The sequence below is a fragment of the Crocodylus siamensis genome, chromosome 1 (assembly GCF_052110815.1).
Source record: "Crocodylus siamensis isolate JL-2025a chromosome 1, ASM5211081v1, whole genome shotgun sequence".
NCBI lineage: Eukaryota > Metazoa > Chordata > Crocodylia > Crocodylidae > Crocodylus > Crocodylus siamensis.
Window position 1 is genome coordinate 121,469,408 of NC_143395.1, and position 72,089 is coordinate 121,541,496.

Below are 72,089 nucleotides of genomic sequence, written 5' to 3' on the forward strand. Positions count from 1 at the left end.
AGGGAAATTTTCCATTTCTTATGTTTTCAATGTTTAATTTTTTATCCAAAGCATAAAGTTTTGTAGGTAAATTAAAAAACAACAACAAAACAGCAAGTATATTGTGTAGAATCATATTAGCAAGTCATCATTAGGATGATCCACAGCATGAAATTAATCTACATGAGTTGCTGACTGAGCAGTAGCCCATGACTACTACGCAGTAGTGTCATGTGGCTGGAAGCATGAAGTGACACTACTGCATGGTAGTAAAGAGCTACTGTATGGTCAGTGCCACAAAAAGGTAATTCGGTGACACTACAACGCAGTAACTCTTGTTACAGCACAATCATTTAGTACTTGTTTATACAAATAAATAACTCCCTATTTGCAGGTCCTATATGCCTGTGCAGTAACAACTGTGTAGTGATTGTCTCGTGTGCACCAGCTACTGGTGGGGGATAAGATGCACACCTTGGCAAACAACAGAAAAATTCACAGTCTGGATTCCTGGTTCACCCCAAAGTTCTGTAGGATAGTGTTTGTAGGCCCTTCTGCCACTATCCCCCAACCTTGTCTCTTTCCCTTCCTGTTCCTTTCTATACATAAACCTCCTCTACCACTGACTACAATCCCTTTTCTCTTAGCACATTATCGCTTTTGTCTCCATCCCCATTTACTCTTATCCATCCCTGCCATGGTCTAGTTCCAGTTCCTTTCTTCACCTGTTCCCAGGCCTGAGGGTGCTTCAGTGCAGGAGCTGCTTTCCAGAAAGTCCCACACTGCTTGTTGACTAACTCCCTCATGCCCCAGCCAGCCCCTCCACAACATGATGAGCTGGGGGAGCAGCCCCAGACTGGGAGGCTGACCCCATTGGGGCCCCATGCTAGCCATAGCTGCTCCGACCCAGCTCAACATGCTGAACATGAATAAACTCCTGAGTTTATTACTCCAGAGTTTATTGCTCCTAGGTGCATGTTCAAAAAGCAATAAGCTCCGAAGTTTATTCATGCACAGTAATAGCGTGTAGATGTGCCCAGTGTATAATTAAAGTATTGAATTCATTTTCCCCCGATGTTGTGGAAGCTGACAGTTTAGACAGATTCAAAAAGGGGTTGGAAAAATTCTTGAAGGAAAGGGGCATCAGTAGCTATTGATCATGGAAGTTAGGGATACAGCCTTTGAATTAGAATGTTCTAGACCATAAATACTGGAAGCTGCAAGTGAGAGGGGAACACTGGGAAAAATAACCTTGGTCATACCCAGCTCACTTTCCCTTTCAGCATCCACTCTCTTCCCTGTGTATCGCAGGAGACTGGAAAAACTAGACCTATAGGCTGATGCTGTAAATTGTAATTCTTACATTGATTACATTGGGAAGAGGTTAGGCTAGTTCTGAGTGCTTTGAAAAATCTCACCCTTAAATATAGAAAATAAGTGAAGACCTGTGGTTTTAGATTATGTGCATTTGTCATCAGCCCTATTGTTGAACCCTTGTGTACAATGTGAACTAAATAGTGCATCCAGGCCTCTGGATTATTTACAAGCCCTCTGCAACAGACTGGAAAACCTACCATACTTTGATTTAATGCTCATTGGAAAATGGAGGGTTTAATTAATTAAGTATGAGAGGAAAGATGCTGTCTTGGACAAGACACTAAACTTAAATGCAAGTGATCTAGTTTCAGTTCCTAAATTACTCACAGACTTGCTGTGTGACCTTAGGAAATGATTAGGGAATGTGTCTATGCTTCAGTTACATTGACAAGCCATAAGGGCTACCTCCTGCATGTTAAGCAGTGTAACAATGTGACAGTGTGGGCAAATCCAGGATCAAGACAATGGGGCGGCAGCCATTCCCCTTTCAGCAGTGTAATGCATACAGGGTGAAGAGAGCTCATTGCACATGAGAGCCAAAGCAGGTGCAGCCCCTTTCTGTGATCCTGAACGCCAGTCTCTGCCTGGCCCTTGATGGAGCTCTAAATGTGATAGGAGCTCTTTGACTTTACTAGTACAGTAACAACTGTTTCAGGAAGGTCCAGAGCCTGCTTCTGCTTGCACTTCTACTCCCTCCTCCCCTCCCCACTCTCCCTGAATTCAGCAGCAGGGGAAAGGAGGAGACAAGTTGCAGTACATAGCCTCTGGTCTCTGTGAAGACAGGGGTTCTGCATTGCTGTTGCCATTGTTTTCCCCCTCCTTTCCCCTGCTGCTGAAAAGGAGGGAGAGGAAGAGCATCAGGCTTTGGAGCTGCTTGAAATCAGGGGCTCCAAGCAGATGCCACACTATCCATATAGCTCACATCATATATGGAGCTCCCAGGGGGAACTTTGTTGACATGCATGTGAGCTTCAAGAGGTCACTGTGCATTGCAATACACATCCAAAGTGGGGTGTGAGTGTGCTGCACACCCACTCTGGATCCACCGCTGTGAGACAAACTATGGCTTTGTTGCCGGCACAAGGTGCCCGAGGGAGGCAACAATTGGGTTCGTTGCCCAGTGTGCGTCGCGCCAATAAACACACTGGGGGGAGAAGTAGACAGAGTTTATTTGAACTCAAGTAAAAGGCGCAGGGAGACTGTATGGTCTCAAATCCTACGCCCCTAGCCCTGCAACAGTGTATATTTATACCCTGGTCACTTCCAGCAGTATTTTTCCACTAGCTGGCTCCCACCCCCCCTTTCCCTCCTGCCTTCTCTCTCTGAGCGGTGTCCTTGCATTCCACAGATAACAGTTTTAGGGAGTTTCAGCTTGCCTGCTACCCATCCTGTTTTCCAGTGTTACAGGAGGTTACAAAAAGTTTGGGGGGGGGGGGCCTGGCTCGCCTGGTCCTAGAGCAGAGGGGCTTCATCGACACTCGTGGTCTTCCATCCCTCTGAGTTACCTAGGGTTATGCCCAGTGACACCAACAGCTTTATTGCAATATTTCTGGTTTAAATGGCTTCATACTATAAAAATTTACATGCTTCAGTTTCCCTGACAGCTTCTACACTGAGAAAGAAGGTGTTGATTATGTCTGAGCTGTGGAGATTGGCCTAAGTGCCCTATGGGCCATCAAGCAACAAGGTGGACTTCAGACAGGGATCTGAAGAGATTCCCTAATGTTTCGGTAGCCAAGGAGGCTCATGAAAAAACAGCAGTATAACTGAGAGGGACCTGAAAAGGGAAATGCTTAGAGACAAGAAAGAAAAAAATGGCAGCTTGAGAGGAGCCTAGGAGGCTTGAGAGAGAACAGCTGTGGCTCTTTTTCCTAACAGACTGTTTGGGGTTTGTAGTCCAAGTACTCTGCTTCTGTACTGCTGTTGTCCAATGCATGTCATTTTTGCTTTAAGAGTTAACTGCTTTACTTCATATGGGTCTACTTTGTTCACTTAAGTGGTAGGTCATAGACAAAAGAGCTAAGTCTCGAAGACCATGCAGCCAGAGGTTTACCCTTTCTAGAAGCTACACCTGGGCTGCTTCAGGGAGACTGTGTGAGACTGGAGGTTCCAAGCAGGTGCTCCTTTTGGGGATCGAAGGCAAATCACCTTAGTGAGAGGTAGCACATTCAGAGGTGGTGTGTCATGTCTCAGTAGTGCTGCCCAGCACCATAGTTAAGTGGTATAGATATACCCTCTTTACTTCAGTTCTTCATTCCATGGACTACGTTATCCAGAAGATCAAGCTACAGGTTCTTAAGTTTTCCTTATGGCCTTACCATATAATCCATTAAAGTAATTAATAGAGATTTACATACAAGTTCTCTTAAAATTCATTCTTCCTGTATTTTCTGTACATTTGAATTGAATACAATGCACTACTAGTACATAATAAGGACCTTTAGGACCTAATCTTACACTTCCTTGGACTTGATGTCCATTCTGATCTGGTAGTATTTGCAATCATTTTGTACAGATGTCAACTGCAATGCGCAAAGAAATGGAGAATCAGACACATAGAGTGAAATTGTGATCCCACTAAAAGTTTATCTGTACTGATGCCACTATTCTGAGTGCTGCTCATGTAGACACTCCCAAATATGCCTTAATAGAGCTAGATCAGAAACAGTGATAGCAGTGTAGTGGTGGCAGTTTGTTGTTGAGCACAGAATAGATGCCCAAATATTTACATGGCTTCTTAGGCAGGTTTGTAGCCCTTGCAGAGTTTTCTGATGCTATGGCTGCACTGTTATCAATTCCCAAACTAGATAATATCAAGCTAACATATCCACAGACACTGTGGTCCCAGGTGTGGCTTCTGTGTAGATATACCCTGAATCAATGGCTTTGATTTGGCTTTAGTTGGACCAACAGTTCACGAAAATCCCTATTCTAAGTGGAAGTCGCTGACTATAAATAAAGATGCTGCCTCAATTACCCCTCTGTGAGGTTGTGAATGACATCCTCCATGATGCTATAGGTAGGTGCAATCTCAAAGTCATGCCCCTACCCCTTAAGTATGCTATCTATCATTTCTCACCTGAAGAGGCTATGACTCAGCAGCTTTGCAAGTACATACTCAGCACAGTCTTGCTTATCTGTACCACAATTACCCTAAATGCCTTGTTATCCATTACAAGAGGCCTATGTGCATTAATTTTATGAAAACATCCTTTGGTTATCTGATATTTTGATGCTTATTAAGTATGCCCTTGAAGTCTGTACTGCATTTTAAAGATGCCATGTTTATCCAGATTTCTTTCACATAGTTTCAAAATGCTGCTTAATGAGCCCTGTCCTTAATAGGCCTAGGTTCTGAGCATTCTTGCCAGTGCTTATTGCAGCTAAGGTTTTCATTTGCACCTGTCTAGAGGTCAGTTTAATTTGACATGTTAATTTCCATGCCTCCTATAACAAAGATATACTACCAAAGCTATTTAGGCATCTATAGCTCATTTTTAAGATGCCAAGGTTCTTTTAACGAGATACGATGAATCATTCAGTTTCAGTATAATCCAAAAACAGGCTGTCACTGATAATTAAGAGATAAGAATGAAAATGCACTGAATCTCTTAGCATCATTAGCTTCTGCCCTGCACTGTCCGCCGTTCAGAAGGCAGCACTGAGCATAGGAACATCAGAGGGACTAATTACTAAATGGCACCACTGCTAAAGCAAGCCATCAGATGTCTTGGTGAGGTTAAGGGGGGCAAAAGAGAGATGCTGCATCACATATGTTCCAGGACCTATGGCAATAGGAGTGTCCTGATCTTAAAGCCTTTTCACCTCCCTTGAATGAAGTACCCTTCAAGGGGAGAGTGAAACAAGAACTCTTAGAGAACTATTGATGTATTATATTTTGTATCTACTACTGTAGATTGTGCCACCAAAGGGAGATAATGTGGCTTTTAATATAAAGAACTGTTTTGAAAATATGGTTTCAAATGGTTATGCCCTATCAACAAAGGCCATATGTTTTTGAAAACAGAATTCTCTGGGTATAGCAAATTGCATGCTGATAAGCACAGTTTTACACATAGAACAGGTTCTTTGATCTTCCGTCTCCATTCCCAGTACATCTCCAGTAATCTCTAATGACAATAAGGGAAACACATTCCCCAGTGTCCAGATAATTATTTTCACCCATAAAATCTTGTGGCATCTTTTCCCTTATTTTCCCCACCGTACTGCTAGTGAACCGAGATTCTTCAGCAGGATTTGCTATTTCACTTTCCTGTGGTTTATGGCTTTAACCACTGCTAACACTGACAGTGTTGCAACTGTGTAAGATTAATTACTCCTGGCATGGCAGCAGAATAACTCTCAAATCCCTGAATGGCTAGTATTGAGCTTTTTTTTAATCTCCTAGATGTAAACTAACTAGAACTTGGAGACTTATGCACATCTATGTACTTCTAACATACCTATTGGGCCTTTCTACACGCCACAAAAAATGGCCTTTAAAGCAGCTTAAATGCCCTTTTGCACCACTTTAATGGTTGCTGTTTACACTGTTGGTGGCATATTGCACTTCAAATGACTTTGGGATGTAACACCTCCAAGTGTTTCAATTTGCTACCTAACAACGTGCAACAGCTGCTGAGGGAAGCACCAGGCCCTGTGCAACTCAGGGGCTGTGCAAGCAACCCATGCAGGCAGGCTCCACTGAAGGGGAAAAAAAAGCAGAAAGCCTGATTTTTTTTTTCCTCCCTTGAGCCTGCCTCAGCAGTGTGGGGGCCCAGTGCTTCCCTCAGTGGCTGTGGTGGGGCTGGTGCTTCCTTCTGTGGCTGCAGTGCCCCTACAGGACTGCCAGGGCTGGATGCCTGTAGGTGGGTGGTGCCTGGGGGACGCCGCTGTGGAGGGAAGCACTACACCCCCCCCACAACAGCTCAGGGACCACTCAGCCCATGGGCAGCTCTCCTCCACTCAGCTCCCTCCTGCTGCTGCCTCTCTACCTGCCAGCAGAGAGGCAGGTAAGGATTGGGCCAGGGGGTTTACTTCAGTTTCATTCTCCCTAAATAGAAGCAGTGTTTTTAAAAACCCACCATTTCAATTTAGGGAGAATGAAACCAAAGTAAACCCCCGTGGTGTGTACAAGCAGCCAGTCTATCCTGTTCTTCAGGCAATAGCCAGCAGAAGATGCACTGGGACTGAAGTAGGCCTGGGCAATGCAGTGAAGCATCTGGAGTAGTTCATGCCACACTCTGTATTCTGTTACCTCATAAGCAGGATTTTTTCTCCCCCAACCCTCTGCTCTCCTCTCCCCCCACAGTGAAGGAGCCCTTTTGAGTTAAGCAGTGCAACAGCAGAAGAATTTGGTCCAAGAAGTTACCAGCCAGGATGCTGTTCTGGGAGATGCTCAGGAGTGTCCCTATGCACATTTAAAATGATTTGCCCTTTGAAAAGTGCCAGCCCTTCTTTATGAGAAAAATGCTAATAAAAGGCATGCCAACAGCATGAAATGGTTCTCCCTTTGCAGTGGTACCAAAGCCTGTAAGACAGCAGCCAAGTCTGGGTGGAAAGATTACACAAACCAAACAAGAGGTTTCTTATCTCCTCCAGATTCTTAGGCTCTGGGGAAGGCAAAGCCTTTTCAGAATACTAGCCCATGGCAATCCTTTCACAACCTAGGGACACACACTTCACCACAATGTATCACTAGCAGCAACAGTCACTGCAGCACAAGGAGCAGAGGGCAACATTTCCTCAAGATCCCCTGGCTCATTGCGGTAATCAGCTGTGTTTTAAGCCACCCCTCTAACCTCAGCCTGTTGAATCATTCCTTTCAACTGCTCCCTCCAGCCCTGCTGCAGCATGGTCCTGCTGGGAGACCTGGCACTGGTACAAACCAGCTTTCTGGAGCAGGAAGGATTTTAACTGACTTCCTTCTGAATGCCCTGGCTGCCAGTCGTTGGATCCCAGTCCCTAATTTCGGTGGTGGAGTCCGCAACCTCCCTCCCCTCCCCTGGGTGATACCCCTTTGCCCTCAGTGATAAGGCGGAGGGGGGAGGGGAGAGCAGGACAGAGCTGGAGGTAATGACCGGGGCCCGAAGCAGTTGCCAGAGGTCTTCCCCCCGTGGTTGCACCTGTGGGAAGGAAGGACAGGTATGGGGCTGAGCTCGCAGTACTCAGACTAACGAGCAAACGCTGGGAGAGTGAGCACAGCCTGCCGCCCTCCCCTTCCCCCCCGCCCCCCGAAGGCTCCTCCCCTGCCCGCTTTCCCAGCCGGCACACACATGTGCCGCCAGCCAGCTGCGGGAGCGCACGTGTGTGGGAGAGCCCGGCGGAGCGGGGCAGGCGCCTCGGCGTGTCCCTGCCTCTGCCCAGCCTGCGCCTGTGCGCTGGGGGCGGGGAGGAGGCTGGGCCGGGCTCTGCCCGCACCGCACCGCACCGCACCGCACCGCACCGGCCCGTCGGAGGCTGAAGGCGCGGGGTGCAGGTGTCCCCGCCTCTCCCCCGCCCGCCGCGCGCCTCGCCAGCACCCTGGACAGCGCCTCGCCCGCCGGCCCCAGCACCATGGACAGCGCCTTCCCCGCCAACTCCAGCGCCTGCGGCCCCTTCTCGCCGCCCTGCCCCGCGGGCGCCTGGGGCAACCTGTCCGCCCGCCTGGAGGAGCACGGCTGGAACCAGTCCGACCTGTGCCGGGGCGGCAACGGCAGCAGGGGAGCCGGCGGCGGCAGCCTGTGCCCGGCCCCGGGGGTCAGCCCCTCCATGGTCACAGCCATCACCATCATGGCCCTCTACTCCGTCGTGTGCGTGGTGGGGCTCTTCGGCAACTTCTTGGTTATGTATGTCATCATCAGGTAGGTGAAAGGGAGGCGGGGGGGGGGGGGTAGGGGCAGGGGATTGCCACGGCGCGGGGAGGAGAAGGAGTCATGCCGGGACGGGGCTGGGAGGCTAAACCCCAAGGATCAGGCACCGTCCTGGAGGCTGAGCGCGAAGGGAGCAACTCAGTCCGGCTAGAAAGCGAGATTTCCTTGGCCCTGGGAGGGAGATAGCTGCTTTCCTTGGCTCGGCCCCCGCAAGGAAGCTGAAGGGCTCTCATTGAAAGGCGGCTTCTTTTTGGATCATATGTGAAGCGGCTCCGGTTGAAGCCCCAGGTCCCGTGGGACCCTTCCCCCCCCCCCCCCCACACACACACACCCGGAGTCTCCACGGGGCAGGTCAGCAACCCACCTGGATCGGGCTTGGATTTGGGGTTTCAGGGCGGGCACAGCACAGTGTTGGCCAGGGGAAGGGAGGCTCCTTAAACCGATGCCTCTTGCTGCTTTGCGACCGAGCGCAGATGCCAGCGTGTTGCTGACCTGCCCCGTGGAGACAGAGGACTGGGAAAGAGATGGAGAGGCGGGAAGGGGGGAGGGCAAAATTGTCACCTTGGGCTGGTGTGGGAAGGAATGGCTTACCAAGATCAGAGCGGGGGAGGCGAGAACAGGAGGCAGCGCTCAGGGGCAGACAGCGTTAGATAAGAGACGCTTCCACCAGGGCAGAGACAAGGGGGCACCGCTGCTAATCCCTGGCTGGAGCGATTTCCCACCTGTTCAGAAGCTAAGCGGGCTCCCAAAGAAATGCTGCAGACTAGCTGGAGAGGGGCGCACCCAGACAGACCCTTGCCCGGCTGTGCTGTCCCTTGGGGAGACGTTGTGCCTAGTTTAGGAGACAGAAGGATTCCAACAGGGACTGAACACACACACACGCACGCGCGCACACACACACAGACACACACACCCTTCCCCCACGCCCCCAGAGCCCTGCCTCCTACCCACACACACTCCTTCCTCAATCCCAGGCACCTCCCTTCTCCCCACCCAGCGCACACATATCTTTCTCCCCTCCGTCCTGGATGCCACACAACCTCCCCTCCAGAAACACATCTAAAAGCACGTACCTTTCTTCCCTCCTCCGCAGGCACACATTCAAACCCGTCTTTCCCTCACTTCTTCCCGAGGATGCACAACTTCCTCCCATCCCGTCTACACACTTCTTCTCCTTCCCTCCCAGACACACGCCACCATTTTTCTCCCATCCTATCTACACACACACACTTACTTCTTCTCCTTCCCTCCCATACACCCCCCCACACCTTTCTCCAATCCTATCTACAATATACACACGCGCACCCAGTTCTCCTTCCCTCCCACGCACCCTCACTTTTCTACCATCCTCCCTATACACACACACACACACGCAAGTTGCTTCTCCTTCCCTTTCAGACACTGACCCATCCCTCCCTGTCATTCACGCACCTCCCCCGAGAAATTAGGCACACGCATACCCACAGAATACTAGGTGATCATGATAATAGCCAATTCGGCCCTTCCTTTCTTGGACCCATGAGATCCTATACTCTGCCAGAGACATCTATCGAAGAGGGGATCAGGCCCATTACAACTAGTTACTGCCTTGGAGATGTGTGGCAGTATTTCCAAGCTTCCTGGCAGATAAATCCAACTCCGGATAAAAGTATTTAATAGTGGGGGAGTAATTATACAAAACTGCCTTTTAATTTTCATAGGAGGGGATTTTTTAATGAATTGTAATTGTTTCTTGCCTGGGTGAGCCTTTAATATCTGTAAATCTGATTTCCCTAAAGAGAGGCAGGTAAGAACAGAATTAAATCGAATCCTTCCATTTGTATAACATCTGTGAGACAGAGATCAGAGTAGTGTAAATTTCTATTAGAAAACAGCACCACCTACTGAAAGTAGGGAACACAACAGGTGGAAATGCTGTGAGGTATGGGAAATTCGTTTCCAATGTACATTTTACTGAAAGAGAGCAATATTATTTCTTGCATTACTTTTTTTCATTTAATTTTTACAAATGTTTAGGATAGGAGGGAAGGATGAGAGAAAATGCTATTTGGAATTTAAAAGCAAGGTTATATTGGTATCCCAGTGGTCATACTTAACTTTATAAAATGTTACTGATTTAAGTTAATAAATGATAATATGATCTCTTGGCCAAGAAAAACAAATCAGCAATGTTTCTATAAATCAATCTGCATTTACATGAATTTAAATTACTTTTTTAAAGCATCTCCATACTTTTCAGAGAACAGAGGTAGCAAGTAACTTTTTAATGTATGATTCAACTTGGCCTATTTGTACAAATAGGGGATAATTAACAGGAATAGCATGACAATTGGCATCTGGTGATTACAGTCTTAAGGTAACTGAGAAGGAAGTGTTAAAGTTATTGCAGCAGTGAAGGGAACTGCACAGCAGATATACTTTTCCAATACTGAAAATGTCAGCTACACAAATTGAGCAGTTAAGAAACTTCTCAGAGAAGAAATTTGTGTCACTGGTAGCATCTGTGTAAGAGCAGTTAATATATTGCACCTTAGTAATAAAAAACTTGGCAGATAGAGTTAAGGGAAATGGAGGTTGTAGTTTAGGCTGAAGTAGTCCTAATCAGAAAACTATGGTTTCTAATTACACTTTAGGGGCTGAATTTCAAATGGAAATTGCTGGAAAGATTATATAGTGTTCTGTGGTTTGGTTCAGCCTGCCAGGCATGCCATTTCCTGGCAGCATCCTACTTGTGTAAGTGCTTCTGAATGGCAGGGTGGCCACAATTGTTTGGTCCATGTATCAAATGCATTCCTTTGGGAAAAATCAAATGTATAATATAATTCAGTAAGGATGCTTATAAGCAAATAAGTATACCACAAGCAGTCTTTGGCACTGTTTATATCAAGTAGAACCTGACCAATATATCCAGTATACCACAGTGTCATTCAAACAGTCTGTACATTTAATATTTGTATTCCAGTAGCACAGTAAGTCTAATTTTGCCAGAACCATGCAGATGAGGTTTAAGAGGCAGCTTTTGCCTTAGTGAGTTCACATCAACAGATGGAGTAGGAGAAAGGGAGTAGTATTATGTCTGAACACAGACCTGAAGCCAGATCTCCTGTGCCTTAACCACAGATGATCCTTCCCCCAAATATTGCACAACTTATTAAAATAATATGTTACAGCAATGGCAGTTTTGACAACTTGAGTCGAAAATAAATGTCTAGATTGTATATAAACTAAGGGGATAGAGCACAAAAACAAATATCCATTTGGTTTTAAAACTTTCAAATCAGAGTGAAATTCAAAACACTCATGCCCTACCTCCACCAAACAAGAAATAGATCATTCTGAACTGATGTATACCTCCTCGCCTCCCTTCTTATCCCTTGGTACAGAAATGTTTCTGTCCTTCTGCCTCTCCCCCTAAATTTTTAAAAACAAGATAAATCAAGGAATATTAATGTTATGGTTTTAGAGCCCTAGTCCTACAAGTCCTTTAGTCTTCCACAGTGCAAGCCCAGACAACTTATACAGATACCCCCTTACTCTTGGGAGCAAAGGCAAAAAAAGGACACATCAGAAAATAAGACTTAAACTTGCTTCTCAACATGCTAAATGGATGCTTAACTGCTTGCTCTTTTTCTTACCCAATTGCTTGCCATTTGGGAGTGGTAACTTGGTGGCCTCACCACCAGTCTCCACCTAATGTGGTATCTGGATTCCCACTGTTCCCTGTTCTGTCCATCACTTTTTAACTTGAGTTCATATATATGTACAATATTTTGAACCTGAAGTGTGTGAGACAAAGCCTGGGTAACCAAAACTACTATTTCCGTCAGTAATTATCAAGCAGGACCTCTTCTGTCTAAGGTAGGGGAGTCTAAGGTCACAGGTTGCTTCCGGCCCATGAAGCTGCCTTAGTCAACTAACCAGATTCAAGGAGGGGCTGGGAATTCAGGGGTGGGATAAGTGGGGGCAGGGCCCATGCCAAATTCCAGGGAACAGAGCTCCACTAGGGATGAATTTCAGCAGCAGTGAGGCAAGTGATAGCTACATTAACCTCTGTGACTTCCAGATGCCTCTTACCTCACCACTGACATAGCCCATCCCACAGCCAGAGGTGGGTCTGGAATGGGCATTAAACTTGGTGGGCCAATGGTCTACCATAAGGGATACTAACAAAAGTCAGGTTTTATCCCTTTTCATTGATTTCTTGCCTGTTTAAGTGTTGTATTAGCTATCGGGGGCAGCAGGGCAGGCCCTATGAGAAGAGGCTATGGGACCTGAACCTGTTCAGCCTCCACAAGAGAAGGCTGAGGTGGGATCTAGTGGCCATTTACAAACTAGTCAGAGGGGACCAGCAGGCATTGGGGAAGTCCCTGTTCCCCCAAGCACTATCAGGAGTGACCAGGAATAATGGTCAAAAGCTGGCAGAGGGTAGATTTAGGCTAGATATCAGGAGGTGCTACTTCATGGTCGGGGCGGCTAGGATCTGGAACCAACTTCCAGGAGAAGTGGTGCTGGCTCCTACCCTGGGGGTCTTTAAGAGGAGGCTAGATGTACACCTTGCTGGGGTCATTTGACCCCAGTACTCTTTCCTGCCATGGCAGGGGGTTGGACTCGATGATCTGCTCAGGTCCCTTCTGACCCTAGAAACTATGAAACTATTTCCTTCATGAACTCCATATAGGTATTAATTACAAATATGAATAAAGCACTGTAATTCTTTCAATAAACATGAAGGAGGTTTATATGCTTCTTCTTTATTGACCTTTTAGTAGACAAACATTATTAGGCCAACAGCAAATTTGACTTCTAGCCACCACTGCATATATAGATACAGTGTACAATTAGTCAGATACAATATGGATTAAGATACACAGTAGTCATGGCCATATTCTGCTCCTATAAGTCAATGACAGCTTTGGTGTACTCTCAAATGGGAGGAGAATTGTATTCTGATGATTCAAGGAATTTAGACTGTGCAGTGTTAGAAAGATATACTTTCAACCAACCGTCATTTATATTCCAGTGAAATCTGGAAAGATGGATCCTGGATATGGCATCCCTTAGTTTACATACACTAACAAATACAAATCATAGTATATACAAGAACAAAAACAAAATGGATAATAAACTGAGAGTGAAGTTAAATGGAAAGCAGCTGTGCAGGTTAGAGACATGGAAGGAAATAAGCAAGAAAACAACCAGCAGAAGACATCACACTATGCTGAAGACAAAAATGAGAAAGCTGGATGCCAACACAGAACCAAGCAGCAGCACTTAAGATTAATGGGGAAGTTGCATAGCATTACAATTAGGAAGCAGTTTCTTGGTAAGCCTCTCCCCTGCAACTTCTTTCCAGGGTTAACTCTGCCCCATCCACTGCCTGCCTGAAGCAACTCTACCATGTAGGCTAGCTGCTGTCTGAAAACTACAGAAATACAGAAGAGGAAGCAGCACTTTCCCTTCTCCTTTCTAACCAGTCCTGAACCTCTCAGTTATACAAGATGATCTAGCCTGGGAATGGTGGCAGTTATCTCAACCCACTTTTTAGGTTGTATTTGAGAATCACTTCTTGTCATGATCAAGTGACATGATGTCAGCAATGACCAACCTGTAGTCACTGATATGTAGAGATCCTGGTTTTCCATTTCCCATGGAAAAACAGAGAAAACACAGATTTTACCTTTTAGAAGAGAAACCCATGGATTTCTCCCCTTTGAAAAGAGTTCTGGAGGCTGGCTGAGTTCCAGCCTACAAAAGCTTGTTGCAAAAGGGGCAGGGCAGCCCTCAACCCTGCCCTGAGGGGAAGGGAGGGGGGAAGGGTAGAGCCCAACACTCACACTTACCTCCAGCAAGGAGAGTGAGCCTGAAGCAACCTCCAGTAAGTGGGGCTTGGGGGTTGTGGAGCAGGTGGGCAAGCTGGCTAGGAGCTGAGAGAACAGGGAGGTTTGCAGCCAGCCAGGCACTCTGTCCAGGAGGGGGTTTGCAGCCTCCCTACTCCTGGCTGGAGTGCTCAGCTGGCTGGAAACTGCTGCCGTTCCTCCCCACTCACTCAGCCCCCAGCCAGCTTGGGCACTCCCTAGCCGGGCACTCTGGCCGGGAGCGGGGGTTTGCAGCTGACCAGGACTGGCAGGGGTTTGCAGGCAGCTGAGCACTCTGGCTGGGAGCAGGCAGGTTGCAAACCCCCCACGGCTGGACTGCCCAGCCAGCTGCAAACTCTGGGTTGCAAACGCTGTGCTCCCCACCCTGCTGCCCTCCCCCAGACTCTCCAGAGCACAGTGTGTGCGACTGGCACAGCAGGGCCATACACAAAAGCTACTTGCCGCTGCAAGATCTGTGCTGCCGTGGCCACACTTCCTCTGCATGAATGGGGGCAGTGCACATCCACCCTGCCCCCACCCCTCACACAGATCTGGCAGCTGGGCCCCCCTATAGTAGGGCTGGGGGGGCAAAGGCTGTGGGGTGAGGGAACAAGGGGCACAAGCAGGGCTGGGGGGTTGTGGGGAGGGGGCAGTGAGGGACACTAGCAGGGCTGTGGGGGGCATTTAATTTTAACCATGGTCTTTGGGATTTTTATCAGAGAATTTGCAATTTTTTACCAGAGACTTTGTGATTTTTTTTATCACAGAAAACCAAGACCCCTGCTGATGTGTCAGGTGTCAGTTACAATCAAAATGGAGGAAAAATTGAAAAGTGTTCTTATGGACAAATGACCTCTTTTAAACAAAAAGTATCAATCCCATTTTTCTCCAAAATGTTGCTTTATATATGGTTTTCCTTTTAAAAAGCTCTGCTTAATTCAATCAGTTATCAGAGTTTTACATTTGAAAGCTGGGAATAATCATTTAATAGTGGGCTGACACTGAAGTCATGCAGTCAGTCCTGACCCCCTACTAGATCATCCTTTGTTAGCAGAAATGCAGTTCAAGAGGAACCCTCAGTATTTGAAAGGGGAAGAAAATCCAGAAAGAATCAGAAACAGAAGTGAGAAAAATATGAGGATTTGAATAAAGGGCATTAAAGGAAGCATAAGGAAAAGGGATTCAAGGATCATGTCAGGCAGTGGAGGAACAGAATGGTCTTTAGGGTTCATGGTAGTCGACTGTGAGAAGAAAAAACATTTTGGTCTAATGATAGGTAAGTCAGTCCAATATGTGAGGCATACCAAATTATTCTCTTTCACCTCTCCATGCAGTTCCACCCTGCTGATGTGGCCACCATTGTTACCTTCCTCCTGATAAGTTGACACAGCAATAGAGGGGTACCTACATTCTTACCTCGGGTGCTGAAGAGTATATGAGTGGGTGAGATGTCTGGGTGCTCCTGCTAAACAAAGACCTTAGTTTTTGGTGTTGGGAGGTCCCCCAGAACCGTGGGTCTTGAAGTTAATGCCCTTGAGAGATGTGTTATAAACTTACCTCCTCTTAGAGCATTGTTTCAGTTACTCTGAAATCCCAGGCAGAATTCTCTTCATCAGTTAACTTGGGGCAAATATGCACACTTGTCTTCACAATCTGGGGGGTGGGGGGAGGTTAGAAATTCAAAGACTAGCTTCCCATATAATCGCATGACATCAAGACATGGGGCATGAACCTATAATGCCTATGCCTACAAAGCAGCTCAGTTTGATGTTAGCCTTCTACCCAACAAGGGCACATTGTTGGTTCATTTTCAGTGTACTGTCCACTATAACCATCAAACCCTTTTTCTGAAGAGCTCTGCTTAGCCAGTTGGTCCCAAGCCTGTATTGGTGCATGGGATTGTTGTGTGGCCTTTATCCACATCTGCTTACATTTTAAGGCAGGTACAGAAGGAATGAAAAATACTGACACTCATATCAAAAGTATTTTGTCTGACAGTCTTTTAAAGAACTAGAATCAGAATCTGTTTTTCATTTCTTGTGCATGGATTTCTTGGGGGAGGGTCATTGCTTGTTTGCATACACTATGTGGTGTCTATTAATGCTGATTTCCACACAGGGCACATAGCATATTTTCTATGCTTTTGGCTTACAGTATGTAGGATTTGAGGGTTTTGTTTTTATTTTGGGGGAGGGGTTTGCTAAGTTGTACTTCTAGGGTTGCTGAATTTGTTTTATTTGTTTATTCTTGAAAGATTTAAAGCCCTAGTGAGGAGTGCTTTAAATTAGGCTTTCTGGGATATGCAGACCAAAGCCCTAAGATAAGTGGGGAAGCAGGTAACTTGGAGGAAGTAGAAGCAGGAGTGGGCAACAGGGGAAGTGTTCTCATTCTTCCTGAGAAAGTAGGGCAATCAGCTAATTCCCTCAGGTGTCTGTACATGAATGCACGGAGCCTGGGAAACAAGCAGGAGGAATTGGAAGTCCTTCCACAGTCACAGAACTATGACAGGATTGGAATACCAGAGACCTGGTGGGATAGCTCACATGATTCATAGTCATAGATTGCAAGGCTCAGAAGATCATCGGGTCCAGCCCCCTGCACCAAGCAGGAAAGACAACTGGGATTAGGTGACCCCAGCAAGGTGACCATCCAGTCTCCTCTTCAAGATCTCCAGCATAAGTGATTGCACCACCTCTGGAGGGAGCTTTTTCCAGCTTATGACTGGAGCACTGTCATGGATGGGTACAAACTGTTCAGGAAGGACAGGCAGGGAGGAGAAGAGAAGTTGCACTTTCTGTAAAAGAGCTGTATGATTGCCTAGAGCTCCAGTATAAAACTAGAGACTGCTGAAAGCCTCTGAGTTAGGGCCAGGGGAAGAGCAACAAGGATGATGCTATAGACTACCAAACTAGGAGGATTAGATGAATGAGGTTGTCTTCAAACAGCTAGCAGAAGTTTTTCAGTCTTGGCCCTGGTTGTCATGGGGAGTGTCAATCAGCCTAACATCTGCTGGGAAGGCAATACAACAGTACACAAGCAATCCAGGAAGTTTTTGGAGAGTGTTGGGGACAGCTTATTGGTGCAAGTGCTGGAGAAACCAAATAAAGGCCACCCTCTCCTTGATCTGCTGCTGACAAATGGGGAAGAATTTGTGGGGAATGTAGAAGTGGCTAGTAACTTGGACAGCAGCAACCAGGAGATAATTGAGTTCAGGATCCTGAGAAAAGGACAGATGAAGATCATCAGAGTAAGGACCTTGATTTCCAGAAAAATGAAAACTTCGGCTCAGGAAACTGATGGGCAGGATCCCCTGGGAGGCCAATCTGAGGGGAAGAGAGTCCAGGAGAGCTGGTTGTACTTTAAAGAAACTTTACTAAAGACACAGGAAAAAACCATCCCATGCACAATAAGACTAGCAAGTATGGCAGAAGACCAGTTTGGCTTAGCAGGGAAGTCTTGAGTGAACTAACACACAAAAAAGAATGGAAAAGGGAAAATATAGTGCCCATCTTTAAGAAATGGAAGAAGAAGGATCCAGGAAACTACAGACCCATCAGCCTCACCTCAGTCCCTGAAGAGATCATGAAGCAGGTCTTCAAGGAATCAATTTCTAAGCACTTTTAGGAGAAGAAGATAATTAGGATGAGTCAGCATACATTCACCAAAGGCAAGTCCTGCCTAACCAACCTGATTGTCTTCTATGACAAGATGACTGGCTCTGTGGATGTGGGGAGAGCAGTGGACATGATATACCTTGACCTTAGCAATGCTTTCGATATGGTCTCCCACAACATTCTCACCAGCAAGCTAAGGGAGTAGAGGCTCTAAGGTGGACAGAAAACTGGCTAGCTCAGAGGGTAGTAATCAATGGTTTGATGTCTAGCTGGCAGCAGGTATCAGGTGGAATGCCCCATGGGTCAGTCCTGAGGCCAGTTTTGTTCATTATCTTCATCAATGACCTTGAAGATGGGATGGAATGTACCTTCAGCAAGTTTATAGATAAAACTGGAGGGAGTAATAGATATGCTGGAAGATAGGGCTAGAATTCAGAGAGACCTAGACAGCTTAGAGGATTGAATCAAAAGCAATTTCTTGAGGTTCAATAAGGAGAGGTGCAAAGTCCTGCACTTAGGACACAATGATCCCATACACCAATACAGGCTTGGGACCAACTGGCTAAGCAGAGCTCTTCAGAAAAAAGGATTTGATGGTTATAGTGGACAGTACAGTGAAAATGAACCAACAATGTGCCCTTGTTGGGTAGAAGGCTAACATCAAACTGAGCTGCCTTGTAGGAGTGTTGCCAGTCTATTGAGGGAAATGGTTGTTCTCGTCTGTTCAGCACTGCTGAGGCCAAATCTGGAGTACTGTGTCCAGTTTTGAGCCTCCTCCTACAGAAAGGATATAGATAATTTGGAAAGAGTCCAGCAGAGGGAAACAAACATGGTTAGGGGACTGGAACCCATGACTCATATGGAGAGGCTGAGGGAGCTGGGCTTATTTAGTCTGCAGAAGAGAAAACTGAGGAGAGATTTAATAGCAGCCTTCAACTCCCTGAAGCGTGGTTCCAAAGAGGATAGAGTTAGACTATTCTCAGTGGTGACAGATGACAGAAAGTTACAGCAAAGGAAGTTAAGTTTAGATATTAGGAAAAACTCTCACTAGGAGAGTGATAAAACACTGAAACAGGTACCCTGAGAGGCTGTGGAGTCCTTAGAGGTTCTAAGACCTGGCGAAACAAAGCCTTGGCTAGGATGGTGCAGTTGGAGATGGTCCTGCTCTAAGCAGGGGTTGAACTAAATGACCTCCTGAGGTCCCTTCCAGCCCTAATTTTCTATGATTCTATTACTTCTTTTTTTAAGCGGTGAGTCTGTGTTTTTGTATCTTTGTAAGAGAGTCTTTTTAAATGTTCTAGGATTGTTTTGCCATTTTATGTGCCTAAATGAGAGTGGTTTACATTACAAGTTCACTTCTCATTAGGAACTGACATTAATATCTGAGACATCCATTTCTGAATTATTGAAACTAATAGAGATTTAAAGATGGGCTTATTAAGCTAGTTAAAAATATGTATACAAACAAGATACAATAAGATTAGTTGTTGCTCTTGTTGTTATTCAGTTTTTGTCTTATTTTGGTTTGATTTGAAGTCTACATATTTGTTGAAGAATAAGGGGTGGTCATAATATATATAACTATATATCCTTTCTTATCCCACTCATCCAGTTCCCTATCTTTTATTTGCCATTACTTCCTTTTGTATCTCTTCTTTATTTAGGTCCAGAGTGTGTCATGCTTGTTCACAGTAGGGGCATCTACATGTGCACTTTATTGCAGACTTGACTAATTAGCTCCATAGTAAACATCATTATCTATACATACGGAGCTATTAGGCTGGGGTAAGCTAACTAAGTCCACCATAGGATAGTACTGCCAGATACAAGTACTATCCTATAGTGAAGTTATTTACTCCTGCCAGCTAGCCCCTCACTGTAGCACCCTCATGTCCCAGGCAATCCCTTCACAGCACATTAAGCCGGGGCACAGCAGCTTCAGGCTGGCAGCCTGACCCTCTGGGCCCCCATCAGCTCAAGCTGGGACCCCCTGGCTCAACGTGCTGCAGTCCTAGACTGTACCAGAGTTTACTGTGTCACATTAGTTGCACATGTAGATGTGCCCAGTGTCCTCCAGATATTAAAAATAAAACAGAGTAGTAGAATCTTAAGTCATTAATCTATATGTTCTTCCAGGCAGAAATCATGGTATTTGTGTGTTCTTAGAGAAAGTGACCACATGTTTAGAAACATGATTAATGTGCAATAAAAGCAATTAGGAGTGCATTATATGTATTTAGTGCATGATAATTTTCTCACATTTTCACCTTGTACTTCTTTAAAAAGCAATGAGTTGGGAAGAAAATATTGCATTTTTTTCCAGCTCATACTGTCAGAAGTGTGGTTTACTGGTTAGCTCAGTGGCAATTTGATGTCTATGCCTCATACGTAGTATCAACATCTATGTGGTAAAGTTATTAAATAGTGGGTGCATCTACATATGCAGTGGACTACACAGTTTTTACTTTGCAGTCATTTAGTACTTGCAGCCCTGACACCACAAGGGTGATTTCCAATACTACTATGCAATAGGTAGGGCTGTGCAAAGCTTCCGGTGCTGATTTGATTCAGAGGAGATTCAACCCAATTTAGCTGCCAAGTCTCCATATCTGAAGCAAATCAGGAGACTCATTAATCTCTCTGAATCCAACTGGAAGCCTACAAATCGATTCAGAGAGATTCAACAATTCAGCCATAGACACAGCTTTATATATTTTTTCTATATAGCTCATGGTTCCAGGTGCAGCTTGTGAATGCTGATATGTTGGGGCAGATGGAGTATCCCACAGGAGTGGGGGCGGGGGGCAGTTCCTGCACACTCGGCAGCAGACCTGGAACTGGACCAAAAATACTTCCGGTCCACTTCCGGATCTGCCACCGAGCACATGCCCCACCCCCCCACTCATGTGGGACACTGCATCCACCCCACCATCTCAGCACTCACAAGCCACACCTGATACCTTGAGGTATGTAGAAAAAGCATACACAGCTGTATGGCCGAATCACTGATTCTCCAAATCAGAATCGAATCTTCAGATTCAGATGCAGCTGAATTGAATGAGGACAGTGATCTGAATCAGCAGATCGAATCACTGTCCCCTGAATTGGGCCAAATCTGAATCAAATATTGCCCACTTCACACGCCCTTATTGTGCAGTATTATCAGCATCATGGTTCATGCCCACCAAGACTACGTTGCTGTAACAATGAGCTACAGGTGACATAGTTCGGTGCTACGGTGACACAGTGTCTCATGTAGACACACCCAGTTATGAGAAAATACCACCTGGTACTTCATATTAAATAACTTTTAACACCACTGCAGATATCAATATACCAATTCATGTCTTGTACAATTACATAAAGACAGGTGTCTCTGTTTGCACACCATTTGTGATAAAAACTTACCCTGTGTAATCTCTGCTGCTTGGTAAATGTTTGACTATTAAGTCATTTCCCTCCCCCTCCTACCTTGTATCGGGGAGTTGATACAGGAGCAGAAAAGAAGCATTTATACTGTTGTATTTATTTTGTATTCAGTTTAAACTGGTATGACTAAGGACAGAATTTGGCCAAGCAGACAATTAAGTGATTAGTTGGTATTTGTAGAATAATTCTATTTTTGTGAACTGTGATAACGGAAAAATTGTCCTGTGAGTTCAGACCAGTGTGCTGATTGTGAATAATGCCAGATGCTGCAGAATAGAGTTAGTCAGAAATATGCTGTTGTAACAATTTTCTACTGCAAAAAAAAACCTGTTTTGACAAAACAGATTTTTTCATTAAATCATACCAATTTTCATAAAACCCCCAAAACAAACATTACAACATTACTTTGGGGAAAATTTAATTTAAATATTTATGTTCCTATTAGATTTTTTTTCATGACGTCAGTAGTAGCATTGCATACTAATATAAATGCAAATTATAATATATAAAAACTCTACTAGTAGCATAATATACCTACTGTTAGGGACATATCATCATATGATATAATAGCTGATATGTGCTAACCTATTGTATTTTTAATTTATGAAAGCTTTTAAAAAATAATTAAGGTAGTTGCTACTGAGAAGTTATTGAAAAATGTACTAGTTTGGCATTTTGGAAGATTGTCATGAAATGAAATATAACAAAGTAAAAACATATAGAAATGTAAAACACATAATATAATTCCTAAAAAAATAAATTCCAAAACAAGGTTACATAATTCTTAAGCATTTTATTCCAAAACTTTTATTTCTTAAATGAAATATCAAAATTCTAAAACAACTTCAAACTTCATAAACTAAACTTTTTTAAGGAATTTTTCCAAAATATATATATTTTAATTCCATTGAATGGAAAGGGTAAAAGTGTTCATTTTAATTCTATTTCAGAACTGAAACAAATTTTGAAATTTACAATGAAATTAGTATCATGAGTGTTGACCAGCTCTGCTTCAGATAAAGATACAAGTAACTATGCAGGGAATCCTTTTTGGAATAAACAGATCACAAAGGAAGTTTCTTGTGATCAGTTTCTGTCTAACTTATGGTATATCCAGAAGCTCAAGGGTATATATCTTTTATCCAACATAACTTATTGTTTATCCTTATAAATATTTAATCCTTTTTTGAAAGCAGGTTTCAATGATACCTTGTGGTACATTGGTTAATTATACATTGTATTAAAATACGGGTTCTCTTATATTAAAGTTATTTAGTTTTAAGTTTCATCAACTGGCCTCCTGTCTTTGAGCTCTGAGATATGGTAATGAAGACTACCTAATAGGCCAGGCAAGTGAGTGTGGAAAGTCTGAAACGGCACTAAGTTATCTTCATATAGAAAAGCTTTGAAATACCGTGGATAAGATCCTTAGCACCTCCACTGTGATGTTGACAGAATGGAAGAAGACAGAGAAATGGGCCTTCTTTCTGCAGATACGGCTGTGAAATCTATCCTGCTTCCCTCTTGTCCAGCAATAACAGCCATATCTGCAGAACAGTTATGTGTCACATAACTCCTTATGTATAGGGGGTATTTTGCAGACGTAGTCAGAAAAGCCAATTCATCTTTATCAAATAAAATAAAAATCCCAATCTTCCCCTCCCTACCCCACCCCACCCCTGAGATTAAAATCCAGTCCCTTTTTTGGAACCTAGATGCTGTCAATTATTTCCCCATATTTTTTCGCATTCTCAGGGCACCTCTTTACTCAACTGCTTCTTTACATGACTGTCATGTTAAAACATGCCATGATCCATTTTTACACTTCAAGCTCCCACATCAGTACTCACTCTCCTCTTTATTTCTCTTTCCCTTCTCCCCATCTTCCACCACTAATTATTTCCCTTCTAGCTCTCAGGCCATCTTCTCACATCTCCTGATCTTCTAGTTTCAAAAGCACATCCTTATCTACCTCACTTCTCCAACTTTAAGAGTACATGCTGATCTAACTCTCTTTACCCACTTACTATACCCTTTATTTCTGTATATTCCCTGTCATCTCCCATGAACACGGTGTTTAATTCTTTCTTGAAGGCAAACTTTGATGATATCTTGTGGTAGTGAGATACATCGTTTAATTATACTTTGTATAAAAATATAGGTTTTCTTATATTAAAGATGACACCTCTGTTGCTCTCTTACATTACACTGTGACTCCTTCAGGGGAAGGACTTACTGGGCATGGTCCTTCACAGGATTCCTGCACTTCACACAACAGCAACAGCAGCAAGGCCCTCATGGAGCTGTATGACCCAAAGAGCTCCCCATGCAGGTCTGCAAGAACAAAGAACATCTGAGAAGTCTCCTGCAGCAACCAATCTAAGAGCACAAAAGAGAGAAGAGAAAAAGGACCCCCCTACATAGGCCATAAAACTAGACTGTGCACTCGTTGTCTTAGAAATCATTAACTTCTGACTGTGTGCAAGCAGATCCTGCAGAGGATTCATTGAAATGTTACATGGGTTGTCATAGATGCAATCAATGATTTTCTTTTCCCTCAAATAAATTTCAGTGAAGGTATCAGGGGGAAAGATGAGCAGTAAGAGATGCTGACAATTTTCTTTTCAATGGCTTCTGTCAAAACAAAAATTATAATAACATACAAAGCCCCCACTACTGGTTAATGACCATATACTGTAGTCAGCTTATATTAGTGATATTGATCTTTCCTCAGCAGTGTGTTACACAACACTTACAGAAACAACAGCTACTGCTGGAGGCCTGCATGTGTCACAATAACTAGGCATAACTGGACAGAGTCAAAGGTGGTTTGACAAGCTAAATTCAGAAGGCTAAATTCAGCCCTAGTGAAGATTGGACTAACTTAATTTACTATAGAAGAGATGTACCATTTGCACGAGAGCTGAATTCAGTCTTAAGGTGGTTGTGGTTTATAGTGGGAGTTGGCAGTCTTCAATGAGCAGTGGACAGAAATAAGGCCACTGAATTGTAAAGCATGCTGGCACTTGAGATCTGGCTGGCCCCACTACCACCCCGAGTTGGCTGCTGCTGCTCCAGCCCTCCATGCTCTGTGCCAGAGGATGCTCTCTGAGTCTTATGCCACACAGCTTCACCCAGGACTGCCACCCTTCCTGACCCTTCAGTAATATAACTGGCAGGGGGGAGGGGAGGGGGGAAGGATAGGAGATAGGGGCAACCCCCCAGTCACTGACTAAGGGGGGATGAAAAAAAGTCTCTGCTGCTAGCAGTCACACGTTTGTGCTCATGATCAAATTCAGCAGCGAGAGAAGCAATGGCTGCAGAGGGCATGAGAGAAAGAGCAAGCACTGCTGCAGAAAACTGGAACAGAACACCAGAGCAGAGGGGTCCTGGGGGCTCCTCCTCTAGGTCATCACTTGCACCCCCATCACCCACACGTACTTACATACCTGTGCCCCCATCACCCACACCTACTCACATACCTGTACATACTTGTGCCTCCATTACCCACACTCACTTACCTACCTGTGCTGTGGGCTAAATGGATGCAATTGCTCAGTGGGCAAGATCTGGCCCATGGGCCATAGGTTGCCAAACCCTGGTTCATAAATTTATGTTTAAGACTGCTCACATTATTATAATTTCCTTTTTGTATGAAGCTGTTCTTCACAGCAGGTCTGGACGAAAAGGAGAATAAATATTATAAAATTATTTTTCATTGACATATTTGAAGCATTTATATATGTTAAATTACACACACACACACACTTAGATATTTCCTAGCTGACTATTTTCCTTCAAAGATGTATTGTAACAGGAAATAATGCATCAAGTTTACTTTTATTTGGTGCCAATTCCTCCCAGGGCTTTTCCATATACAGGGAATAAAAAGAGGAAATAAAATTATAAGAGAGAAAGACAAGATAAAATAATTAGATGATATAAACTCTACAGCATTTCCATATTTTATCAAGAATAAATACCTTTGCTAATCTTTGCAGTCAAAATAAAAATGTTAGCTCTAACAGCAGGACTAGACTTTCTTTTTGAATAAGCAAAATGACATTCTTAAAGAAGAAAGACATTATGTTCTTCTATATGGGAGGGGACTAGCACTACTAACTAACTCATCATAAATAATGGAAACAGTAAAATATAAAATGCCTCTCTTTATACAGAGAAATAAATAAATAAATAAAGGAAAAGGTACACTAATGAATAAGCAAACCTAAAGCCCAGCATGTTAAAATAACTAAGTAAAAATAGAATGGGTCATACATCCTGAGCAACATGTGTGTGGTTGTGCCACATTGTGACACAAAAGAAGAGACAAAAGAATAAAAGTACAAAATTAACTCTGCCTGACAGGTACTAAAGCTTTAGTTCTCCCCTTCCCAGAAATTTCCCTTGCCGAAATTGCTAATTGGCCCTGACTGCAGAAGAAAACACAAAACCAATACATCTCCAAGGGAGTTTTTAGTCTTTTGATGCTGGTTCCTTTACCTGCCCTGCAGGTCTTCTTTGAGAAAGAAGCCAGTTGGAGAGGGGATGGATACATCTCCTCCTTACTGCAATCACTGGTAAAGAAAGAGAGCAAAGAACTCAGGGGTGAGAGAGGTCATAGGGAGGGAGAGAAAGAATTGATGGAAAAGACAGAAATCCATAGGGAGGGGAATTGGGAAAGCAAAGGACAAGAGACAAGGGAGGGAGGAGATGAGTGGACAAAGACTAACCAAAACAACTGGCCTACATCTATGCAATTAGTAAGATTCAATTGCTTGGATGTAGGTCAGTTGATGTAGGCCAGCAGATGGAGGGAAGTGATTGTTCCCCTCTATTCAGCATTGGTGAGGCCATGTCTGGAGTACTGTGCCTAGTTTTGGGCCCCCCACTATAGGAAGAATGTAGACAAATTGGAGAGAGTCTAGCACAGGGCAACAAAAATGGTTAGGGGACTGGGAGAAGAGAGGCTGAGGGAACTGGGCTTATTTAATTTGACGAAGAGAAGACTGAGGGGAGATTTAAAAGCAGCCTTCAGCTACCTAAAGGGTGGATCCAAAGAGGATGTAGCTAAACTGTTCTCAGTGGTGGCAGATGACAGAAAAAAAGAAGCAATATTCTCAAGTTGCAGCAAGGGAAGTTTAGGTTACATATTAGGAATGTCTTTCTCACTAGGAGGGTAGTAAAACACTGAAACAAGTTATCCAGAGAGGTTATGAAATTTCTATCCTTGGAGATTTGTAAGATCCAGCTAGACAAAGCCTTGGCTGGGATGATGTAGTTGGGGATGGTCCTGTTTGCTAGATGACCTCCTTCCAATCCTAATTTTCTATGATTCTATGAATAGCCATGTTCTGGTCTACAACATTCTACAATGAGATCCATTAAATACTGTGAATTCTCCAGCAGTTATACGAGGAAGATGAGGCATACTTTGGGCATTAGTGCATTCTATGCTGAGAATATCAAGTAACTGTTCTTTGTGGTCTCCCTTCCAAACCTTCCCCGCCAGTTTTTTGCACGATGTGTTTTGGCACTTCTCTTCTTTCTGAGACGAGCTTTAATGTTCTCGATCACTTTCTGACCCAAGGCTGAATAAGGCAGAAGCATCTGCTGGCAAGAAAATAAGATCCATAAATCCCAGATGACTTTCCAGTTGCATTGTATGTACTGTCCAGTTATCTAGAATTATGGAGATTTCCTAACTTACTTGCAACAGTGATCATCAATCCAACAGAAGTGCTTTCTGGAAATTGAAACTGTCATCCATGCATTCAAATGTACTTCTGAGACTACAGCTGACAAATTCAAAATCAATAAGACAAAAAACTGATGTCCTGTCATCTTGGCTTGGATCATAAAACTTGCCAGGCCCATTTTATTAGAATAGGATTTGATCCAGCAATGTGCTTGAAATGCAGTTTTCTGAGTTGCTGCAGTCCAGCTCTGTGCCTCCTTGCATCTAAGAAGTAGCTGCACATTTACCATTTTGTACAAGATGCACATTTTTAAATCTCTCTCTTTTTATTTCTGCCCTGCTTTCATCATATGTTCTTTGGATTCCTCTAGCTAAACAATCACAGTCCACACAAAACAAGAGGTTCACTGCCTGTCTCTCTCTTTTTCTCTCTCACACACACACAGGCATGCACACACTAATATCTGAATCAAAGACCATTTTTTAATATGTACATACATCATCTTCCATCTTAACCTACCTGGGCTTCAGCGACTCACCAAGCCATACTTCCATGTTTAGTTTTGTCCAAATATTTTTTAACTGCTTTTTTTTTTTAACCACTTCCATCCTTGGCTTGCCAACTATGCTCTGCATACAAACCAAGTAAGTTAAGGAGCTAGGTTGGGCCTCAGAAGGTTTGGCCTGGATTTAAAAGGGATATGGTGAACCAGAATGAGTGAAAGGCACAGGTAAAAACAACAAGGGTTGAGTGAGGTTTCAAGAAGAGATTTATCTCTTCACAACAGTATTAGTTGTGCAGCAACTCAGAAAAAGGAAGGGGCTCCCTGATGATTCTACTTTACTTCTTCAGAACCCAAAGGCAACTAAGTCTAGGAAGTCCTAATGCAAAGGTGCGGGACTTCTCCTGTGCTGCTGAATCAGCATACCTGTTCACAAGAGTGGCAGGGACATGGACAGTCCTCCAAAGGCCTCTCTCTGAGCACAGAGATTCTATATTCCCTCATATGTGTGACCCCTCCCAGGGCCAAAACCAACTTTCTTACTACTTCTTCCTGACACATTCCTCAGGAACCTCTCATCTCCCACCTAACCCAGTCATTCTTAGCTCTTTCAAAATCCTTCTCACACTCTTCTAGGCACATTAATAGCTGTACTACAAATGATCTCCCCTCCCTCTTCTGCCTCCTTCTCCCCACTAGTGGTCATTCCTAACAGAAGCCCCACCTGCCTCTCAAGTAGATAGATAGATAGATAGATAGATCCCCTTGTTCCACTCCCCACAATTTATTGGCTCACAGAATCCCCCAATGATGCCTTACAGGTTTCTTCCATCTGCCCCAAGGAACCCTGCTCTCCCAGGCAGTTGCTTATTTACTCAGCCTCTTTACTCAATAGGAATGTCACCATCCACATCTGACTCCCAAGCAGGCCTCCCTTTCACTTTCAGTTATTTAACGTAGATATTTAACATAGATAGAAATCATAGACAATTAAGATTGAAAGAGGTCTCCTCCAGAGGGCATCTCAATCAGTTGACGTGAACCTTTAGTGCACATCTTACATGCCGTTAATGTGACTGAATATACTCTAGCTCAATCTGAACTCAATTTGAGCTGGAGTAAACTGTTCTTGACATCACCATCCACATGTGCATTTATGCACAGTAATTTACTACACTGCCAGATACTACTTTTATCAGACAGGACTATCCAGCGGTGAAACAAATTAGTTTATTGTGTCCTAATTGCTGTAAACTGAGGTTAGGAGCCAGGGGTCAGAGAATTAGTGCTGAGTTCCATAGGAAATCTGAGATTAGGGTCAAAGAGGATGAGCCAAGTCAGGATGCCAGGGAAACTAGAGAGAGCAGAGCCAGTGCCAAGATCAGGGTCAGGAAAACCCAAAGACACATCAGAAATCAGGAAAATGAAGGACAGCAGTGAATATGAGGCTTGCTGGGACAGACTGAGGCTGTCAAGGTATACCTGCTGCCTGAGGCAGCAGGTGCTTTTAAAAGAGGTGAGTGGCACTTCCAGCAGCCAATCTGGTTGCGTAGGACTGGGTCAGTCACATTAGCTAGGGATCAGGGGCATGTATGATAACTCACGTGCACTGTAACAGAAAGCACTGGGGCTGCAGTGCCATTGTGCTGCAAGATCTGCTGTACGCATCAAGCAGCCATATTTCAAAACAAATAGGTAAAGCATATTTGTTCTAGGTCTCATCTGTTATCATAGAACGGAAGTGATTTCTTGATATTCCTTTCAGTAAGAAAGAAAGAGTTGCACCACTTGTCCCTAAAGCATCGTGAATGAGTGATGACGTAGACCACAAGAGAAAACAAGTCCTTGCTACTCACTTATTTTTAACAGGGAGGGGGGTCATTAATCTGAGCACCTACACAAGATTAATCAGAGCATTAATTTATTCGTGGGAATAAATCCTAGTTTAAATTTGTTCATTTTAGTGCATTTCATATGTTTTAATGTCTGAAAGCCCACGCAGGGAGACCTCAACTATATAAAATAATTTAATCCATATACTCAATGAACATTATAGACATCTTTACACATGCTCTGGGAATGGGGGGGCACTTTCATTAAAGCGGCTCCAAAAGCCGCTCTAATGAAATTACCCACAGTGTCTCGTGTATTCAGAACCCCATGCTTCAAAATAGTGGCAGTGTCAATGACCTTTAGTTAAAGTGCCCCCACCACCATTTTGAAACAGAGGGATGCTAAATGCATAATACGTAGAAGTTGCTGGAGCTCACTAATTAGCACACTCCAACAGACTCGAGTAATCTGTTCCAATGCAAGTGCACTACTGGAGCAGTGTCCCTGCACATCTACAGGCACCAAATAATTCTTCATTTATTTTAATAAGTAATTTTTTCATGTGGGGTTTTAGTTCGGGAAACTAATTTAATCTCTTTGAATGCAGCAGAGAGCAATTTGTAGGGCATATGTCAGAATTATTTGCATACAAGACTTTTCTGTACATATTTAAATTGCTGGCTTGTCTGGTCTGTTTTTTCAGTGAGCACTGCAGCAGTCTAACTACACTCATAATGTGGTTTTTACCACTTTGCCTGCAGAAAAAAAAAAGCTTCTGTAATTATTGCAATGCCATTTGTTTTGTTTATCTTGCATGGAAATTAAATGCATCATTATGTATTAGATGAAACAGCATTTGAGGTTCCAAATTAGCAGATTAGGACAAAGATTAGCATGCTTTTATGTAACCACAAGTGGGTAATATCATTCTATCATAGACTAGCCTACCTGTCCCTTGAAGCAGCAGAAGCTTCTTGACAAAATGGGTGACTGCAACAGCCTGGTTCTCCTCTGCCCTGCAAATAGTAGAAATCTACCCATGCAATTTTCAGACAGATTTAGTAATGTATTACATTCACTGGGATTTTGATCCTCTTTCTTGCATCAGTCTATGGATATATATGGAGAGGTTGACATAACCTCTCTTCTGATCTTGAAATCATTACTCAGCGGCAAATTAATGCATGAGCCCATGTGGCCTGGGCCCAAAGGCCTCTACCAATCAGGGGCCCTCTCAGGTGCCGGGGCAGCATAGCCCAGGGGAGCATCCTGGACACAGGCATCTAGGGTGGGCAGTGTGCACCTCCTCCCCTCCAACTGGGCCAGGGCCAGAGGCTAGGGACAGGAGTGGGGTGCCCTGCAGGTGGTGGTGGCTTCTTGAGGCCATCTGTTGCTAGGAGGTCCCCATGGGAGGCCCCTCTCCAGCTCCCCCCTACCTGCAGGCAGCAGCCCAGGTAGGCAGCCAGGGGTGCCACAGAGACTGTGCCCACCCCCTTAAGATCTCCCCCCAGAGCAGCTCATCCTGCACCTCTGGGGGACTGCAGGCCTGGTTGTACAATGCCCACCAGGCAGAGGGGTCAGGCCGGACTGGAGCCACCTTCACTTCAGCAGTGCTCATGCACCCTTGCTCACTTCAGATGTGCCAAGGAGGCCAGGCGGACCCAGCCATAGCCCCCTGGCAAGCTCAGAGGGAATTTGCCCTTGCCTGTTTTCTGCCCCCAATTTTCTGTTTGCCCAGGGCCCCAGTAAATCGTAATCCACCACTGCCATTGCCAACAAAAATAAATCCTGCCATGCTCAGGTGCATCAGAAAACATCAATTAGGAAGAGCAGGCAACTCAGGACTAGCCCCAGGCACCTCTGAGCATCCTTAAGTATAAGTCCCAGGGCTGTGTTCAGGCCCTTGTTCTGTCTGGCTTGGGAGAACCTAAGAACATGAAGGGGCAAGGAGACAGATGCTCAGGTCTGCATCAAGCCAATGATGGCTTTCTCTAGGGAATCTGTTGTGCTTAATTTCTAGTGAAACTACCATATTTATCCAAGATGACTTGGAATTGAATATGACCCCCCCAATAATTCGATTCTATACACAGAAAATTATAAAATTTATTGTGGTGGGGAAAGCAGCAGTACAGGCTGATGGGTCAAACCCCTACCCCTTACTTCCCTGCCCCTTGTCCCCTCGTGCCTGCCCCACCAGCTACCTGCCCATCTGTGCTTATATCTCCCCCACTGCCTGCCCCTTTCCCCCTGTGCCTGTGCCTGCCCCCTCATCCCTCTGTTACCCCCTGTAGACTGCCCCCACCTCTTGCACCCCTTCCCCATGCCTGTACCTACCCCTTCCTCCACCCCCACCACTTTTCTCCTCCACCCTTACCTTCTGCTGAAACTCTGCTCCTCCTGGGCAGTCAGTAGCAGCATGGGCTGGGCCCAGCCTCAGCTCAGCCCCAGCCCAGTCAGGGAGAGATGGCAGTGGCTTCTAGATGGGCAGTGGCAGGGCTGGAGGGACTGGAGCCAGAGCAAAAGGTAAATGGGAAGGGAGAAGCTCATGAGAAAGGGCCATAGGCTTAGGGGGAAAGCACAGGCATGGGAGAACAAGGGTGGAAGTGTAGGCTGCAGGTTCCCACCTCAGTTCCCATATGCTCCCTCCCTCTCCAAACAAGCTATTAGAGCCCAGATCGGCCAGCAGCTTAGTTCTACCACCTGCCTTGAACTGATCAAATCCAAGATAAGGCTTTTTTTTTTTTTTTTTTGCTTGTCTTGGTTTCAAGTAAATACAGTAAAAACCAAAAGGTGGGCAGGCATTATTTTATTTATCAGTGTTGATTCCAGCATCAAGAGGGAGGCCATGTAGACATGGCCAAACAGGCCATGAAACTGCTCTGACAAGGCATGTCCATAAGCAATTGATTCTTCTGGCTTGGAGATGTAATACCTTCTACTGTATCCACTGATATGATGGGCACATCCAGGGAGGGTTTGGAACAAAGTTAGTATTCAGCCTTCACAACTTATGACTTGGCCAAAAAAATCATGAGGCTGCCTTAAAAAATCATGTAATCATAAATTTGGGACTCCATTTTATGTATCCCTCCCTTAAAAATTTGAGCCATTGGCATTTACAAATCAAACATTTTAAATTTCATGCAATCCTGAAGACTAAAAATTGAATTATCCTTTCAGTGAATGCTAACACTTTTCTCTTTTGTCTCCAACACTGCTAAGATAGCTGGGTGACTGAGATAGCTGGGTGACTGCAAATCTGGCCCATTTTGCACAGATACTATCATACCAGGTGCAAGGAAGTAATGAATCCAAGCCATTTTAGAATCATAGAAAAGTAGGGCTGGAAGGAACTTCCAGAGGTCATCCAGTCCACCCCCTCCTTAAGGCAGGATTGCCTCCATCCAAACCATCCCAGGCAAGTTTTTGTCTAAACCAGGGGCTGGCAACATTTTTGGACAGAGTGCCAAAAACACCCACAACCTCAACTTGTAAGATGGTATGCCAGGGGCAGATGGTGGGAGACCTGCAAGGGGCCTGATCCTTGTTGTGGCAGCACAACCCCGGCCCCTTCCCTAAGGTGCAAGTACCAGACAAAATGCCTTTGCGTGTCATGCTCTGGCATGCATGCCATGGATTGTCTACCCCTACTTTAACCTTTTCATAAAATGACATAATCAATCCTGTTGCAGAACTAGAAGACATATTGCCAAAGACACTGAAAGTATCCTAACCTGACACAGATAAAGAAGGCAAATGAGAGCTGTCAGCATCCGCTGCTGTAAGGGTTGTTAAAACGTATTTGAGAGATCCAAGGAAGAGGACCATGCCCCCCACTACAAAGGAAGGCAAAATTGCATATAGAAAACCACAACACCTACAGCCAGTCTTTTGCAACTGAACTAGAATGCATTTCACCTGCAGACATTTAAATGCATTTGCAATGGATACCATGAAGGATGGCATTTTTCTCCATTTTTCATTAAAAATGATAATACTGATTATATATATATATATATCAGCAGTAAATATAGTGCTGGCTATGCAGGAGAAAGATAGTTTAAACAATGACCACTTACATAGAGTTAAGGGCTCAAACTGAATTTAATAAAATAATGCTGGCTAAAATAATAGCCATTCAGGTAAAAGTCTGTATGTAATTATTACCCAAAGGAAAAGTCTTTTAAACAAATTATTTAACTAATTTATTTGTTTGTACAAAGATATGAATCCTGGATACACTGATAATCTACTTGCTTAAGCGTATGCTTGTGTTGAATAATTTTTATCTTTTAGAAATAAGCCATGTATATCATCTTTTAAAATGCAAACATTGCACTTTTAGCACTTCATCCAAAACCCCTGGAAAAAATTAAACTCATCAAATTAATTTCAATCATCTTTGGATCAAGCCATTGTTATGAGTCAAATATTGTGCATAAGTGTGAAGGTTCCTTTATATTTTAGACAGATATGTTTGAAATCTGAAGGTTATATAGCTCATCAAGCAAAATACTCAATTACTAGTTTAAATTGTCCATGAAATAAAATAATTCACAGCCAAAAAATTTTAGGGTTGGCAATGAACAAAGTAGCAGCAGCAAAAATGAAACTGCCTGACACTTACATGGGCTCAGGTTTATGGCAGTCTCACTGTATAGTATGCATTTGTTTTTGTTTATTTATTTTGATTTTTAGAGTTTCAGCTTTCCCATTCTCTGCTAATATAGTGAATGAAAACTTCTGGATAATATTTTTTTAGAATATGATATGTATTCTCTCCTCTGCCTTACCAAGCATTTGTGTATTTGAAAAAAAATCATTGTAATTTATATAGGTTTTTTTTAAGATGTTGATACATCTTGCTTTGCAGTATGGAGGTATGCAAGAAGCTAGCTTGAATAATAATAGCATCTGAAATCTAGTACCGTGGAGGCCAGCACAAGTTAGCCACCCAAATAAGTACCCAGTGGAAATGTCTACATGTGCTAGCACACAGCAATAAACTCTGGGGCAATATCATGACAAAGTTTATTGCTCCCAGGCTCCACATTTACACATGTACCCAGAATCACAGCATACTGAGCTGGGTTAGAGCAGCTCTGGCTGGCAGGGTCCTCCAAAGTTCAGCTTGCCAGCCTAGGGCTGCTCCGGCACATATCAACGTGCTGTAGAAGGCCTGCCTGGGGCACGAGGGTGCTCCAGTATGAGGCTAGCCAGCAAGCAGACCATGCACCAAAGCACCCTTATGCCCCAGTAAGCCGTATCGGCATCTACATGTGCAGAGTAAAACACTCCACAGCAACATATTACAAGTACTACCCTGCTGCAGAGTTAATTAGTTTCAGGCCCACACATGTAAACGTGAGATGTTTACTGTGGAGCTAATTAGTCTATTCTGCAGTAAACATCTTGTGTAGACATGCTAGTGTCTTTGCTGGCATTGAACAGTCCTACTATTTCGTCACTGCTATTGTAACCCAAACTAGTTAGATGAAAGTAAGCATTTCTGAACCTATCTGTTCTCAGTCACACCTTCTAGCTGCAGTGCAGACATGCTTAGAGGAAATCCAGGACTGGACTCCACATCTACAGAGGATCAATTTATTTCTCCTATATTTTTGTGATTTTATTCAGGATTCAAGAATTTCATTGTGGATATTCTTAAAGTCTTATTAAAAGTGTATTTCCTCTTTTATTTTATTTATCAGCAAATTTCTCTGACAAACTTCCCAAAATGTTCTCTTCCCCATAATCCATTGTTTGGACAACTGCATCTTCTTATGAATCTCTCACACTGTATAAAGTTCCCAAAAACTGCAATAGCCCTCTTCTCAGTAATTTTCATTGGGAAGAACTCTGTGTCCTTGTGGAATCTACATCTGTTTCTGAAAGCATTTATATTTTTTGAGTAAAAGAAGTGTTCACCTCCCTATTCAGGCAGAATGGAAGCTGCCACTAAAAGAAGGATCCTGAGTACTTTTTGTCTCAGAATGTATTCTTGCTTAGATTTATAATTTAGTGCCACAATTCTGAACTACAATTTCCCAAAAGAGCAATAGCTTAGATCTATCAGAAAACTATTTTAAAATATTAAAGTTAAAGGTGATTATAGCTACATCTACAGTGTTATAAAATGAAGAGATTACAACTGCTTCAGATGTCTATAGCAAATCTATTTACATATTCTCAATAAGGAAGCTAAGTTTCTTCAACCATATCTATATTCCTAAAATATGCTTTCACTAAATAATTCTACTCTCTATTCTTTACAACCCAGCTGCTGTGGTGAACAGATCAAGGCCAGAGATCACCAATATTTCAGCCTAGGAAGCTATTTTCTTTTACAACCTTTCTTTCTTTCTTTCTTAATTTCTGAAGAACTTTTTAAATTATTTGTTCAGTTTACAAAGCAATCCTTATTTCTAAGGACATTGTTGTTTGGTCAGATATTTTACTACTTTGCAGAAGCACAAGGGAGTTTAATCAAAAAAGCAAATCATCTGACCCACCAAGAGGTAGGTGAGACCTGTCCCTAGCAACTTAAGTAGGAATCAGGACCCCAGAACAGAAAAGTGAGAAACTTATTACTTTGTTTGAAAGATTCATTTTATTCCTGCAAACAGGCTGAATGCCCCTGTAAACTTATGGATCTCAACAGTACTACTAAACTGAAAAAGGATGTTCACTAAGGTTGATGAAACTAAGGGAAAATCACCGAACCACTCAGAGTGGCAATAACTTAAATTAAGACGCAAGCAGTACTACCTGATCAGCTGTAACTGAGAGAAAATTGGCATTTTTAAAAGTTAGTCCAGATATTATGAATATCATCTATCCATCTTCTAGGTCAATTTAAAGGATATTTGCTCAAGATACATGTCACCCAATTCAGCATACCAGTTTAGAATATGAGATCTGCAGTTGTAACATCTATTATTTTATGACAAATTGCTTATATTTTAAATATAATTTTTCTACAATTATTATGCTTGAAACAAATATTGATTTGTAAACATTTTGGATTGAGAATAAATAATATCTTTTTAAGCATTTATTCTCAGGAAACTACATTGTTGCAACTCTATAACACATGAATTAGGTTTTTGCTTTATCTACCACAAATCCATACTTGTCATCCCAAAACTAGGTATGACTGATTGCTTCATGGAATACAGTTTTTTTAATAGTCCTATAGGAGCCATAATGATGCTTATGCAAGTTTTTTCCTCTTTTTTTAGAAATATCTTTAGATAGGCATGTCTACATGTGCAATTAATGTGCAGGAATAAACTCCAGAGCTTACTGGCCAGAGTTTTTTGCCCCCAAGTGTGCCATTTGAACATGAACCCAGCAAAAAACTCTGGAGAAATTTGCTCTGGAGTTTATGCATGAGTAGCATGTGAAGTTCGGTCAGAGTAGCCGTGGCTGGCAGGAGACCCAGGGGGTCAACCTGTCCAGAGCTACTGCAGTTGAGCTCCATGTGCTCTGGAGGGGCTTGCTGAGGCACAAGGCTGCTTCAGCATGGGAGCTGCCTGCCTGTGTCCCAGCCAGTGAGGACAGCATCTACACCTGTGCTGATACACATGCTAAAACTGCAGCAGGGTAGTACTTGTTTTTACAGGTTCTACCCTGCTGCAGAGTTTATTAGTTTTGTGAGCCCTAATAGAAGCACACATATAGACACCAAGACATTTACTATGCAGCTAATTACTAAACAGCGCAATAAACATCCCATGTAGACATGCCCAAGGGGACCAAGACAATGGCTAGCACATATATAAAAATATATATATGTATCTTCTCCCATGTGAACATGACTTGCATTAATTTACCCAAAAAAGTTCCCCAATGATCTCGCTGCTAAAACCAAAGACTGTATAACTTTCATGAGTTATATCAGTGCTTTATTTTATCTGAAGATCCTTTAATTAATGTTTCATAGAGTTGTGTAAAAGGTATTACAGTACAAGTCTGTGTATTTGTCAGCAGTTAGACTTTTTTAAAAAAAGAAGAAGAAAACATAAAAATTGGCTATACTAAGATTGGAAACAAAACTCATGAAAGAGGTGATAACTTTTATTAGACAAACAAGACATTTGCAAACAAATAATTTTATGTTTTTGCAAGCTTTCAGGAACACTCACCCTTCATCAGGCATAGGAGAGAGCAGGGATTATAAAAGTTCTCAGAGGTGGAAATGAGAATTTCCATTTCTACCTAGAAGAATTTTTACAATCTCTGCTTTCTCCTATGCCTAGTGAAGGGGATGTGCACCTGAAAGCTTGCAAATAAATGAAGTAATTTATTTGCAGCTATCTTATTGGTCTAATAAAAGACTTCACCTCTTCCATGAATTTTGATTCCTTTTGCCTCTAGGCTAATATGGCTACAACCTGGATACCAATACTAAGATTGTTGTTTTATGGAAGCTTCTTATATGTAAGTCACTGATGTGATTTTATTTAATATTGTGGTCACTCACCCACTTTGCTGATTTTTCTAGATACACCAAAATGAAGACTGCCACCAATATCTATATTTTCAACCTTGCCCTGGCAGATGCCCTAGCAACAAGCACTCTGCCATTCCAGAGTGTGAATTATTTGATGGGAACATGGCCTTTTGGTACAATTCTTTGTAAGATTGTTATATCTATAGACTACTACAATATGTTCACAAGTATATTTACACTCTGTACCATGAGTGTGGATCGCTACATCGCTGTTTGCCACCCAGTCAAGGCTCTTGATTTTCGCACTCCCAGAAATGCCAAAATTGTCAATGTGTGCAACTGGATTCTTTCTTCTGCCATAGGCTTACCAGTTATGTTCATGGCTACTACTAAATACAGGCAAGGTGAGTCTGGCTTTCATTATTTAAATTGATGGCATAAATATTCGCTCTCTTCTCTTCAAAACATTGTTGCACCTTACTTAGGTTTGCTTCTAACCTCACACTTCTTTTAGGAGGAATCATTGAAACTAATGTAAAAGAAAAGGATGGCCCTTCAATGAATTTCAAATAATCCCCTTCACAAGTTCCAAAATGTTAAATAAGAACTTTCTATTTGAAGGACAGGTAGGAGCTAAAACCCATAAGATATGTCATAATATCAGAGAAGGAAAAAAGGGAGATTTGTGCTTTGTTTGATATATTCAGGCAGGCGTGCTTATCATATTCTTAGAAGCTGTTCAACAAATTAGGCATGGGAATTGTGAGGAGAGATTTTGTTTTCTAATATTTTAAATTTCAAAACTGAAGTGCTGATCAGTTTCATAGTTGGCCTGAAAACAGTGGGGGAGAAATGTCACAAGTATTTTCTCTATTTTTTTCTATTTATTTTTGAATCTCATGTTTCTGAATTTTTGTCAATTCAAAAAAAACAGTTTTAGTACTTTCTGTAACACAGAAACACTTATGGACTCCATCAAGGAAAGCTTTTTGGAGCCAACTGGATCTCATGAAGACAATACTGATTCTGCATTTTCCTCTTGCCTCTCAAAACTCTGCATATTTATAATATACAAGTACTGCAGAATTTTTTTAAGTAAATTAAGTCCATAGACAATACATTACACTACTGAAATATAACTTTTTTCAAAGGTTTTTATGCCTTCAATTTCATCTGGATTAAGAAGAATTATTACCATTGATCTATTGAGGGCATTATGAAATCAAAGAAAAGACTCCTATTCAAATAGGACCTGATATTGCATCAACTGAAGCCAGTGACAAAGCTCTAACTGATTGCACTGGTTCTGGGTAGAGGTTTAACAGGTGTTGTGACCCCAAAGTGTGCTAGGCACCAAAAATATAAATGAAAGATGTGGTCACCACTCCAAAGCACTTACATTGAACTCCTGCAATTAAATCTGCTGACACTGACTTCATGGGAATCCTCATAAACTCAAAAGCGCAAAATGGCCATAGCAATTCAAGAAGAGGTTCTAAACCAGGGATGTCAAACATACGGTCTCTGGACTGGATCCAGCCCATGAAACCCTGCTGTCTGAGCAAATGAGCACAGGGTACGATGCCATTCTCCTTCCCTTTCTTCCCTTTCTCCCCACCAACATATCTGATCTAGCAGCTACTTCTGCCAGCATGGGACCCGGGGTGCATGCAGCATAATCCCAGAGCCGCCAGGGCAGGTGCCATGTGCAGCTCAGTCTGGCCAGGGCACCATGTGAGGTGTAGCTGCTGCTCTGATCCAACTGAACCACATGTGGCAGCCAATGTCAGCCACTCCAGGATCCCTGCCATATGCAGCACAGGTCCCAGACTGGCTGAAGTGGCTGCTGAACCAGGTATGCTAGACAAGGGGAAAGGGGAAGGAAATCATGGGCATGATCCAGACCATGAACCAGCTCCTAGGCACTCATATGGCCCATGACACACCTGTTCTAAGTAAAAACACAACTTTACAAGGGAAGTAAAAAACAGAGGTAAAAGATAAGGAGAATGGAAAATAAGACTGGCAAAGGCAAGCCAGTTTATTAGTACTTCACACAATTTGATTACACAATGTTAGATTAAATTATCCAATGCTTGCTGTGTGCCCAACTTGCTGTGCACTACACACACACGGCAAGTAATAGAAATGTGTGTTGTTTTGTATTTTTTATTTGAGATATGTGACTGATTTCTAAACAACTTTGTTCTGTATAGGTGAATACAAATGTATTCATGCAAAGAATTGTCAAATTATTATGCTTTGATAAGTTTTATTTATATTCGCTCTGTTGACACTTAAGCAATACAACCCAGTTTTGCCTACTATTTCTTTGTGAAAATATTCTATTTTTATGACAGTTTATTTCCCCAATCACTGCACATGCATCCACTGATTTACAGTCACTGTATAAGCATTATATATCACTTCTATGCCGAAGTCTGAGAACTCATTAGCACTTCAGAATTTCTTTCTTATGGGTACACTAGCAAGAAACATTATACACCACTGCACAAGAGCTATGGAGAATACCTATCTGCATTGTAATCTTTGTGATCTTAGAAATAGCTCCAAGACTAAAGTAGCCAAAATCCAGAGACCTGATGCTTGTGCCGATGTAGAATTATCTTCTCTGGCTTCATTATCTTCATTTATATCTCTTTGTGACCTGAAAATAAAGATTAAACAAACTAATATATATATATGTATGTATGTATGTGTGTGTGTATATATATATATATATATAATCTTAAGAACTGTTTACAACACAAGTCTAAAAGGTGAATATATATGTTCCCAGAGAATACATGCATCATCAATTTGAGTTGACATAATTAAGATAATTTAAATATGCAATAATTTAAACGCATGTTAACCATGCAGATAAAGACAGGGAAAACAACAAACAGAAAACTATAACTACTGATAGAGGACAATATGGAAAATTGTATATTACCATTACTGAACTTATATTGATAAGCAGAATACTTTAATTTGAAGACTAACCTGTCCATTATATGTCATGTGTTTTAAATTCACTAAGACTTAAAGAAAATATTTCTAAAAATTGAATTAAATGACTTCCACTGCTTTAGAGCACATGCACATACCAGTCCTCCTTCATTCCCAACATTCAAAGAAATACGTTTCAGAGGTAATCTAATTGACAGCATCCCTTTAAATCATTTCAATCAATGGGATTTTAGACATGTGTATTATTAATTATCCCTTTTTCAATCAGACCACTGTAGCCATCTTATCTGCAGCTTCCCTAATACTTATCTTCAAATAAATGATCAGCATCTAAATTAATCTTCCTTTGCCGTTTTCTAATATGTCATTTCATAGATTTCATAGACATCAGGGCTGGAAGGGAACTTGGAAGATCATCAAGTCCAGCCCCGCAACCAAAGGGCAGGAAGTCAGCTGGGGTCATAGGATCCCAGCAAGATAAGCATCCATTTTACTCTTGAAGGTGTTCAATGTAGGTGCTTGAACTACCTCTGATGGCAGGCTGTTCCAGACCTTGCAGGCTTGGACAGTAAAGAAATTCTTCCTTATGTCCAGCCTGAAACGGTCTTGCAGGAGTTTATAACCGTTCAACCTCATCATCCCTTGGGGCGCTCTGGTGAACAAACATTCCCCCAGATCCTGGTGGTCACCCCTGATAAACTTATAGGTGGCCATCAGATCACCCCTGAGCCTGTGCTTTTCCAAGCTAAAGGGCCCCATGGCTCTCAGCCTTTCGTCGTATGGTCTGTTTTCCTGACCTCTGATCGTGTGCATGGCTCTTCTCCGGACTCTCACAAGCTTCTCCACATCCTTTTTGAATTGTGGCGCCCAAAACTGGATGCAGTACTCCAGCTGTGGCCTCACCAAGGCCAAGTACAAGGGGAGAACGACGTCCCAGGATTTGCTTGAGAAACATCTATGGATCTATGCAAGCCAGCGTTTTGGTCTTTTTACTAGCTGCAGCATCGCATTACAGGCTCATGTTCATCTTGTGGTCAATGATGACCCCCAAGTCTCTTTCTTCGGTAGTGCTAGCCAGTGTAGCACCACTGAGCCTATAAGGATGCTACAGGTTTTTCTTCCCAAGGTGGAGAACCCTACATTTTTCAGTGTTAAACACCATCAGGTTCTCATCTGCCCATTTGCTGAGACTGTCCAGGTCAGCCTAGATCACCTGCCTGTCTTCTGGTGTGGATGCTTTGCCCCAAAGTTTGGTGTCATTGGCGAACTTGGCCAGTCCGCTTCTGACTCCAATGTCCACATTATTAATGAAGATGTAGAACAATATGGGTCCAAGGACAGAGCCTTGGGGGACCCCACTGGTCATAGGACACCATGATGAGTGACTTCCACCAATTACTACCCTCTGGGTCCAACCACGGAGCCAATTTTCCAGCCAGCAGATCGTGGTGGACCCAAGGCCACAATTGGGCAGTTTTGCCAAGAAGTGATCATGGGATACCAGATCGAAGGCTTTTTTGAAGTCAAGATATATGACATCAATCTCTTCTCCCTTGTCCAGGTGATAGGTCACCTGGTCGTAGAAGGAAATGTGATTGGTCAAGCAAGACCTACCCACAACAAACTTGTGCTGGCTATGCCTTAGGATGTTGGCATTGACCAGTCCATTAAGAATGGCCTCTTTAATAAACTTTTCTAAGATCTTCCCCGGGATAGAAGTCAGGCTGATGGGCCTATAGTTAGCCGGACCTGCTTTCCTCCCTTTCTTGAAGACAGGTACCACATTGGCCTTCTTCCAGTCTTCGGGCACTACACCAGAGTGCCAGGAGTTTTCAAAGATCCATGCCAGGGGCTGGGTTATGATGCTCACCAGCCCTTGTGTATACCCTGGGGTGTACATTGTCAGGGCCAGCTGACTTGAAGGTATCCAGCTTCTCAAGATGTTCCTTCATGAGGTCAGTATTAATGGAGGGCAGGGGATTTCCCTCACCTGGACCTTCCTGTCCCATAGTGGGCATGGGCGTCCCATGGGACTAATGAAAGACAGACGCAAAGTACCCATTTAATAGGTTGACTTTTTCCTGGGTGTCAGTTGTCCCATCTGGTTCAGCAGGGATCCAATGTTGCCCTTGCTCTTCCTCCAGCTCCCCACATATCTGAAAAAGGACTTTTTATTGTCCTTGATGCTCGAAGCTAGTTGGAGTTCAGGTGCAGTCTTGGCTTTCCTGGTTTGCTCCCTGCAGAACCAGACCAGTCCAGAATAATCCTCCTTGGAGGTGAATCCCATTCTCCATCCTTTGTAGGCTTTTATTTTTAGTCTCAGGATGTCTGCTAGATCCCTGGAGAGCCAGGGGGGCTGCTGTGCCCTTCTGCTGCTGTTCCTCTGAGATGGACTAGAATTAGTTTGTGCATTGAGGATTGCTCCCTTGAGAAGCAACTACTCTTCTTGAACTCCCATCTCCCTGGGGTCATGGTCCCATAGGGCCTCACTGACAAGCCTCCTGAGCTTGTCAAAGTCAGCTTTCCTGAAGTCAAGGACTTCTGTGTTGCTGATTGACTTGCCAGCTTTACGGTGGATGGTGAAGTGATCAGCTCATGGTCGCTGTCACCCAGCTTCCTATCAATTACTAGGTTGCCGATTAGGTCATCCCCAGTAGCCAGTACCAGGTAGAGCAGTGCTTTGCCTCTCGTTGGCCCATAGACTTCTTGAGTCTGATAGAGGTCATCCATACATGAGACAAAGCTTTGCAACCGCTTGGATTTTGCTGAGCTATCCTCCCACGAGATGTCCGGGTAATTGAAGTCACCCATGACAACTATGGTCCTGTAGCATGTGGCCTCAGCCAGTTCCCAGGTGAACTCCTGGTCAAGCTCAGGACTTTGGGTGGGAGGTCATGCACCTCTCTTCAAGGGCTCAGTCCTTCAAGTTCTACTTCAGGAGACCACACAGGAACAAACTTAAGTGCTGTCCTAAATAGAGATGCACTTGAACATATGGCTGGTCAAATTGATTCCAATGTACTTAAAAGTAAGCACATGGGAAAGCATGCACCTTGCAGGAATGGGCAACTAACCTTTGACATCTTTTCACATAAAATTTAAACTTTGCCTGACTATGAAAGCACTCTTCCTACTATTCATCCCCTAGTATTCCTTGTCTCCTTTACTTATTTTTATCTTTGTATACCTGGAAAATCATCTATTGACAAACAGGCTGGTTGGACTCTCATTAGTAGAAATTTCCTCATTCATCATTGGGTCCCAGTTGACTGGTCACTTATACTCTAAGGTTATTTCAGTCAAAGTTGACTACAGCACTATTTCTTTCCAAGGTCTTTCTCGAACATTTACCAGGCACAGACCATTGGAAATCATTCCCAGAGAACAGCATTATTCCAGATTCTCCATTAAATTGAGCAGAATCCTTTCTCAAAATTCCACCCAGGTTTGCAGTTTAGCTTTTCATCCTAAGCATAGCAAGTAACACAAAAAACATTGCATAGGATTCTAAAACAAATCCTCCATTTCTTAAATAGCACAAGAAATACACAGGTACAAATGTATAAATTCTATATGCATTTCCCTACCTCCATCTCTGAGCTAAGGTCAGAATCTTCTAAAGAAACTTCTTCAGTGCTCATGTATTTTCCTTCAAATGATGGAAACTTTAGCTAATCACACCACTGAAGAAGACACTTTCTGCTATGAAAATGAGCCTCTCTCTTCCTGTCCATCTTTGAGCATTGCTGACTCACACACCCTTTTTGCTGACTCACACACCCTTTTTGGTTTTGAAAGCAAAGCATCAAATACTTTGGTTTCTTAGAAACTAGTTCTCTTTATTTCATCCGCTTTTGTCATAGGATGCTTCCACCTAAAGAGACAACCTTTAAGGTTTTGCCCTTGTCTGGATAATTATGCTTTCACTGCACGTAGTAGAGTCTACATTCACTGTGGCCTCCTATCACAAACACAAATTTAGAAGTGTCACAGAGACAGATTCCCTAACTTATCATATAGTCTCTTTTTTTCATTTTCCCTTAACTCCCAAACTTTCAAAATAGTGGTTAAACTTCCTCATTTCTTGGGTTTTATACTAAAACTAAAAATTGATCCACCTTCAGTTTATTACCTTTTGTCAAACATGAGCTAAACTCCAAGTAATAAAATGCAAACTAGTACAGAGTTTGTTTTATTTTGGTTTGTAAATTTTAAGGCTAAACAAAATTCTTGAAATAGCATTACATGCCTCTGATATGTGTGTTTGTGATAAAATACATTTTGCTTCATTTTAGTTACTCATTTTATAGAATTGCATCAAATTGCTGTACAGTTTTGGCAAAAATAAAGACAAAAGGAAAAGCAATTTAAAAACTGAACTGCTCACTCTTCTCTGTCATTTTGTTTTTACTTTAGGCTCCATTGACTGCACACTTACGTTCTCTCATCCATCTTGGTACTGGGAGAATCTGCTGAAAATCTGTGTTTTCATCTTTGCCTTCATCATGCCAGTCCTGATCATTACAGTGTGCTACGGCCTGATGATTTTACGCCTGAAAAGTGTCCGTATGCTATCTGGCTCCAAAGAAAAGGACAGGAACCTGAGGAGAATCACAAGAATGGTCCTTGTAGTGGTGGCGGTGTTCATAGTCTGCTGGACTCCAATCCATATTTATGTCATCATTAAAGCCTTGATCAATATTCCAGAAACTACTTTTCAAACTGTCTCCTGGCACTTTTGTATTGCTTTAGGGTATACAAATAGCTGCCTTAATCCAGTCCTTTATGCATTTCTAGATGAGAACTTCAAAAGATGTTTCAGAGAGTTCTGCATTCCCACTTCCTCAACCATTGAGCAGCAAAACTCCACCAGAATCCGACAAAATACTCGTGAACATGCCTCCACTGCCAATACTGTGGATAGGACTAACCACCAGGTATGACTAGCAGTGGAGATGTCATCTCTGGATTCAGGCCTTCCTCTTGGAGATGACATGTATTCTGAAGTTACAGTCTCTACTGCTATATAGGTGTCAGAAGGTTAACATGCCTTCCAAATGATCTTTAGAGCTGGTGTACACATACACAAAGAGCCTAATCCTGTGAGATGCCAAGTGCTCTCAATTCTCTTTGAAGTCTCTAAACAAAGGGGTTCTCAGAAGTACTTTGTGGGATCAGGCCCAATGTGTGTGCATACAGACAGCATGCCAGAGAAAGAGAGACAAAGTATGGTTCTTACTGATGCAATGTTTGCAATTGCTGAACTTTCTAGAACTGACTGATGAACTGACTGATAGACTGTTATGTACTCCATTAGTACACAGCGGGAGACAAGGGTGGGCCCAGAAATATACCCCATCTTCCTCCCATTTTAAAAGTGACAGGCAGCTGGGTTGGGGGGGAAGAAGGGAGGGATTGAGTTTGCACTCTTTTCTGCTTCTTTACGTTATACAAAGAAGGCTTGAAGGGCATGTTTGTCCTAAAAGATCCTGTCAAAAACCAGGCCTTGTTCACATGCACTTTTTGCTATTTTGGCAATTTTTTACCAATATACTTATGTAAGAACTCCTATCATATGCCTATAAATGAACCATAGATTGGCTTTGGTTCCTTTCTTAATCCATACCAGTATAAAGTCTGTCATGACAGCATGATTGTATCCATATTAGGGAGGGTTTTAAATTGCAAATATATTTAGAAAACAGCTTTTCTTTGCAGTCAATGCCCTAAAAAGTCCAAAGATTTATGACATTGTGGGCACCCAAAGGAAGAGACTTTTATTCAAGGTGTTTATTATCAGGTACTTTGTAAATGAAAGTTCACTAAGCCTCACCAACTCTTTCAAGGGTTCTCTTCACAGAAAGCACCATGAGTTAGACCAACCCTCCCAACCTAACAAACATTCACTGTTGGATGGAGGATTAAGCTTCATTTTGGAGCTGATCCAGCAAAAGAGGTTGCGTGTCTGAGGACTGTTCCCATAGCCCTGCCTTGCCCTCTCCCAGCTGTGGTGCTGTCTCAGGATGGGAGGGGAGAAGGTAGGGAAGAGAGGTCCATTTTGGTGTTTGTCCAGCCTGTGGTAGAGTGGGGGGGCAGGTGGATTGGAGCCCCCTCACATCAGGATTGGAGGCCCAGCCTTGATGTCGGGGGCTCCAGTCCACCTGCCCCCACCCTTCAGCACAGGCTGGGCAAACCCCAGACAGAACTCCTTCTCCTTCTTCCCCCACTTCCATCCCAAAGTCAGTACTAGGGATGGGACTGAGCTGCAACAGCCCAGCCCTGCTCCCTGGCGTACACTAACATTAATGAAGGCACTCTGCTTTGGAGCATCTTCATATGAAACTTCATGTAATAAGGGTTCATTTGCCATGAGATTAGGTACTTATGAAAGCACTCTGCTGCTGTACAGTTCTGTCAGTGCATGGCTGTAGAGTACTTTCAGTGGGTGATCACATGAAAAACCATCACTTCTGTCAGCACCCCAAGTGAGCCTTGTATAAATCTCTCTAAGATGCCATTTCAACCACGAAATTAGTTATCCTGTGGAGGTACTGAATTGAATTAGCTGGCTGAAAGAAGCAGCTCCACTTACATTCAACGGGTGTATGCCATTAATCCAAAGCAATATACTCTGGTGCATATCACACTAAAGTTTATTGCTCTCAGGCACTGTGCATTTACACATGCTCCCAGGACTGCAGCACTGAAGCAGCCTCAACTGGCAGGCTGCCCAGGCATCAGTTTGTCAAGCATAAAAAATGGTAGTGGTATCAGAAGAGAGGAAAAGAAAGAAGGAACAGTGCTAGAGAAGTTGAGGAAGGGGATTATTGTATATCTATCCTCAGCGTTTTCCTTCACCAGACACTGACACCTACCTACTAAATTCTGGCCTGTGAAATGGAACAGAATGTGAGCAATTCTGATATACACTTCTTCAATAGAACTGCCAAGAGCATCCTGTCTTTAGCTATGTATTTACTTTGTGTAGTTAATGTGTATTGGACAGGTTCTGCCTTGACTTATGTGTTTGTAACTCTCAGTGAAGTCAGTAGTAGTTCTCTGAATATATCTGAGGGTATGATTGTCCTTCAGTACTGGCATCCAGTGCAATGCCAGCTCTTACAGTGCAGGATGTATTACCAACTTCTCTTCTTGGAGATGCTCAAACTTATTTTTAACCAAAAAAAATCTTTCTAAATGCCTGTGTCATGCCCATCTTTAGACACCATTTTTACTATTAGGTACACTTATTACAACAGGACCTATAGCCAAGAAAGAATGGAGGTTCATTGGATTAAGCCAAGGGTTCTCAACCCTCAGTCCATGGGCCAAATTTAGCTCCCAGCACCATGTCATCCAACCCATGAGGTTCCCCAAGCGTCTATAGAGATCCCCATGGGCCATGAGGTCCAATCCCAGTGCATGGGGCCAGGTGGGCCCTGATTCCAGCCTTTGGGAGCCAACCAAGGATGGCTGGAATCAATCCAGGCATGCAGGCCCAAAATGCAGGGTTAAACTAGGCCCACAGACTGGGTTAAACAGTTTACAGAGTAACAAATGGTTCCTGCCCTGAAGAGCTGAAAATTTTAACAGATGAGAATGAGGGAGTGGTAGAAGAAAGAAGCAGAGTGAACTACATGATGGCAGAAAACATCATGTTAGTTCCATCCGTTTCAGGATGGGGGGAGATGGGATTCTAGATATAGTTACAAGAAGATAAGCTAAAGGGAAACAGAAGTGAATGGAGAGAGGAAATAGAAAGGAAGGGAACTGGGGACAGGAAAATCAGATGTGGTATGGAAGTAGAGATGGTGAAGTAATATAGGGAGAGGGTTATAGCAAACAGCCAGTCACCATGAGCATAGAAAGTCCAGTCAGAACTGGGGACAGTTCTTTGAACATCTAGAGGTTTGCTTTGTCTGCTTCTGCAGCTGTTTTTCTAGCTGGACTTTCTAGTTGGTTCCTCTATGTGGTCTTCTACAAGGACATATGCTAACCTTAAGAAGGCACCATCTTGGTCTTAGTGCCTCTGGAATGCTGGCAGGATCTCACCTACACAATTCTAAGTCTGGGAGGCGCTGGAGGAAGAAGTGACCTTGAATGGTCTCCATTTTATCAATTCCCCACTGTGCAGCAGTTTCTGAATTGGCTGCTTCTGTCATTGTACATTATGCTTTTTTCCAGCCATGCATTTTGACTGTTGACCCAACTGCAGTCTGACAAGAAAACAATATCACTAGCCTATATTCAAGAGTACCAATATATATAGGCCAATAAACCAAACACATTTTCACAATTTAGAGAAAGTCCTTGGAAAATATTGACCAAGTCTTCTCATTGTCTACTAATATCAATGAAAATCAAAACCACTCAGCACCTCAACAGGCCAAAATTAGCATTGATTTCAATTTGAAGTTTGAATAGCACTTTCCTAGTATTTATAAAACCTGAAAAAGAAAGAAGAAATGCTTTTAGCCAAAAATAAGTACAGAATTACCAGGCTGATAAAATCAAGGGAAATAGCAGGGTCATTATGGGCCTGATCACTAAATGACAGTGTCATTACATGAAGTGGGAGTTTGGCCAAGAACGTATGATAGAAGAAATATATTTGTTCTTCACTGTCATAACCAGTCATGGTCACAGTCTGTTACTTCTACTTTGGGCTATTCTTATTTCCACTTTTCTTTTCATCTCTAGTAAACTGTTTAGAATTATCATTTTGACCAAATGTGATTTTGTCCTGCAATTGAACTACTCAAACGTAGATGTCATAGATTTTCTTTTATATATATTTTATATATCATGCCATTTATGCTGCATAAGATTTACAGCATCCTTGATGTACATTTTCAACATATCACACAATATCAAGGAAGCTAAAGTGCAAGAAAGTAGATCCTGTCAGCAGTTTCATCCAGTTGGAGCTAGCTATTTTCAGAGTTTATCCATTTTGACTTGCAACAAAGATCATTTTCTTCTGTCTTCTTTAAGTATATTTTACAGGTGGAACATTTGGCTAACAATAAAGCTTTAAAGGTTTAAAGTTTGAAAGTTTCAGTCATAACACCCAAAATTTTGGATACCACATTTTTGGGTGCTGCTCTTGAGATACCAAAGGTTTGAATTTCAGAGTATCATAAGGACCTACAGCTTCCACTGTGGACATTTAGAACTTCTGATAATCAAATACAAGGCAATTAAAGCCAAAAGCATAAAAATGAAAACTGAGCAAAGACTTCTGAATAGACTTTCTATCACTAAGACTGATCTATCACTTAAGATCAATAACTTCGCTGTTCTGATATCATAGTGATAAGGATGGTATACAAATGTTGATGAATTAAGTCAAAATGAATATATCAAAATGAACTGTAGTTTGCTGGATCCTGAAATCACTATTATTAAAACATTATTCGTTAACAGCTTTTTTATATTAAGATTTTTAGTTATAGCAAAAAAAAAAAAGGACCAGTAATTCTTTTTTTTCTGTATCAGTAGAAATATATTCAATCAGGTTTTAACCTAGAAAACAGGCTTATGCAGATAGTCTCCACACACCTGGAGAAAAAGCTGTTATAAAATATTTAAGTTATGATTTTATCTGAAAATAGGCCTGTCCTATTGGCGTCAAGAAAAGGTTTGTCATTTAGACCAGTCTAGTGCCTCGTTCTCTGCTTGTAATCCATACCTGCACTAAACTGGAGAATTCCAGAGTGCAATCAATTTGATGTAATGAACTCCAGTGCATATTGTGCCAGAGTTTCTTTCTCCCCAGCACCACATTTATACATGTGTCTGGGACTGCAGCATGTTGAGCCAGGTCAGAACAGCCCCAGTTGCCAGGGGGCCCAGGGACCCAAGGGATCAGTCTGGGGCTGCTCCGACCCATCTCAACTTTTTGTGGAGGGGCTGGCTAGAGCACAAGGGTGCTCCAGTGCCGGGCTAGCTAGTAGGCAGCACCCACACCGAAGCACCCTCATGCCCCAGCCAGTCCTGTCAGCATCTACATGTGTGTTGCTACACCCTAAAGAATGCCACTATAGGATAGTAGTTGTGTCGATAAGCAGTAACCTAAAGCAGAGTTAGTTTACTGTGGCCAAATACAGCTGAGACTTTACTGTGGAGCTATTTAGTCAATGCCACAGCAAACATCTCATGTAGATGTGCCTCCAGAGTTTTATAAAGGTAAGCAGTCTCATTTTACAAATGACGTTTTCTAGGATTTCTCCATTCTCCTTTTATTTTAATTCCCTCATTGCCTACACATAGCTGTGAAAGTGCACTTGTTCTTTTCCATGCATTGCTACTCTCAAGGAAACTAATATATAGCAAGCTTCATTTTACACCAGAGAGGTTTTAATAAGGTTATCTCAAAGCCTATAATTCCATACTTCAGTCAAACAAGGCAACTCACTAGAACATGGGGTATTATGTTTCCACTCCCAGGGAATATCTACATGAGACATTTACTGCATAGTTGACCAATTAACTGTTCAGTAAACATCTCAGCATCTCCACATGTGCCCCTATTAGGGTACATAAAATTAATACTCTCCATAGTAGGGTAGTACTTGTGTTGCACAGAGTGGGGTTTTTCTGTGCATAGCAATGCATGTGTAGATGCTGACCATCTTGCTGGGGCAGGAGGATGCTTGAGCCTTAGTAGCGGCCTTAGGGGAGGGCAAACTGGGCAACTACCCAGACCCCACACTTTATGGGGCCCAAATCTTTGTGGGGTAAAGTTTTTGCAAGGAAGTGACTCTACTTGCATTTTAATACTCAACTATTTATTTAATTCTCCCAAAGAATATTAAAAAAATCCACAATCCAACTGTGCTGGGTTAATATTTACCTGAGTGCATACCTCTAAGGGGGCCCAAGTGATTCTCTTGCCCAGGGCCCCAAAAACCATAAATCCACCACTGCTGCTTGAATGCCAGGGCTGCATGCTGGCTATCCCTATGCTGAAGCACCCTCATGCCCCAGCCAGCCCCTTTGCAGCACATTGAGCTGGGCTGGCAGGCTGACCTACAACAACCCCTGCCCGCTGGGGCTGCTCTGACCAGGCTCCACAACTATGCATGAATAAACTCTGGAGCTAATTGCTCTGAAGTTATTTGCTCCCAGGTACACATTCAAACAGCACACCCAGGAGCAAAAACCTCCAGAACAATAAACTCCAGTGTTTACTCATGTGCACTAATTGAACATGTAGAGACACCCCAAGAGTCTGCATGCCATTGCAGCATTTCCAGTTTTTATAAGCCAAACAAGCCTCTATCCTATATTACTTTGTACCATTACTTTCTCTCCTCCTATATTACTTTGTACCATTGTGAAACAACAGCTTCAGGGTAGGGGAATGAAATGCATCTGGGGGGATAACTTGGCTCTACTGTATAGACAACTGGACATGTCTACACTGTAAACAGAAATGTACTTCAAGAACAATGGAGCATTGCTTATCTAACAGAATAGATGCTTAAAAATCCTTTTTGTCAGACTAGTGAAATTTCTGTGACTATTTCTTTAATGCTAAACTCAACAGCTCTTTGAAACTGACATATATTCCATAGCTATTATATGTAGGAGTGCGGTACACATCAGAATCCTTTATAAATTAGGGGGAAAATGAAATCAATATTAAATTAAACAAGGAGGACTGGCCCTAAGTAGCTGTCTTACAGAAATGCACAAAACTGCTACAGCTATTTTTCTTAATTGTGACACAAAATAAACATGAAGCAGGAAACATACAGTACTTCATTGGTATATGAAAAAGTGGAAACCTCTCCTGTTGTCTAATCCATGAAAATTAGGGAAAAGCTTGAACCAGAAAAATTATTTTGGATCTAGTTTTCCCTAAAGCATAAGGATTTTTAAATCTGAGGATTATGATTCAGACTAATTTTGAGCAGAAATACAGTTCCCCCATAGATAGCAAAAACATACTAAATACAACCTGGAAAATTATGATGCATCTGAACATGATTTTGAGTTCTGCTTTTACCTCAGATTAAATCTTTTTCTAAACCAGAGTTTATAGTCAAATCTTCCCTGTTGGCAAGAAAGCAATGCTTTACCTTCTGTTTTCAATTTACATAAGTAGCATTGCCCCAAGGCTGTCCATGTTTCATGGTTGATGCAGAGGGAATTTTTCTGCTCATTTCAATCTAGTTTAACCAGTAGTTTTAACCTAATCTGGTTCCCTACTTTCTGAGTCACAAAACTTTGCATTTCAAGCATTTCTTCTTGATTCCAATGTGCTATCACAATGAATAATGCAGCCTATTGTCAGGGGACAGAAAAAGTTCCATGGTTTTCAAGTGGGGAAAAAAGCTGCCATGGTTTACCATTTAAAATGTATATACAGTACTTCTACGCAAGGGGGATTTAATAAGAAGAAATTGTATGTGTCATGTGCATGCAGCATAGGAAGTTTAGTTGGGTGTAATTTAATTCCTGTGTTCAATTTCAAGCTGAATTGTCAGACAATTAAATAGGAATTTTAAAAGTTTCAAATCCTACTGTGGACATTCACTTGTCTGATACAATAAGAAGCAAAAAGTCTCAGGAACAGATACCCCTACATCATATGTAATAGTAATGTTTCAATGATGGCTGCATAAAAGGTAAAGGAGGACTGAAATTATTCTGTACTGGAATCATCCTGTAATAAAAAGTACCTAGGATTTGCACCATGAACACAACGCAGCCGTTATGTGAGTGGTATGTTATGTATTCTAGTGTAGATGTGGTAGCATAGCTATGACATGGAGAAAATATGTTATCTTCTGTTTTAAACAATATATTGGGCCAAATATTTAGCTTGTGTAAAAGGGTAGAGAACAACTGAATTCAATGGCTCTAGATCAGTTCATACCAAGTGAAGCTCTGGGCCACGTGAGTAGAAATGGAATTCAAATTCAAATGGAAGAACTCCTCTTCTTTTGAAATCAGAATCAGATCAATTAGGAATGCATGCCTTTTATTTTTAAAATGTTGTCATATATTCCTAAAGCTGCAAGTACCTTTTCCATGCCATTTTTTTCTGCCTCATTATGTTTTATGCTGTAGAAGTAAATATGTGCTTGCTTTCTCACAAAAGCTATCTGTTCAGCTTTGTGCAGTGGAATAATTGCAGCAAATGCTGGGTAAAATCACCCCAAAAGATTTTCAGAAACACATGGGAGGGGAAATCAGTGTATTGCTCATTGTATCTGCAATTTCTTTCCTTTCAGTTGGAACTTCTGGAAGCTGAAACTACACCACAGCCGTGACAGGGTCTCCTGCTGCATGGCCTTCAAGGCAGTTACAAACCAGTGCCAGAATATGTCTGTACAGTTTGCTCTAGGACTGTGTAGGAGACACTTTTTCCCCCCACAAGGAAAGTGCCTGCTTTTAAGATCCATCAAAATGATTTGCCTTTGTGGCAACTCTGCATTGTATGTTATAGAAGCATGAAAACTAATAGCAAGCAGAGTCAGAAAACATGAGGGTTACAGTGCTTCATTGTATAAAACATATTTGCTTATGAGAAAAAAATATATATATACAGATACGTCTAAAATACCACTGTTGTATACTAGTGAGATCAGGCAGCCATAATTTTTGCTCTGGCTAGTTTTAGTAGCATAAAACAGGCTGGAAGCAAAAGCTCATATAGAAAGACAGGCATAGCTTGCTAAATGGAGGTGATCTTCTAATATAGGATCTCTAATATGCTTGAGGACACTTTGTAATATTGTTAAACTAAAAATTTGTTTCAAAGGGTAGTTTCCTGTACAGGTTATATAACAACTGTTTTTCATGCAACAGTTTACATCATGGCCTTCTCATCAGAAAATTACCATTTATGGGGTTAGCTGGAGACTAGCAGTTAAATGGAAAAGAATTCTTTCAGTGCTCACTTAAATAACCCAAGCTTTCACCTTCACACATACAAGATTTTAGCAGAAAAACAGGTGGAAAGCAAAGATTATAAACAGTTGGAAAGGTTTGATGTGTCTTCGTGTTGTTATTGCTAGTGAAGTAGATCCAAAAAGGACTACAGTTATTTCTGTAAATTCCCTGTGAATATCCGTGTATGTTTCAATCCTGTCAGAACTAGCATAGAGTGTATTTATATCCACATTTAACAGGTATTTCCAGTTTCAGTGTTGCAATTAGCAACACCTCAGACTTAAGTGACAAGTATAAAGCACTTTGGAATCCTTCAGGATGAAAAGAGCTATAGAAAATGTAAGTCATCATTATTACATCTGTGAAGTGCTTTTAAGCAAATAGAGAAAACTCTCCAAGTCTTTTTTTAAGGAAAATAACATTTTTCAATGAAATTATTTTTTTTAATCGAGTCCATAACATGTTGCTTTTCTAGTTAACGTAAGAAAATTCTAACCTGTATCTCCATTTTGTATAGGCTGGTAAAGCACTTTAAAGTTTACAAAAGAAATACTGTATAGAAGCAATTACCACATTAAGCTTTCCTCTGATATAAAAGATAGAAAAATCCATGTAGATAACTTCTAGTAATATATGGTATTTTCTAGCCACTGTTTGGTATTTGCTGTGTAATTAAATGGTCAACAGTTACCCAGAAGGCAAAAAGTGCTTAGATGAGTTTCTCTACATTCTAAAATACAATCTTATGAAATACTTATGTTTATTTCTGCTACTGTATTTCTTTCTTTCTCTCTCTCTCTCTCTCAGAATTAAAGCTCACTTAAACATGTTTACATCAAAGAATAGTCTGTTATTTCTTCAGTGAATACTATAATAAGGACAGTGGGGCAAATCCTCTGCTACTGGAAATAAGCATAACATCCTTGAAATCACTGCAACTAGATCAGTTTGTTCCAGCTGAGCACCTGGCCCTGTAGATCAATAGACTATGAAAAAGGGAACTAATAAAGTGTATCATTTTCCCCTTCCTGCTGAGGGCTGCATCACAGTGTCACAGAAGTTAATCCAAAGAAGCATCCCCCTAATTTTATGCTATTGTAGCTATGTTTCCTACTGATTTGCAGAAGAGTGTGAATACCACTTTATTTTAAAGATCAGCTCCTTCAGCAGGTAGTAGTAATAGACTGGGAGTGGGGGGGTTAGTGCACCAGCACCAAGAGAAATGTGACACACTTTCTAATATGTCTCCTTGGGCCAGATTCTGTTCAACTTACTAGGTTTTGTGGCAACCATCAATCCCCCTAGATCATGGTGTATGCATGAGGGCCACCCAGATGTTCAATGCATATGCCTGGGCAGGAATTTTTGGAGGAGTGGAGGCTGCCCAGAGCTTCCATCCTCCCTTTAGGCCACTGAGACAGAATCCAAAGACCAGACAGAGTCCAGATGTTTGGTGCCTCCAGGGCTGTAGTTGTATAAGCGTCTGGGAATCAAACACCAGATGTCCTGTGTGGTAGACAAGGACTCTACCACAGAACCACAGGGGACTCCAACTTACTAGGTACATTAAGTGAAATTAAATGCCAAGAGTCTCATTCTATTCCACACTATCTGAGTTCCTGAAATCAGTTAATGCAAAAGGCAAGTGGTTTCTCCTGCTCATCACTGGTTTTTTTGGTGGGTTTTTTTGTGACTTGGTCTTAAAGGTAATTTGACATGTGTATTAAAAAAGTAGATATATGAATATATTTTGGGGACTTAACAGGGCAGAATAGAAACATACTTGGGTTTAGGTTGATCTAAGTGCTCATCCATACAGATGTTTGGGGAGGTAAAATAGGGCAAAAAATGGCTGGCCTGATCTACCTTAGCTCACTTGAAGTGATGCACTAAGTTAGGTGCATCGGGATTTCCTGGTGTCAAAAAAACACAGAGTGCTGCAACTTAGCAGTGCGGTGAATACCTGCAAGTGTGGCACATGTGGTTTGCTGTGCTGCAGAAAGGTCTGCAGCACCACAAACCGTACTTAGGCGCTCATCTGGATATACCCATAGAGTTCAAGAAGGGAAGGAAGCAAACAGAACAGCATAGTAAGGACAATGGGCAGAATAAGGAAAAACAGACTTTAACAAACTCAAGAATCTCTAGGGCCCAGTCCCATGGGAGGTACATTTAAGAAGGGAAAGGTGTCCAGAAAAGCTGGTTGTCCTATGGGAAAACCATGTTAAGAGCACAAGAGAAGGCTACCCCCAAGCTAAGGAAGGATTGAAGTGCAACAAAACAGTAGTCTAGCTAAAAAACAACCTCTTCAATGAGTTGAAACTCAAAAAGCAATCCTACTAAAAGGGGAAATTGGCCATGTTATCAGGGACAAATATAGGAATACAGCAAGGGGAACTTACACAAAAATGGGGAAATTAGTTTAAAAGAAATTAAACCGAGGAGTCAAAAACTGTAAAAGGTACATAGGCAGCCTAGAATCTATTTAAAACATTTTCTTATGTCCAATCTACCAAAGTTCTTGAGGTTGTTTAAAAGCACTTGGACAAGGGAGATCAAGCTGATATAATATATTTGGACTTTAAAAAAGCTTTTGACAAAATCCTTCACCAAAGGCTTTTAGAAAAACTGCATTGCCATGGGATTGGAGAGAGGAAGCTCTTTTGTGGACTGGTTAAAGATAGGAAGCAAAGGGTAAGGCTAAATGGCCATTATGCAAGATGGAGGGAGGTCAAAAATAGGGTGCTACGGGAATCTATTCTGGGCCCAATTTTGTTCAATATTAATGATCTGAAAATGAGGGTGCATGGTGAAATCTCCAAGTTTGGAGGTGCTACTAAATTATTCCAGGTAGGTGTAGCAGGAGGCTTGGTGCTACTTTAATAGAAGTCAGATTGCAGATGGAGTAATCTGCAGGTTCTGCAGGAGGCAATCAGAAGTTACATGACCCAAAGGGAGCTGGGCTTACAGGCTATAAGCCCAGAACCCATAGCTGACACATGGGGGGGCACAAGGGGGCACATGCTCCCCCTGAGATTGGCCCTTGCCAGCTGGGGAGTCAGTGCACTGAGTGAAGTGCTGCCCTGTGCCCCACTTGTGATTGGAATCAGCCAGCACTGAGAAGCACCAGCTGCACTTCAGGTTTTGCCACCGGCACTGTGATTGACCGCTGGGGATTCCTGCCCCCCGTCACTTGGCAATCAGCTGCTAGAGCAGCCTCCCAGTCAATGATCAGCTGCTGGTGCCCCCCCCCCCCAGACTGGGGACACCAGTCGCCTATGCCAGAGAATGAACTGGGGTGGTAGTCTGGTTCTGGCAGCTGGGATATGAAGAACTCCTGAACAGCAGGGCTACAGACAGGCTCATGGCAAACACCTAAGCTGGGATAAACAGCCTAGTGGTTTGTAGATTAAGACAAAGGGTGGCCATGGTCTCAGCAGACCCATGGATCCGTAGCCTATAAGGGGTGAGAAGCAGAGTCAGCAACTCATAGATCAGAAGGCGTAAGCAGTGCCAGGGAGCCTGGAGTTCTCAACTGGCCTAGGAGCAGAGCCAAGGCCAAGAAGGGGCCAAAGATCAAGGAGGGGCCATAGCCGGAGAGCTGTGATCTGCTACTTGCACAACCCTATCCAGGGCATGCAGGCTGCAGATCATGGCTCTAGCCTGGATCTGGACCATGCTGTCACTGTTGCAAGATCCAAGCCCAGCTCCAAAGCAGTTCTGCACCCTGCCATGCACCCTGTAAGTGCTGTTGGGACCATGCTGCTGGGGTTTCCATGGAAACCACCCCCAGCCACCTGTGCAGGGGCTGCTGGAAAATGGAGTCTGGCTGCCAGCCTGATCTGCCATTTTGCAAACCCCCCTTAAGATGAAGCAGTGACACCTGAATAGCAACATGGGATCAGGGATCCCTGGGGCAGCCTCCCTTTCCAAAGATCTAAGAACAACAAGGCATGACGGGAGAGGTAAAGGGGAACAAACTCGAGAGCTGGAGTGGAGCAGGGACTGAGAGGCCACCAGGGGGCATCGTGGCCACTCCTGAAACCAGCACCTGTCACGGTTGGCAAACCCCAAGCTGATAAAGAGGAGCTGCAAACAAATCTCTCTGATCTAAGTGAGCGGGCAAGTGAACTTCAATGTCAACAAGTGCAAGGTAATGGACATAGGAAAAAATAACTATACTTATGCAATGCTGTATTCTGAACTAGCTGTTATGACTCAGGAAAAAATCCTTGGAGGCACTATAGATAGTCCTCTGAAAAATCAGCTCAATGTGCACCAACTAGGGAAGTCCAAAATGGGCCATATTCAATTTGGATTCGGATTTGGCCCATTAGACTTCTAGTCCACTTCTGGGTCCACTGCTGAGCATGTGGGGGCCCCCGTGCCCTCCTGGCTTGGTGATTGGCTGTGGGGGGACCCCAGGTGCCCCTCCAGACCCAGGAGGCACCAGTCACTAAGCTGGGAGGGTGCGGAGGGGGGGGGGGCTGTGTGCTTCCCAGCCAACCCAGAAGTGGACCGGAAGTGCTTCTGGTCCACTTCCAGGTCTGCTGCCAAGCACTGGGGACTCCCCTTCCCTCTCCCCCCCCCATGCTTCTATGGGACACTCCATCCACCCCAGAATCGCAGCATTCACGAGCCACCTGGTACCTTGAGGTATGTAGAAAAAAACATTTAAAGCTGTGTCTGTATCCAAATCATTGAATCTTTCCAGATCTCTCCAAATCAATTCAGAGGGTTCCAATTCAATTCAGAAAGATTAAAAGATATCTTGATTCAATTCAGATTTGGAAATTCAGCTACTGAATCAGGTGGAATCTCTGCCAAATTGAATCATAGAATCACAGAATCAATGAGTCGGAAGGGACCTAGACAGATCATCTAGTCCAACCCCCTGCCATGGACAGGAAGAAGCACTGGGGGTGGGAGGGGACATAAGACCCCAGCCAGGTGCTGATCCAGTCTCCTCTTGAAGATTTCCACAGAAGGTGAGAGCACCACCTCTCTGGGAAGCCTATTCCAGGCTCTGGCCAACCTTACAGGGACCAAAGCTTTGCATAGCCCTACCAGCAACCACATAAACTAATGCAGTGTTGGGCATCATTAAGGAAGGAATTTAAAACAAGAGAGAGAACATCATCATGTCATATCTTGTTCATGTCAAAATCCACAATCCACCTAGAGAGGGGCAACCAAAATGATCAGGAGTCTGGAGCAGCTCCCATAACAGGAGAAACTAAAAAGGCTAGGACCCTTCAGTTAGGAAAGTAAAAGTCTTGGGGGATATGAGGTGTATCTCATCATGAAGGGTGGGGACAAAATCAAACGGGAAAATTTTTGTACAATGTTCGAGAATACTAGAGCTAGGGGGGAACCACTGAAATTAGTAAGAGACAAGTTAAAAATTAACAAGAAAGTACTTTTTTATGCAGTGCATAGTTAATTTGTGGAACTCATTACCCCAGGAAGCTGTAGAGGCAACTAGTACAGCCATGTTAAAAATAGCTATTAGACATTATTCACATCATGTGAGGCTCCAGAAAATAGAAAAAGGGAAAATATAGTGCCAATGTTTAGGAAAGGGAAAAGGATCAGGGGGATTACACACTGGTCAGTTTTACCTTGATGATCATGGAGTGAGTCATTAAGGAATCTAAGTCTAAGCACCTTGACAGAAACAAGGTGATCAGGAAAAATCAACCTGGATTCATCAACAGCAAAAAATGTCTGAGCAACCTGATTTCTTTCTACAGCAAGGTAATAGTTTCTGTGGATGTGAAGAGAGCAATGGATGTAAGATACCTTAATAGTTGCAAGGCTTTTGACAGTGTCCTTCATTGCATAATCATTAATAATTAAGGATATATCTTTTAGATGAAACTACTGTAAAATGATACATAACTGATTTGATCATCATGCTCAAACAGTAGTCATCAATGGCTCAATGTAGGGTTTCCCAAGGATCTGTCCTGGGTCTGGTAGTGTTTAATATCTCCATGTGATGCCTTGTGGGGTCAGGCCAACTCTCAGGATCTCAATATTGCGCTGTTAGACAGGAGGGTGTGACATAAGACAGGAGGGTATGACATAATTGCATATATACAAACACACAAAAATCAATTAGGTGCATACACACACACACACGCACACACACTACCAACTCAGGCACATACACATCTGAACCAGCCTAGGCACATGCATACCTATTACCAATTCAAGCACATACGCTATACACCCACAAAATTAGACAAATATCAATTGTCCATACCCGCACACTCAGTATACATACACAGATCACTAATTCGCATATCATGCACACAATGACATATACACACACACACACACACTCTTACCTGTTCACACACATAAAACCCACCTAAACATACACGCAGGTAAGTTCCTAACTTGGATGGTACAGTGTGTATGTGTGTGCTTGGGGTACCTGGGATACTTGAGGGAAGGTTAAGGTGAGAGAAAGAGTTAAAGTGCAGGGAGTGAAAATTGCCAGAATCAAGATTAGAACTGGTGAACTAGAGAGAAGCTGGCTGAGGAACTGAGGCTTGGGGTTACTTAAGGTCAAGTGGCCCCAGGTTTACTTGAGGTCACTGGTGCAAGGAGAAAAGCACAGTGGCAAGGAGGAGACAGCCAGGAAAGAGAGAGAGGCAGAAACCTGAGAGCTTAGAGCTGGAAACTGAGGCAGACAGCTGAGCTATTGGGAAGGCGCAGATAAGTGGGGGCAAGGAGGAGACAGCCAGGAAAGTAACTGAGGCAGAAACCTGGGAGCTTAGGAGAAAAGCCAGTGGGGACAAGGCAATAACAGTGGCAGAGATCTGGGGAAAAGGCAATAACGGTGGCAGAAATCAGGAGAAAAAGCAGTGGGGTTAAGACAGTGGCAAAGAAACATGGGGGTTGGAGGCAGAGAGGAGCTCAGGACAGGTATTGGAGGTGGCAGTGAGCCAGAAGCAGGAGAGGGAGAAATGAGACAGAAGTTAGAGGGGCAAGGAGCAGAGATTGGAGCAGGGCTGGAACTATAGTAAAGCAAAACCCAACTCAAAGGTCCAACTATAACAGGTTTATTAAACAGACAGCACACTACACAGCCCCATGAAGTTATTGGTTCACACACACACACACACACACACACCCCCCCAAGCACTCACAATGGCAGCAGGAGAAAGAGACTCAGTGGAAGGGTTGGAATCCGGGTAGGGAAGAGAAGCAGAGTCCAAGTTCTCGGTTGAAGAGACAGTGGGGGGTAATAGCTACCTATCTAGGCTGGAAAGGGGACTTTGTCCAGTAGGTGTTGTCCAGAGTGGGGTGCCGGCAGGGCCTCTGGGTGAATAGGTGGTGTGGCATGGTGCTGGTCCAGATGGAGAGGGCATCCCAAAGAGTCATTCTTCACTACCCCTTTTTATGGGGCAGACGACCTCTGATCAGTCCTGTTCCAGAGGGTTCTAGATGTTCTTACTAAGCATGTGCAGCCTTGGCATGTGCATGCAGCCAAGGTGGATTGCCTCATCTTTTGTTTTTTGAATGCTGAGGGTGGTTCCAATGGCTGGGTCGTTGGTCCAAGTATTGGTTTTGATGGTTCGGTCATTCAGAGGGAGCTATTTTTAGACCTACTGCCATTGTCTCTCAAGACCCTCATTCATGCCCATTCATTCAGGAACCAAGTTACATGGGAGGGCTAGGTATGAGTCAGAGGTTACACAATGGAGCATGGGGACCAAGATGGAGACTTGACAAACAAAATGGAAACTTGACATGACTTATGCTAACTTATGCCTAAATTATATAGTATCAGTAAAACAGTAATATGGAACAGTAAAAATATAAACATAATAATTATACAATATAAAGAAGGAGAAAAAAACAAAACAAATTCAACTTGCTACGAAAATAAAATGCTGAAGCTTATTCTATGTCTTTGCTCACTTGTACTTATCTATAGGGAATAGAGAGGGAGAAAACAAGTCAGAAATGGTTGGGGAAGGGGAGGGAATGCATTAAAAAAAAAGAAGAAAAATGGGGGGGGTTTGCTACACATGTTCAGAAGGATATGACTGAGGGCATATTTAGTAAATTTGACAAAATGACAAGATGAATGGAATTGAAAACACTTTGGAGATTAATATTTGGAATGAAGATTAAGAATCTCTTTAATAAAATGGCCCAAAATTGATTACATGAAATTGAACAAGGACAAGTGCAAGGTCCTGCACTTGGGATGGAATCATTGCATACACAGATACCAAGGCAGAGATGATTGCCTAGGATGCAGTACTATATAAAAGGACCTGATGGTTTCAGTGGATTGTTAACTGAATATGAGCCAAAGTATTCTCTTGCTGCAAAAAAAGCCGATAGCATACTGGGCTAAATTAACAGGAGTGTCACTCACAAGTAAAAGGAAATGATTCTTCTGCTTTATTTGGCACTGGTGAGACCTCACCTGGAGTAACTGAAGTGTCTCATTTCGGGGACTACACATCAGGATGCGGACAACCAGCAGAGAGCAACAAAAGTGATTGGAGGCCTAGAAAATATGATTTATGAAGAAAAGTTAAAAGAACTGGAACTATTTAGCCTGGAAAAGAGAAGACCGAGGGAGGATTTGATGAGTTTCAAATACTAGAAGGTCAATGGAGTATTTCTCACACAAAACTTCCTCCTGTGGTAGAATCATAGAAAGAAGAACCGGGACCTGTAAGATCATCAAGTCCGGTCCTCTGCTATGGGCAGATGTAGCAAAAGACACCCTCCCCACCTCCTTCTCTTGTCAGGAAGCACCTTTTTTGTCCCCCTTTTAGATTATATTTTAAATTATATTCATATATTGTGTGTGTTCATTTCTGTATTCTATTTTATTGTGCATTTCTGTATTTTATTGTTCAGGTATTCCCTCTACACTTTTGCCATGGTACCCTGTGTCTTACATTTTATTTATGCTTTACATTTTATTTCATACTCTTCAAGTTAGTTAAGCCTTGTAATGTTGAAACTGTACCTGTAAAAACTCATTGCATTCTATCACCTTTACAATGTACTGCATGGTCTTCTGAGTGAATGCAAGTATGTGTGAGTCAGTAGGTAATTGAATGACAAGCAGGGAATACAAAGCAAGAGCCTCTGGCTATTAAGTGACAATAGCCTAGCCAGAGGAACTTACCATTACAAAATGCTATTGTACAAGCCATTTTAAGCTAATTAAGCCAAAGAACTGATTCCTGGAACCTGCAAGACACAGCCAATGAGTCAATCAAGTCAAGGGTGGACTCCCAAAACTGCACCGTTGGGCAGAACCCTCGGTGACCATGACTGACAGCTGTCTTGCTGACAGCTGTCAAGACCCACGTGAGGCAGTGACCTCTGGACTGGCAGCCAAGATGATGCTGGGGAATCACAGAAGTCTGTCAGAGAGGGGTAAAAGGCAGTGAAGAATGATCCTCAGTGGCACCCTCTTTCTTTGACCAACACCAGAACCTACTGACCAGAAGGACATACCGGTGACCTCCTTCTGGAGAAGACATCACCTTGGAGGAAGCTTTGACTGGCCATTGGTAGCAGACTCCAGTGCCTCAGATAGGCAGATATACTAACACCAGTGCTATCGCAATCACTACAGCAGCTACTATATAGGTTTAAATGAGTGAGTGCATGTGTGTGTATAGGAGACCAATATCCCTTTTGGTTACAATCCTGTGCAGGGTATAATAGTTGCACACTCCTGTACAGTAAATTTGATATTGGCGATCCTGCAAGTTGGTCTTAATCACCAACACAGGATGTAATTGGGCTCAAACAAGCTCAACGAGGTATTTGTCCAGCCTCCTCTTAAAGACTACCAGAGATGGGACTGCACCACCTCTGCTGGAAGTGTGCTCCAGATTCTAATGACACGTACATAAAATAAGGGTTTTTTTATGACCAGCCAAAACTTTTCCTCAGCTAGCTCGTGTCCATTGGTCTGCATCTTCCCAGGTAGGAGGAGGGGGGAGGCTTTTCTGAAAAGTTGTTCTTCTAGATCCTGGTGTTCTCTCTTCACATATTTGCAAGCAGGTATCAAGTTACCTCTCAGCCTTCTTTTGCTCAGGCTGAACAAACCCAGATCCTGAAGTCTCTCCTCATAGGGCCTGTCCCACAGGCCCTTGATCATGCGGGTGGCCCTTCTCTGCACCCTTTCAAGCTTCTCTGCATCCTTCATGAAGTGCAGTGCCAGTAGTAGGTCTGGAGCCACTCTTGAACACTTCAAGTTTGCATGATACTGGGATCCCACTATATCATGTTAGTTGCCTTGCACCCAGAATGCAGAATATATGTAAAAGGAAATTCACAGAACCATAGTATGCATAAAATGCTCAGTTCTGCCATGTTTATTCAGATTTTTTTCAACCACCCTCTTTTTTCTCATTACAGAGTGTGTTGATCTTTTAAAAATAGTATCCTGCTCCAGTTGATCCTATGGCTCAGGTAATGCTAGTGAAAAGGCTACCATCTTACTCAACAGTACTGAACTGAAATCCTGAGATCTTACAGTGTGAGCTAAGAGACTCGTGCAGTATTTTTCATGTCAGTAAGGGACTTGTTTTGTACCCTCCATGGATCAGGGGCAGGTAACATATAGGAGGTGTGTCTACCCATGCTATTAATACACAGCAATAAATTTCAGGACATATTCCAGCTGGCCACTGCCCTGCTGTCAGTGCAAGGCGGTGGCCAACAAGGCAAATAACATGTTGGCATGCATCAACTGATGCATCTTATGTTAAACTAAGGATATGATTCTCCTGCTGCACTCAGCACTGGTGAGACTGTAGTTGGAGTACTGCGTACAGTTCTGGGCACCACACTTCAATAAGGACATGGAAAAACTCGAGAGGGTCCAGAAAAGAGCCACCTGTTTGATCAGGGACTTGCTGGGCAAGCCATACAAGAAAAGGCTGAGGGACCTAGGCCTCTTCAGCCTAAAAAAGGAAAGGTTGAGAGGGAACTTGATAGCAGCTTACCACTATATCAGAGGAGTGCATCAGGAGCTCAGTGAACAGCTGTTCACCAGGGCACCCCCAGAGAAGACCAGGACCAATGCATACAGACTCCTGGAAGACCGCTTCAGGCTTAATACCAGGGAAAACTCCTTCACAGTCAAGGTGTCCAGACTGTGGAATAAACTCCCATGAGTATCACATCCTTAGAGGTGGTACAGAGGTTCACCTCCAGAGGTAGTCACCTACCCTGGAGGTTTTCAGAAGAAGACTGGACAGTCATCTTGCTGGGGTCACTTGACTCCAGTTGTCTTCCTGCTTAGAGCAGGGGGGCTGGACCCAATGGTCTGCAAGGTCCCTTCCAGCCCCTAACAGTCTATGAATTGTGCCAGAGTTTATTGCTCCCAGGTGCCATGTTTAGACGTGTACCTGGGACCACAGTATTTTGAGCCAAGCCAGAACAGCCCTGGCTGGTAGGGGACTTCAGGGGTCAGTCTGTCATCCTGGGAATGCTCTGACCCAATTCAACATGCTGTGGAGGGGCTGGCTGGAGTATGGGTGCTTCTGTGTGGAGCTAGCTGGCAGGCAGCCCTACACTGAAGCAACCTCATGCCCCAGCAAGCTGGGTCAGTGTCTGCACATGTGTTGCTGCTCACTACAAAACTCTGCTGCAGAATAGTACTTGTACTTACAAGTACTAACCTGTGATACAGTTTATTAGTTTCCTGCAGCCTAAGAGGGCCTCACATGAGATATTTACTGCAAAGCTAATTAGGCCACTCCACAGTAAATGTCTCATGTAGATGTGCCCAACGTGAGTTATGTATGATCCTAGAAACAACTGTTGACCTCATTAGATAGGCTTCACAATTTTGAGTGAAAATAAACTAATTCATTTTACAAAATTGGCATTTTGCCTTCGTTTCTTTTAAATCAAAAATGACTACCTACTATACAGCAATGAGTCCCATTACCTTAGATTTGTGGGCTGTACTTAATAACATCTCTCCTTCAGGGATCTTTTTTAATTCAAAAACTGATAGCAAATTGTCTTCTCTTCTCTCCTGCTCCATCTCAGATCCTAAATTTAATTTATTGTGTAACATTTTCATCTACTTGGTGTAAACAAGTAGGCTTTTTCCTCTAGCTGACAGATAAAACATCCATGCTTCATGAAACATACTGACAACACTCTTCTATTTTATTTTATAGTTTCAGGCTTTGTACTTTTAAAATGAAAAGCTTTGCAAAAATGAAACATTTGCCAGACTCCAGTGTATGGGACACTAAATCAATACTGCATATTGTGATATTGAATTCTACTATAAGTGCTTATATTGATTGTAATGAAATAAAACACTTTCAGCAAGGAGAAAAATTGAAGGAATGAATGAACAGTCATCAAATATTCATGCTATATTCTGTTTTATAAGTATTTTAAACAGTAAAAACCACAAAAAGGAAATATTAATCAACTTGGAAAGAAAAATGCTGTTCGATGGCACACACTCATTGACTTTGCTGTTATAAAACCAGTAATAGCTATTAAATGTTTTAATAGAGATAATATGCATTTTGAAGGGCAATCATTACCAGCTCATGAAGAAAAACAGCAAACACCAGTAAAATAATCAAAAAATGTTGCTATGCTGACCCTGAAGCAGTAGTAGCCTCATTTGGTTCCTTGTGCAATAAATCCACATATTAAATAATCTATTCTACTTGTTTGCCTTTCTAAATAATTTAATATTTTGATATTTACAGCATGTTTGTTATGGAACCAAACCCTATAAGAGATCTACACTGAGAACTTCCAATGAATATCTGTGCCATGCTACTAGTGACATGGTTATTTGTTTTATAATAGCAGTTTGAGGTCTTAATCAGACATGAGAGCCCCATTTTGCTAAGTACTGTATAACTAAATTCATAGATCTTTTAAAACAAGAGGGGAGTGCTATGATCACCTGGTATGACTTGTTATATAACCACCCCCAGGCATTTTTAACTCAACCCCAAATCATATGTGCTGTTAGATTTTTTTTTATTTTTCAAAAGATAGCAAGTATTGATTTAAAAGACTTCCAGTATTGAATAATCTATTACATCCCTGGGTAAATTGGTTCAATGCTTAATTATCTTCATTCTATAAAAATTGTTTATTTTGTCTGGTTTGAATTTTACTAGCTTCAACATCTAATCATTATATTTTCTTGTGCCTTTTTTCTTTTAGATTCAAGAACTCTAGCAGAAACCTCTTCTTTCCATGAATGATTGAAGACTGTGATCAAGGCAGTTTTAATCTTGTCTGGGATAAAATAAAGAGCCTGAGCTTTTGAAACCTCTCACAGTAAGGTGTGCCTTCCAAACATAGCTTTTTCTGTTCTAATTACTCAATTTCCTTTTTGAAAAACAGACACCATAATTGGATACACTGCTTCAGCAGCTATCTACCTAATATGATATGCAAAGATAACACTAGTTTCTTATTCAGAACTGATATTCCCCTCTCTATGCCTGCAAGGTGATATTTGTCTTCTTATCCATACCATCAAACAGGGAACTCACATTCAATAAGTCATCTGCCGCTGTCCCCCAAGTACTTTCCAGAGTCACTTCATTGCAGGTACATGTCTTCCATACTGAATGCATGATCTACAGTCTTTTTTCCTACATGTACAGCCTTGTACATGGCTGTATTAAAATAAATTTTGGTCAAATGAGCTCAACTATGTGCTTGGTTATGTACTATAACATGTTACTACCTCATGCTAGGCTATGTACAATGAAAAGGAGTAAATGACTGACTAAAAATTAAAGTTTTTTTCAGTGTATTTATTCATATGGAATACAGCAACTGAACAACAGAACAAACTGTAAACAACCTATAAACAGTGGCACAGAGGTATAAGCCTAGAGTGACAGTTTTAGATTTGATATCCATGGGAAAACATTGTCAGCAGCCTGCTGCAGGTCTTCAATGGAATCATTAAAATTAAAATTAGGACATTCCTTCATGGTGTGTGACATAGTTTGGATTTTGCCACATTCACACTTGGGATCTTTAATAAAATTACACTTATGTAGTAGCCAGTTATATCTACCATGTCCAGTACAAACCCTGTCCAACATTCTCCAGCTCTGCCATGGTAAGGCAAATTCAAGGGGTTTCAATGTGCGATCCATGCTAAGAAATGTATTAGTGTTGTCAATTGTGTTCCATTGCTGGATCCATTGTTTCTTAATGTCAAAGTTTTCATCATTCAGCTTTTTTTCTGCACTCCAGAATGGCCTTCTCAACTTAAGCCTTGGCCTAGGGTGGGGGTGGGGGGGTTCATTCATTTCCTCAAATAGTGGTAGTGAAATGAACGTAAGCAGGTTTTTGTAGACTATTACTGTAGCCTGTGCATGTCAAAGATCAGGAAGAGGGATATGAAACAGAACAAACAGCTGAGGAACAGGAGTGAATCTGTTAGTACCAATTATGAGTCTCATTGTTTCATTCAGTTGAGAGTCAGTCAGGCTAGTCTGGGTGCTTCTGCCCCAAACTGAGAGACAATACTCAGCTGCTGAATAAATGAGGTCCAGCACTGATTTTCAAAGAGCTGCAGCATCACTTCCCCAACTTGTACCTGCTAGTTTTGAGATGATGCTACTTACAGGCATAAAGAAAAAAGAAAGCAGTGCTTTACTTTAAACTTGATGTGCCCTTGCACTGAGCCCAGTGTATACCCAAAAGAGGCATCCTGCTAGTTGGACTCAGTTCACCCAACATCTGTAGAGATTAGGCACTTCAGCCGGGCTTTTTTGGTCCTTTTATCTATTTAGCTGATTCAATCAGCTAATTAGATAAAAGGACCAAAAAGCCCTGTTTGAAGCATGTGATCTATACTGACACTGCAGAGCCAAATTAAACTGACGTGCTGCTTCTTCTGGTAAAGTGCCTTTTTTTTTCTTCTTCATGTCTGTCAGCAGCCCATGTTATCACAAGTGGCAAGTTTGTTCTTAGTTATTTGTAGATGATACCTATAGATGAGACTATGGTCAAGGTAGACTCCTAAATATTTGGGGTTGGGTTCATATTTGACCAGTTTTCCACAAAAGCTGATTCTTGTTTTACCAAGATCAGTATACACCTGGGTGTTAGTGAGATGAAAAAAGGGAATTCATTGTTTTGTCAGGGTTGGGCTCCAAATACCATTAATTAAAATGGTCTTCTAATTTTACCAAAAGATTGCTGAGTGTAGTTTCAATTATGCTAGAATCAGAGCCCTGTGCTAGGATGGTAATATTGTCAGTGTAAATAAATGTTCTTGATTTTGTACAGGGAATATCATGTATTTAACAACTGAAGATAATGAGTGCTAAAACAGAGCCCTATGGTATACCACTGTTGATGAATCTATGTCTGCTTATTTATTTTATCATCAACACAAACTCTGAGCTTGCAGTACTTTAGATGTACGTACAATAATCTGTCAATTCAACTATGAGGCCCCTTATTCCTACTGAGTCAGACACCAAAGTGAGATCAATAAAGGTTGCTCCAGTCTTCTGTTTTCTTTGGATTCCTACTTCAATAAAGGAGGTGAGTGAGAACTTGACCACAGCAGCTTCTCCCTGGTCTAAAGCTCACCTGATCTGCAGGAAGTCTGGGCTCTAGGATAGAGCTAATTCTTGACAAGCGCACTCTTCCAAAAAGTTTGAAAGTTTTTCAGATAAAATATTTTTAATATCACTATTTTGTTTCTTTTTTCATATTACTCCACTGGACTAGAAGCAATGAGAGAAATGTAAAAAAATAAAGTCCACATCTCGTGTAAACATGCCCAGTTAGCCAAAATTTGCTACGGAGTCTTCTTCCTCCTCCAAAAAATAGTATCAGATTATGAAATGGGAAGAAGCAACAAGAAAAAAAATATAAAAAAATATATACAGGAAAATTCTGATGTTCATTTTTATATTGCAATGCATTTAGGACACATGGGGCAGAGGTTAAAAGGTTGTAACTTTGCTGTTACTTTTCTTACAGTTATCAATATAGTTGTTGTTGTTATCAGAGAATTGGGAATTTGTAAACAGAGAAAACCAGGATCCCTGATGATAGGACAGTGTTCAGTATAAACACCTCTATCACATATAAAAATAAATGGATGATTTATAGGTTTGCAATTGAACTACTTGTAGGCAGAGTTCATCAACACAAGAAAAAACTTTGTCAGGTAGACTCAATATTAAATGACCTACCATTTAAAGAGCCTGTATAATGGCATACACATTTTCTTCACAATGACTAGAAAATGATACTGTACACAGGGCTGATCCACCACAAGTTGGTCCTTTCTTCCATTTAAAAGGAAGCTTCGGGGCATTGTAGTTTAAGTGTCATGGCATGCAAACACTAGAAACAGCCAAATCTGAAGTTGCAGCACAGAAGTTAATGTTGTCTCTCCATCCTTTAATGACATCATAAATAAGCAAGGCACAACATCTCTAGGTATCTTTCCTGCAATTATCTATCAGAAAAATCTAATCAGTTACAAATCTCCATTTTTTTTTATATTGAATTACTCTTGCCAGAAGCACTAGAACATACATGATAAAATGTTTCTCAGGCTTTTAAATCTCTTGTATATAGTATACAATGAAGCAGACAAAAAGAAAAAGGACTTAAACCAAAGCTTCTCCATAATGCTGTCAACCAATGTGGGCAAATACTTAGAAGAAATTATTCGTTACCTGCAGAGACTGAAAAACCTGTATATTTGTAGGACTCTCATAAACAGCGGTATAATTATGGGCTACCTATCATGTCACTGGATCTCTTGTAAGTATCATCCGAAGTTCCTCTGACTGCCCTGTAGAAGCAGCAGAAGCACTTTAATTGTTGCCCAAACGAATAATGCCTAATGTCTCACTCAGTTCACTAACCAACATAATAAAAGTCATAACTCTTCTTTCATTTTTGGAGCCATTTCTCTTGTTAATATAGGTTAGAAAGAAGGCAATGCATAGCTCTAAAGCAAAGGAAGGGGTGGTGGTTTTATTCTGGTGTGATGATCATCTCTAAAAGAATTATATTTGTCAAAATTGTTAATTAAAAAACTGAGCTAATTACTATAAGAAAAGTTACATCTGTGGAATACCAATAATACATTTCATGCACAGATGTTGTTCCTAGGAAGGAAAGCTTCTCTGGGTAAATGTGATATCTTCTGTTAGACCAACTGAGTATTTGGGGGAAAGTTCTTTTCAAGCTTTCCAGTGCAATCACCCATCTTCAGGCATAGATCTTCAGGTATAGGGAGTGTCTGCTGTTCTGAGATCTCCAAGGAATGAAAAAGATGCTAAAAGTGTGACAGGAGGTCAGTGAGAATGCAAATAGATGTAAATTAGGAAAACAATGGGTAGAGAAAGGAGGGGAGGGGGGGAATGAGGGGGAAATAATGCCAAAGGTAAGCCAGGGAAACTGCTGTATTTGAATTCTCCAAGCTAGAAGAGAGGCAGTCTGTGAAAAAGTAAATAGCTGGAAATTAGGAAGACAAAGTTGTTCCTATACTCTTATCTTTCTAAAACAAAAATCTCCCAGCAAGAGATGTGGGCAGATAATTTAAAATAATAACTTCCAGTAA

The 72,089-nt window shown here is 42.4% G+C and overlaps 1 protein-coding gene across 1 annotated transcript; it reads left to right on the forward strand.

Annotated features, from left to right (window-relative positions):
- The first annotated feature begins 8,025 nt into the window (after window positions 1-8,025).
- Window positions 8,026-54,921, forward strand: OPRM1 (opioid receptor mu 1). The gene is made up of 4 exons (XM_090031471.1): window positions 8,026-8,198; window positions 37,649-38,001; window positions 44,987-45,507; window positions 53,815-54,921. The coding sequence occupies exons 1-4, from the start codon at window positions 8,107-8,109 to the stop codon at window positions 53,851-53,853; spliced, it is 1,005 nt and encodes a 334-aa protein (XP_089887597.1). The 5' UTR covers window positions 8,026-8,106; the 3' UTR covers window positions 53,854-54,921.
- The last annotated feature ends 17,168 nt before the right edge of the window (window positions 54,922-72,089 follow it).

What these genes read in the sequence shown, in the direction of transcription:
- OPRM1 (XM_090031471.1), top strand. Translation starts at nt 8,107, where the DNA reads ATGGTCACAGCCATCACCATCATGGCCCTCTACTCCGTCGTGTGCGTG. An exon ending in TACTACTAAATACAGGCAAG is followed by an intron (nt 38,002 to 44,986) that starts GTGAGTCTGGCT and finishes TTTTTACTTTAG; the next exon opens with GCTCCATTGACTGCACACTT. An exon ending in TGGATAGGACTAACCACCAG is followed by an intron (nt 45,508 to 53,814) that starts GTATGACTAGCA and finishes CTTTCCTTTCAG; the next exon opens with TTGGAACTTCTGGAAGCTGA.